This window comes from Chlorocebus sabaeus, chromosome 9 (genome assembly GCF_047675955.1).
Source record: "Chlorocebus sabaeus isolate Y175 chromosome 9, mChlSab1.0.hap1, whole genome shotgun sequence".
NCBI lineage: Eukaryota > Metazoa > Chordata > Mammalia > Primates > Cercopithecidae > Chlorocebus > Chlorocebus sabaeus.
In genome coordinates this window covers 53,378,449-53,450,537 of record NC_132912.1, presented here as the reverse complement: position 1 = coordinate 53,450,537, position 72,089 = coordinate 53,378,449, and the positions used below count along the sequence as shown (strand labels likewise).

At 36.6% G+C, this 72,089-nt stretch overlaps 1 long non-coding RNA gene and 1 pseudogene across 1 annotated transcript; both read right to left on the bottom strand.

Annotated features, from left to right (window-relative positions):
* Window positions 1–32,865: 32,865 nt before the first annotated feature.
* On the bottom strand, window positions 32,866–55,123 carry LOC140712393 (uncharacterized). The gene is made up of 4 exons (XR_012093975.1): window positions 54,597–55,123; window positions 46,959–47,038; window positions 45,591–45,715; window positions 32,866–35,069 (listed from the first exon to the last, which is right to left on the bottom strand). It is a non-coding gene; the product is annotated as an uncharacterized lncRNA (long non-coding RNA).
* Window positions 55,124–68,150: 13,027 nt separating this feature from the next.
* Window positions 68,151–72,089, bottom strand: part of LOC119623256 (probable ATP-dependent RNA helicase DDX46 pseudogene) — a 7,050-nt pseudogene continuing 3,111 nt past the window's right edge.

Here is a 72,089-nt window from a genome sequence, read left to right as displayed (position 1 = left end):
AGGTTCTTGCCTAGCCACGCCAAAGAATTGGTGTGGCAGCTGACCGTGGCCAGTGATAGAGACACGGACCGATAGAGAGAAACAGCTGTAGGTCTCATTGAGCAGAGTGAAAGTACAAAGCTTCCACAGCATGGAAGGGGTCCCGAATGGGTAGCCCCAGAACAAGGTTTTCTAAATTGCAGTAGCCAATCTGAACACTTCTCAGATGAGCCCAGAGGTCAATGTCTTCAAGGAATTAAGTGTCCATGGCCTAGGGCAGTGGGAGGAAGAGGAGAGGAGAGAAAACTCAACCCCAAGGCTGGGAGAAAGGTAAGGGTTTCTGCAAGAAGCTGAGAGCTGTAGCCTACTTGGACTCAGGCCTTGGGTGGTTGGACTTACAGTGCATGAGTTCTGGAATATTTCCACACATGCTTGGCATGGAGGGTGGGGAGGCAGGTCAGATATCTTGGGATGACCAAAAGCAGCAAACACAGAATGCTCAGAAGACCCCAGGACCCTTGCACAACCATGGGGAGGAGGCGCAGCTTCCAGAAAAATGAAAGATACTAGTTTTTGGGGGGTGGTATCCAGGCCAGATTTATTTGAAGAAGATTGAAGGAATATGATAATTCCAGAAAGTGTGCTGAAGGGCATGGCTATAGCATGGGTGAAACATAAAGGGACTAAATAGTTACTACAAAATTGAAGAAAATAGCAGAGGGTTTATGTAGCCTGGAGAATTCAAGTTTACAATTTCTCCTTAGGCCTATGCTATCATTCCTGAGGCCACTTAATTTTCAGCTCTACTCAAACACTAGCAAGGATGAAGTCTGACAAATGTAAAAAAGAAATGCAGAAGTCTCTTCAATGGTTAGGACATTTTCTTCACGTGCCATGTGCACTCAGTCGGGTCTTGCTCTTTGTCTGGTGACCTTCTTTTCCACACTCCATCCTTCTCCCCCTGACTTCTTCACATTGCTGTTACAGAGGGGAACTATTTTTAGCTGATGCCTTACAATTTGCACAGGGAGTTTTTAGTGAACTCAGAGATCTACACAGTCTTGGTACAAATCCCATACAGGCTGTGCCAAATAGTCTTTTTTAGAATGGTCAGGGCTTAGCACCAAGACTCACCTAAACAGAGGGTTGCATGGGGTGGACAGATACAGTCCTGAGGGCCCATGGCTTGATGAGTTGAATGCAGGCTGATATTCAGACCCCACAACATCTCCCTCTAAGCACCTTTGTACTGTCTACAAAATTGGTACCCACAGATAGATAATCTGCAACTCACCCCTGAGCTCACCCCTGCTTACTCGAAGCTCACCTTCCACGATACTTTGGGAAGGCAGAGGGCAATAATGCCTTGTCACGCTCCCACTCTAGAATGAGGTACCTGGATGTGCCCTTGCTATGCTCACTAGTCTTCCAGCCCATCACCACTGCCCCGAGAAAGCTCACACAACCTAGGTGCCCAACTTTTTCTTATACACTTGCCAACAGGTAGAGTGAAACATTTTCTTGCTTATCTGCTCACTGGGAACCAAATTTCACTTTTAACATGGTGAAACAGACATAACATAAACGTGACCATTTTAACCATTTCGTGTGTATGATTTAAGTTCATTCACATCGTTGTTCCGACTTCACCACCATCCATTTCCACAGCTTTCTCATCATCCCAGACTGAAACTCAGAACCCATTAAACACCAACTCCCCATTCTCTTCTCTCCAAGTACCTTAATTTTTAAAAAATAAGTGTAATATTTCTAAAATGATGTATGTTTATTTCTTGTTGACTTGCTCATTGACAACCTTCCCCATGATTCAGCCTGAGGTCACTGGCCCCTGGTTTCTGAGATAGATCCTTCCCAGGCCTCACCCACCTACTCTTTATCTGCTGATGATGCCATCATGGGACCCCAACAAGAAAGCAAGGATAGTTCGTGGGGTGCAAGGGAAAGGTTTTTGTGTCAGAAGAGCATTTCCTGAGAATTCTAGAAGGATGTCTGGAACCAGAGCCTGCTGTGGAAAGCACAGCATTTTCCTATCAGCCAAATAGTTAAATAAAATAAAATTAGATTAAGATACACCCAGAGGCAGCATCAAAGGCGGGAGAGGGAGGAAACTAGCATCAACCTGCATTTATATTGATGCCTGAGCAATAGGAACAGTCTGGAGTGTGAAATGCTATTTTTGTATTAAGATGTTCGTCTTTTTCTTACCAAGTTTGGAGAGCTTTGTGAACATTACTAATAATAACAAATTATCTGAAAAATGAAAATGTTTGCTTTCAGCCTATTTGACCTTTCAATTTGGTTTATTGCATTTATTGCCAGAAAAAAAATTAATTTTTTATGTCATCAAATAGGCATATTTTCTTTGAAAACTTCTGTGGATTTCTATCTTGATTTAAAACATTTTTGTCCCAAGTTATTTTAGATATGCATTCTTCATGGTTTAAATTCAAAAGATACATTGGTTTTTATTTTACATTTAAAATATTTCATCCATTTATTTGGGGGGTTATGAAAGAAGTAGGAGTCCAACACTCTTTACTTCCAGGAAAATAGCAAGGCTGTGACAGACTCATTTACTAAATAAATAATCCCCTTGTTACATTTAAGTAATACATTCATTTTTTTATTAAATTGCTGTATTTTCATTTATTTCTGTATTCTGTAAGGTATTCTTTTGATTTAATTGTATTGACTATACTACCTTCATAATGTTTCATTTATTCTTCCATGAAAATTTTAAGATAATAATTCCTAATCCCAATGATCCTATTCAGTTGCCTACTAGAATTATGCTAAATTTATATAACTTAAAAACATAATACATTCAGTTATATCCTGCCATCCAAGGTTGCAGTCTAATTCCATTTATTCATTTATTATTTGATGTCCTTCAATACGTTTTGTTAAGGACTTTTTCCATTTTTCTGAATTTTCTAAATATTCTACATTGTCACTTTTTAATTTTTGTGATTTATACAATAAAAAAATTTAAGACATGTCATTAAAACAATAAGAAATTTGTGCAATCAAAATGGTTTGTCTTTCCCCTTAACTACACCTCATCATCCACCATCTCTCTGCTGTCTACTCTGCTTTCTTTTTCCCAGAGCAATAGGATAAAATCATGCCCAGAAAGCCACCTCTCACTGTCTCCTACTGTGAAGCATTTCCCTGAAATTAGAATCAAAGCAAGAGGGAATTACAAAAAGGCCCAACTCCTGGGCTCACTTAATGGTGTCACCGTAGTTTGTATTCAGGCCCTCTCAAGGGTATACTTACCAAAACAAACTGACTCCATATTTCTTGCAGTGCAAAGTACCTACCTGTCCTAAGACTAAGATGCGTCAACATCCAGAACAGTTTGAAATGTGAAAACTGTTCTCAGATCTATGAGAAAAGCGGTAGTCTCTTCATATTGAATAAATCTCACCAGGTTTTTCCCTGAAGGGGCCAGGCTGCTACTTGCCCAAAAGGCTGGTAGGAGGCAAGGAAACTTTTGGTGACCTCACAAAGGTTTCATTTCATCACTTCACCTTGCAAAAGGGACATTTCACTGTTTGCACAAATTTCAACACAGGGACACAGGAAACATGATGTCACAGAAGGTGCAGAATAAGGCTCCAGAAGCTGACACCAAATAAATAGAAATTTACGAATTACCTGGAAAAAAACTCAAAGCAATGATCTTAAGGCAACTTAGCAGGATGCAAGAGAATACACAGAGGAAAATCATTGAAGTAAGAAAAACAATCTAAGAACTGATTGAGAAAGTTAAAAAAAAGAGATAGATATCATAAAAAGAACCAAACAGAAATCTTGGAACTGAAGAATTCAATGAGCACAATAAAGAATACAATTGAGATCTTCAACAGCACTCTAGATCAAGCAGAAAAATAAATTTCTAAACTTGAATACAAGTCTTTTGAAAAATGAAGTCTAAGGAAAAAAGAGAAAAAATAATTTTAAAAAACACATAAGAAAGCCTATTGGACCCATACAACACCATTAAGAGGACATGGTTTGGCTTTATAGGAGTTACAGAGTGAGAAGAGATGGGGAAAGTCACAGAAAGCCTATTTAACTAAATAATAGCTGAAAAGTTTCTAAGCCTTGGGAAAGATATGAAGATATAGATCCATGAAGTTTAAAGGTCCCCATACAAATTCAACCCTAAGAGTTTCTTTCTGAGGCATATTAGAATTGATTCATCAAAAGACAAAGAAAGAATTCTAAAAGAAGCAAGAAAAAAGTGTCAAGTCACCTACAAGGGAATCTCCATTATATTATGAACAGATATCTTGGCAGAAACCTTGCAAGTTAGTTGATATTGGGATGATGTATTCAAACTGCTGAAGAAAAAAATTCTGCCAATTGTGGATATTATACACAGCAAAGGTATTCATCAGAAATAAAGAAGAAATAATTATTTCCCAGACAAAGATAGGTTGAGGGAATTCATTGCCCCCATATCAGCCTTCTAAGAAAGGTGTAAAGGAGTTCTTTAATCAGAACCAAAAGGACAATAACTACTAACATGAACACACAAGAAACTGACAGAGGTAAATTCATAATTAAATTGAGAATACTTCATTACTACAATGTAAAAACACTATTAAAGGTAAAAATCAAAACAATCAACACTAACTATATTTAAAATTCATTTTTAGGGAAGGCCCAATATAAAAAGATCCAAATTAAGGCAATAAAACTATAAATTATGTATGTGTATGGGGGGAGACATCTAACATATGTGTATGCAACCAAAGTTAACATTTTATCATTGTAAAATAGCCGATTATGGCTATAAAGTTTGTTATGTAAAACTCAGAGTAATTGTAAAGAAAAAAAATACAGCAGATACACAAATGAAATACAAAAAAAGACTCTACGCATATCATGACACAAAATGACCAAACCAAAAAGGAAAACAATAAGAGAGGAAGAAAGAAGCAAAAAATCTATAAAACAAGCAAAAAACAGTTAATGAAATGGCAAGAGTATGTTCTTACCTTTTAATAAAAACTTTGCATGTAAGTGGTTTAAATTGTCAAATTAATAAATATTAAGTAGTTAAATGGATTAAAAAACACATATACCAAATATATGACTGCATACAAGAAAATCACTTTACCTCTAATGACACAAATAGACTAAAAGTGAAGGAATGAAGAATGAAATTTCATAAAAAGGGAAACTGAAAGAGAGCATGAATAGCTACATTTAGAGAAAATAAACTTCAAGTTAAAAAAAGACAACGTGGAAACAAAGAGGATTATTATGTAACGAAAAATGGATCAATTAAACGAGGGTATAAAAATTGTACATGTATATGCACCTAACACTGGAGCACCCAAATATATATAACAATTACTATTAGACATAAAAGAAAGGATAGATTGCAATACAATACTATTTGGGGACATTCACACCCCACTCTCAGCAATGATCATCCAGACATAAAATAAACAAAGAAACATCAAATGTAAAAGTCTGACCTAACAGACATTTACAGAAAATTCTAACCAACAACTGCAAACGACATCGTACTTAATAGCAAAAGGAACACTTTCCAGAATAGATCATATGTCAGGCAACAAACCAAATTGTAATAAATGTGAGAAAAATCCAAGTCATTTCAAGAATATTTTCTGACTACAAAGGTATAAAACTAGAAATGAACAACAGGAGGGAATTCAGAATTGTTACAAGTACATGGAAATTAAACAACATGCTCCTGAAGAACCAATGAGTCAACTAAAATTTAAAAGCAAATTTTAAAATTTATTGAGGAAAATAAAATTGGGGATACAATTGACCAAAGCCTGTAGGCTATAGCAAAAGCAATTTTAACAGGGAAATGTATAGCAGTAGATGCCTATAAAGAAAAGAAGAAAAGAAAGAAAAGAAAATAAAGGAAAGAACAGAAAAGGGAAGGAAGGAGGGAAGGGAGGGAGGGAGGGAGGAAGGAAGGAAGGAAGGAAGGAAGGAAGGAAGGAAGGAAGGAAGGAAGGAAGGAAAGGAAAGGAAAGGAAAGAAGGGAGGGAAGAAGGGAGGGAGGGAGGAAGGAGGAAGGAAGGAAGGGAAGGAGGGAGGGAGGGAAGGAGGGAGGAAGGAGGAAGGAAGGAAGGAGAGAGAAAGAAAGAGAAAGAAAGAAAAGAAGAAAGAAAAGAAAAAGAAAGAAAAGAAAGAAAAAGAAATTTTAAGCACTAAATCTAAGTGCATTTTGCCACACTAACCATGCTATTTCATGTCTGCTTTATCCAGTCATAAAACCCTCCCTTTATTTCCCAAACTGATTATTCTTCAGCCCAAGCATCACCTCTCTTAGAAGCATCTGAGTAAGCTAAATGCATCATCTTTATGCTCCTGAAGCTCACTATTTCTTCACGACATGCCCTATTGCTTTTTGTTCTGTAATTTTTTTTAAATAGCCCACATGAAATTAACAATTTCTAAGGCCAGGCCGGACGCGGTGGCTCAAGCCTGTAATACCAGCACTTTGGGAGGCCGAGACGGGCAGATGACGGGGTCAGGAGATCGAGACCATCCTGGCTAACACGGTGAAACCCCGTCTCTACTAAAAAATACAAAAAACTAGCCGGGCGAGGTGGCGGGCGCCTGTAGTCCCAGCTACTTGGGAGGCTGAGGCAGGAGAATGGCGTAAACCTGGGAGGCGCAGCTTGCAGTGAGCTGAGATCCAGCCACTGCACCCCAGCCTGGGTGACAGAGCGAGACTCCGTCTCAAAAAAAAAAAAAAGAATTCCTAAGGCCAAGATGGCTTATTTATATCATACAATGCCTGTTTTATTTTTCTTTTTGCATTGACATAGGATAGGTATGCAATAATTTCTGCCAAAATTTTTCCTGAAGCTATTTACATTTTTCAATTACATATCATTCCCACCCCGACTACCCAAACACATAAAGAAATTAAAAATGCCAGTTAGTGGCCGGGCGCGGTGGCTCAAGCCTGTAATCCCAGCACTTTGGGAGGCCGAGACGGGCGGATCACGAAGTCAGGAGATCCAGACCATCCTACTAACACGGTGAAACCCCGTCTCTACTAAAAAATAATACAAAAAACTAGCAGGCCGAGGTGGCGGGCGCCTGTAGTCCCAGCTACTTGGGAGGCTGAGGCAGGAGAATGGCGTAAACCCGGGAGGCGGAGCTTGCAGTGAGCTGAGATCCAGCCACTGCACTGCAGCCTGGGCGACAGAGCGAGACTCCGTCTCAAAAAAAAAAAAAAAAAAAAAAATGCCAATTGGTATTTATAATTTTGTCTTAAAAGGTATGTTTTCTGTTTATTAGATAAAATGTAAGATAAGACAGTTTGTTCTTTAAATAAAAATTAAGTGATCACATAATTACTTAGTAAACTTTGTCCTTTTGTTACATCTTATTGCTTTAATGTTTTTAATTTTGTCACTGTATTAGTCAGTATTCACACTGCTATAAATAACTTCCCAGAGACTAGGGGATTTATAAATGGAAGAGGTTTAATTGATTCACAGTTTCACACGGCTGGGGAGGTCTCAGGAAATTTACAATTATGGTGGATGATGAAGGGGAAGCAAGGACCTTCTGCACATGGTGACAGAAAACAGTGAAGAAGGAACTTCCAAACACTCATAAAACCATCAGATCTAGTAAGAACTCACTCACTGTCATAAGAAAAGCATGGAGGAAGCCTCCCCCACGATCCAGTCACCCCCTCCCTGGACACGTGGGGATTATAGGTCCCTCCCTCAACTCATGGGGATTATAAATCGAGATGAGATTTGGGTGGAGACACACAGCCAAACCATATCAGTCACCTACAGTTCTTTAAGGAAATCTATTTCTAGGTCAGTTTTAAAATAAGTACTCTCTATATATATATCTATTTTTGTATAATTAAATATATTAGTTTAACTTTTAACAGTCTATTCTAGCATTGCTCAACTCCTTTTTTATCATCAACCCCCATCAAAAAAGGATTTTTAGATTTCTTTCTAATAGAACCCTTATAAACTTTTACTTCCACAGATGTATTTATGTATTATATTATCCATGCTTTATACATAAGAAAAGTAAGGTTTTTTTTGTTTTGTTTTGCTTTTTTTTTTTTTGTCTCCCCAAACCTGATTTTATACACTGGGAACGGTATACCACTGTTGAGAATGCGTGCTCTAGCCAAAAGAGAGTCTTCTGTAACTTCCTTACGTACCATAAACATTTTCACATAAGCATTGTTCTTTCAGCACTCATTACAGTGGCATCGCTTTCTAAAATATTTGCCCATATTACTATATGGGGCAACTCAGGGTATCTCTGAGCTTGTACTCAATATTCATTACTTCCTAAGTAATGAAGTAAGGAAAAAATACCGTCTCCATGAATAGCATTTTATGTGACAATCTACTTAGCCCAGGCCTTTCTATTTATTTGATTGTACTTAAATTTTCTGCCAAGTTATAACACAAAGTATTGTGGTTTGTTTTCTTTCTTTCTTTTTTTCTTTGAGACAGAGTCTTGCTCTGTCACCCAGGCTGGAGTGCAGTGGTACAATCTCAGCTCACTGCATGCTCCACTTCCCGGGGTCACGCCATTCTCCTGCTTCAGTCTCCTGAGTAGTTTTCTTAAATAACTATTTTAAATTGTCTTCTCTATGCTTATTGAATATGTGACATTTTGCTTCTCAGATGTTTTTATGATCCTGTGCACTAATTCCAAATTTTAATTTTCTTTTTTCTAGTATTCTATTGGGTTCAATATAAACATGCCCAGGCATTTCTCTGAAGAGTCAAGAGTAATCTATACCTTAAGTATTGTCCTTCTGTCTGTCACAGGGCTTTTTTTTATATTACATTGTCTCACAAATCATTTTCTTGTATCATTTCTAGAAAAAAAAATCATAACTGGAAACTGAAAAGAATGTGACAGCCAGGTTGGACTCTCTGTGAAATTCGATACGATGAAATTTTCTGGGTAACATTCAAGTAAAGGATTAACAGATTTGTAAGTAAAACAAAAGCAATAAAAGTGCCTCTGGCTAATATAGTAACTATTTAATGAGAGAAAAAGATCTCTTAATTTCCCAATACTATCAATCATTTCATTTGCTGAATATAAGCTCACGTTTTTCCAAACAATAACCATAAAATTAAAGGGTTCTTTCTCTATGTTACACACATTGTCACAATTTTACCTATCTTGATAACATCACTGGGATAGAGCCAGATATAGGTTCCAGTTTTATTTTATCATCACTCATTCCTTGAGCTAGCTTAGTAATTTTCAGCTGTTTCATTACTTTAATCTGGGATGTCTTTGAGTAGGTTGATTTGGAAATGTATGTTCTATATTCATTTTGCTGACAATTCACTGAAGTAACTGAGGATCATGTTTTCTACTATCTTGTCCAACATAGTAATTTAGGAAAAGAGAATTAATTGGAAGAAACAACTTATCTTTTTGTATTTACTCCCTGGGACTGCATTCATTGGTAGAGAAAAAGAGCTAAGATGTACACAATGTGAAACTGCCTTTTGAGTTAGAAATTATGACCTCAGATTCTGCTGTGTTCTTCCTTTCCAGCTGCCTTCCTTCAGATATACTTTCCTAGTACCTTCCTGTGTGCTACTGTGTAGATAGTAGGTCACTATTTTAGAATCATTCCTCAGCAGCAGGCTTTATGCAAGGTGCTGTCAGTTTGTTTCTTTTAATTGTGGTGTAAATGGTACTGCTGCTTACCTTAATATTAATTATATACCCACATCTTTAGAAGTTACAGATATATAAAAGGCTCAAATACTTTATTAACATCCTTCCGGTTTTTTTCTGGTAAAGTAAGAGAAAATAAGCCAGATTGGAGATTAAAAGGTGTAGGAAACTTCATTTGGATGCCATTTCTTTGTTAATTGTTAACATGCAGGCAAAAAGAGGAATATATATATATTTATATACAAAATATATAAAACTTTATATATTTGTGTGTATGTGTGTGTGTGTGTGTGTGTATATATATATATATATTTTTTTTTTTTTTTTTTTTTTTGAGACAGAGTCTCCCTGTCTCCCAGGCTGGAGTGCAGTGGCATGATCTCGGCTCACTGCAAGCTCCACCTACTGAGTAGCTGGGACTACAGGCGCTCGCCACCACACCTGGCTAATTTTTTGTATTTTTAGTGGAGACAGGGTTTCACTATGTTAGCCAGGATGGTCTCGATCTCCTGACCTCGTGATCCACCCTCCTAGGCCTCCCAAAGTGCTGGGATTACAGGCGTGAGCCACTGCGCCTGGCCAATAAAAGGAATATTTTAATATTAATTGGTCAAGCAGAAATGTTCCGGAGAAGAATAGAATGTTTTCAATGATATGTTATTTATGGAGTGTAACTGTTCCACAGGAGCAGTCTAGTCAGTAGAATTAAATGATACTGTATCATAGAATTGGAATCTGAAATAAAATAGAAGTGGTAAGTTTACAGGCACACTTTGTTTCATTTCACTTGGCTTTATTGTGCTTCACAGATATTGCATTTTTTACAAATTGAAGGTTTGTGACAAAGGTGCCTTAAGCAATTATATTGGCACCGTTTTTCCAACAGCATGTGCTTATTTCATGTCTCTGAGGCACATTTTGGGAATTCTCAGAATAGTAAAAACTTTTAAATTACTACTGGATCTGTTATGGTGATCTATGATCAGTGATCTTTGAAGTTACTATTGTAATTGTGTTGGGGTGCCACAGAACACACCATAGGAGGGCGAATTTAATTAATAAAGGTTCTATGTATGTATTTTTTTGACACAGGGTCCAAGATGAGATGGTGTACGTCTTCTGATTTCTCCACCCACTGACCATTCCCCCATCTTTCTCACTTTCCTTGAGCCTTCCTATTCTCTGAGACACAGTGAAATTAAAATTAGGCCAATTAATAACCCTACTACGTATGGGCTCTAAGTGTTTAAGTGAAAGGAAGAGTTGTGTGTCTCTCATTTGAAATTAAAAGCTAGAAATGATTAAGCTTAGTAAGGAAGGTAGGTCAAAAGCTGAGAAAGCTTGAAAACTTGGCCTCTTGTGCCAGTTAGCCACATAGTGAATGCAAAGAAAAAGTTATCTCATAAATTAAAAGTGCTACTCCAGTGCACACACAAATGATAGGAAAGTAAAACAACCTGATGTGAAGCTGATGTGAAGAAAGTTTGAGTGGTCTGGATAGAAGATCAAACTAACCACAACATTCCATTAAGCCAAAGCCTAATGTGCAGTAAGGCCCTAACTCTCTTCCATTCTCTGGAGTTTGAGAGAGGGGAGGAAGCTGCAGAAGAAAAGTGTGAAGCAAGTAGAGGTGGATTCATAAAGTTTAAGGGGGGAAAAAGCCATCTCCATAACATAAAAGTACAAGGTGAAGCAGCAAGTGCTGATGCAGAAGGTGCTGCAGCTAGTTATCCAGAAAATCTAGCTAAGATATTTGATGAGGGTGCTACACTGAAAAACAGATTTCCAATGTAGATAACACAGTCTTCTATTAGAAGATGCCATCTAGAACTTCCATGGCTGAAAAGGAGAGGTCAATGCCTAGATTCAACGTTTCAAAGGATGGGCTGAATTTCTTGTTAGGTGCTAAGGTATCTGGTGACTTTAAGTCGAAGCCAATGTTTATTGACCATTCTGATAATCCTAGTGCACTTAAGAATTATGGTAAATTTACTCTGCCCGCGCTCAAGAAATGGAATAACAATGCCTCAATAACAGCATATGTTAATGGAAGTGTAAACTATGTTTACAGCATAGTTTAGTGAGTATTTTAAGCCCATGGTTGAGACCTACTGCTCAGGAGAAAAAAAAAAAAAAAATACTTCTTTCAAAACATTACTGCTCATTGAGAATGCACCTGGTCACTCAGGAGTTCTGACGAAGATGTAAAAGGAGATCAATGTTGTTTTCTTGCCTCTTAACACAACATCCATTCTGCAGCTCATGGATCAAGGAGTAAATTTGAGGTTTTCATCTTATTATATAAGAAATAAATTTCATAAGATTATAGCTGTCATTGATAGTTATGCCTCTGATGGATCTGGGCAAAGTAAACTAAAAATCTTCTGGAAGTGATTCACCATTCTAGTTGCCATTAGCAATATTTTCAATTCATAGAAGGAGGTAAAAATATCAACATTAATAGAAGCTTGGAAGAAGTTGATTTCATCTTTCATAAATAACGCTGAGAGGTTCAAGAGAGGTTCAAGACTTCAGTGGATGAAGGAACTGCGGATGGGGCAGACATGGTGAGAACTAGAATTAGAGGTGGAGCCAGGAGATGTGAGTGAATTGCTATAATCTTATGATAAACTTGAACACATGAAGAGTTGCTTTTTATGGAAGAGCAGAGAAAGTGGTTTCTTGACATGAAACCTACTCCTGATGAAGATGCTGTGAACATTGTTGAAATAGCAACAGATAATTTAGAATATTTTATATACTTTGCAGCGAGGATTGAGAAGATTGACTCCAATTTTGAAAAAAACTTCTGGGGCTACAATGCTATCAAATAGTATCACTAGCCTATAGGAAGAAGCATTCAATGCAGCCCAATTCATTGTTGTCTTATTTTAAGAAATTGACACAGCCATCCCAACTTCAGCAACCACCCTCCTAATCAGTGAGTAGCCACCGACAGTGAGGCAAGACCCTCTATCAGTATGAAGATTAAGACTTGCTGAAGGTTCAGATGACTGACAGTATTTTTTTAGCCATAAAATATTTTAATTAAGGGATGAACATTGTTTTTCAGACATAATGCTATTACAGACTTGATGGAGTATAGTATAGTGTAAAAATAGCATTTATATGCACTGGGAAACCTAAAACCTTATGTGACTCTCTTTGTTGCAACATTTGCTGTATTACTACGGTCTGGAAGAGAACTCTCGACATGTCTGAAATATGCTTGTATTAAAAAAAGTGTATTGCTTTGAGAAACAGAAACTCTATAATCTATCTACCAAGAATCTTTGCAGATAATAAAGGAGGAAGTTATTTGACTTATTTCAAACCTAAAGTCTGAGGAGTGTCTAACATGACAAGTGTGAACCACTTTGATTTGGTTTGTCCAGAGGAAACATTACTCCTGCTACTTTCATAAAGGCTAATTGCTTTTGACAGAAATCTGTCTGTGCAGAGTTGGATGAGTATGATACTGAGAAGTCATAAAACCATTAGAAAAGACTGGGGTCAGAGGAGCTCCTCATAACAATGTTCACATAGAAGGAATAAGACAGTTGAAAAGAGGCTGTATTTGCCATATATCCACGTTTTGAATTATGACACACATAGGGAATATTTCCAGAGCTTGGTTTCAGAAATCCCAATGAACTAATTCTTCTGAGATATCATAAACTAGTGGGAAATCAAGCCAAAGAAATACTGCCTGATTTATTTATTTTGCAGACTGCACTTAGATTTTAAAAAGGAACCTCTCATCTTTGATTCTTGTATGACTTGAAGAAAAAGCTATACTGTATAAAAGTTTTGGCAGTTGGGTTCTCTGGCAAGCAGACAACGAGACAGAGATTAGTTGCAAGAGTTTTATTGGGGTATGTTTTGGGGGTCAACATTTTTGGAGGGCAAAGGACAAGCGCAGAATTGGATTTAGGGAGAAAGTCAAACTACTATGCAGGGTCAACTACAGCCTTGGCCAATCCAAGGAAGGCGCTGCAGAATTGCAATTGCGTGTCACAGTTTTTCTGAGCTGGAGTAAAATGTCCAGGACTTTACACTCAGGCATCAGTCAGGATATGGGCTACACTGAAATGGGCGTGACTATGGGCAAAGGAGCCTTCTGCAGTCAAGGTCATCTCTAAAGTGGCTAGCAGCTGTACATCCCTCTTTACTCCTTCATCCGTATGTCACTCCAAAAAGCCAATAAATTAACCTCTACCTTCAAGGGAGATCTGCGTGGCACATAGTCTTCATAACAAGCCTATATCTTGGATTTTTTTTTTTCTTAGAGTATAAACTCCTTGCCTAACAGAAGATAGCAAATTTTATACACATACACACATACATTAAATTATTACAATATCATTCATTATTTTCAAATGAGACAGCCAGCTACATTATTACCTCAAAGTTGAAAAAATATATGGTGTGATTTTTTTTTTACCCAAATGAATATTTCTCATTTTCCACCCCCGTACCCAGATACATAACTCATATTTTCCTGCTGAATTTGTTTCCCAAGTAGAAACAGAAGTCTTAAGTATTGTGAGCTTTAGATTTTTTCTTTTAGTTCTTATAAACACCCAGTAACACAGTTATTATTGTCCATATTTTACAGCTAAGAATATTTCAGAAAAACAAAAAGTAAGTTCAGTTTCCTTTAGCTAGAAAATAAGAGTACATGGATTTGAATTTAGAGTATGAATGTGTCATCTGTTTGTGATTTTTGTGCAGGTGGGGGACGCTGCTATTACTGGTGTAGCATTATTAATTATTCTAGCTGCATGATAGATTGGAGTCCTGAGATAGAAAGATGAGCTGGACATAATTTAGAATTCACTCTCAATTATTTTCATGATGAGGATTGAGGGCCATATCACACAAATACACACTTGAAGATTATCATTGTATAGCAACTCAGACTTTACATATATTCGATTAGAAAAATAAAAACCTAAGTTACAGAGAATTGTCAGTGGGTTCCCTCAATGTCCCTCTTACTCTGTGGCAGGCTAGTCTGACATTATATTTGTCAGAAGGAAAAATATACTTCAGAGAAGTCATGGAAGTCATACCATGAAGTCATGAGAATTACAGTATATAGTGTGCCCAGAACTGTGAATTCCACTAATTATTTTGAAACATGGAGATGTTCATTTCAAAATAAATCTATAAACCATCCAGCATCTGTACTTATCTTAACCATTCTCTTGCTGCTAAAATTGAGGAAAACGCCATCAAAGGATTCAGTTTCCTCCTAGGTTCTCATGGGAACATATGCCACTTGAGTTTTTGGGATTCTATTGCCTCTCTTTCCGGCATTTCTACATCTCTCTTTACTGCATCTATTCCCATCAGTTTTCAAACCTGCTGAAGAATTTATCATTACAAAATAAAGAGAAATGAGGAAGAAAATATAATTGCTTCCTACTATATTTTCCTACAATCTCTTCACATCCCAATATTCTATGTGAGGGCGGTGGGTGGGGGAAGAAAAGGGCAACATATGTATCCATTGCATTCATATTCATGCAATCCATTGCATTCATCTGATGCATTCATTGATTCACTCAATGAGTTATTTATTTCGTCATTTAGTCATGCAAATCATGCACTATACAGAACATACACTATGTTTTCTAATACTGTTTATTAGAAAACTCTTAAATTACTCTTAATTACTCTTTAAAAGTCGTAATTATTTCTTTAAAATATAAAACTAAAATGTGACAAATGATACCATCTTTGCTATTGAGATGATTTGGCTGTGTTCTCCCCCAGCTCTCATCTTGAATTGTAGCTCCCCTAATTCCCATGTGTTATGGGAGGGACCCAGTGGTAGATAATTGAATCATGGGGGCAGTTTCCCCCATACTGTTCTCTTGGTAGTGAATAAGTCTCATGAGGTCTGATGGTTTTATAAGAGGTTTCCCCTTTGCTTGGCTCTCATTCTCTCTTGCCTGCTGCCATGTAAAACATGCCTTTCACTTTGTGCCATGATTGTGAGGCCTCCCCAGCCGTGTGGAACTGTGAGTCCATTAAACTTCTTTTTCTTTATAAATTACCCTGTCTCAGGTATGTCTTTATCAGCAGCGTGAAAACGGACTAATACAGCTCCAGTGTTCTCTCCCCTGTTTTAGTTGTACTGACTAAAAATCTAGGCAGCTATTTGATTAGAGTATTGAATGGTGATCTTCCCTTTTTTGTGTGAATTTCTCTTGGATTTTCTTCTCTCAGTCTTGGCCAGACTTTTTCTGTAACACTGGACTAGCAAACATTTCAAACTTATCTATTTATAAAATAATGTTATCCAGTATTATTTGAGACCTCTCTTACTTAGATTTTTGTGGAGTACTATACTCAGAATCAGGAACTTCTTGAGATAAAATCTGAGAAATTAATAATTTTTGCTCAACTGTGTTTTATCCAGGTTTGTATCTGTATTCTATTCTATAATGTCTAAGTGAGGAAAACAGTCAATTCATATTTCTTTAGAGTGTTTCTTCATAAGAGCCTTAAAATAAATTTCATATATTTTCAACCTTAGTACATTTACCCCAATACAACATCACAAAATTAATCTTAGGAAAACACAGAACCAATGTAATGCAAAACATTCCCATCCTTCCAAAAACAGGTAAAATAAAATATAATAGTTCTCTACAGCCTAATATAAAATAATGTTATGTAGTGGATAGAGTGCTGATTTATTAATCAAAGGACGAAAAACTACTGTGGCTCATAAATTTTGCTGTTTCTGAGTCTCATTCTTTAGATTTTCCTGGTAATAACGGTAATAACATCCACCTGTTTGTTCGGGTCAGGTTAATGACCAAAGGAAATGATGCATTATACATATGTTAAAGAAATATAACCTCTTAAAAGAAAGTTAACACAGCTGACTTTCAGTAACATATCTTGGTTTGTCAGTAAAAAATTAGAAATAAACTCAAATAAACGATCAATACATATTATGGTAAAAACAAGTAATAATTTGAATCAAGGTAACTTGTTGAACATTCTGATTTATCAAACCCTATTGAACCCATTTTTTAAATTTATACTTTTGTTTGTTTGTTATTAGAACATTTCCCTAGATAGAAGCTGCTCCATTATTCTGAAGGGAAGTACAAATGATGAAAAACAGAGCTGGAGATGATCCATGATGGACATACAGTGTGAGAAAGAAATATATATTATTTGTTTTAAATCACTGAGATTTTAAGTTTGTGTATGTGTCCATAATATGAGCTAGCTATCCTCAATGATACCATAAGTAAAGAATTTAAAGTAAATAAACAGTGCCTGACCTCATATTAAGTGCCACACTAAGTGTTAATTACAGCTCCCTGGTGGTAAACAGGGGACTGGTTCCAGGACTTCTGAGTATATAAAAAATCCACACATATTGAAGTCCCACAGTGGGTCTTATGGAACCCTTTGTATACAAAAGGTGGGCTCTCCAAATAGGCAGGATTTCTGTTATATCACTCAAAAAATCTGCAGATAAGTGGATCTGTGCATTTCAAACTTGGGTTGCTCAAGGTTCAACTGTGTTACCATTTTATGGGATGAAATGGCAGAGATGATACATGGACATTTTATGTCTAAAAAAGGAGGAATATGCAAATGGTGATGGGGTGGGCCAAATGGAATGTGAGCTACATGAAAGGGTAATTTGGAAGGAAATAATGCTTTTGTGAAGAAGAGAAATGCTTGAATATTTGAATATAAAACATAGTTTTGTTTTTTTTTTGTTTTGTTTTTTGTTTTGTTTTTGAGACAGAGTCTTGCTCTGTCGCCCAGGCTGGAGTACAGTGGCGCCATCTCGGCTCACTGCAAGCTCCGCCTCCTGGATTCACGCCATTCTCCTGCCTCAGCCTCCGGAGTAGCTGGGACTACAGGCGCCCGCCGCCACGCCTGGCTAACTTTTTTTTTTTTTTTTTTTTTGTATTTTTAGTAGAGACCGGGTTTCACCGTGTTAGCCAGGATGGTCTCGATCTCCTGACTTCGTGATCCGCCCGCCTCGGCCTCCCAAAGTGCTGGGATTACAGGCGTGAGCCACTGCGCCTGGCCCAAACAGTTTTATTTTGTACCCTTGCCTCATCGTTGGTATGATAAAAAAGATCAAAAATTCAGAGAGACAAAGAGGCAGGAAGCTGCTTGAGTGAACATACTCTATTAATGTAAATCCTTGAGGAAATTAGCTGTATATTGGGTGGTTTGCTGATGAATGCTTAACAAAAAACTTTGAAGTGAAAGGCACTGATTTGTTGTATTTGATGATTTCTGTGACGTAAGTATGCCCACCACAGCAATGTTTAGCTGGCAACATGACATAACTGCACACAGTCAGGAAGAGATGCACACGACTGGCTCTCATGGTTTAGGCATGGTCTAGCTCCAGTATTTGACTGTAACAAGTTTCACTGGCCGGTCAGAACTCCAGAGGAAAAAAATCCACCTATAACTAACCCTGATCAGCATAACAGGTTTGAGAAAGCAGAGCCCTAGTAATATTTTCCTCCAGTAAACGCTGTCAATAAAGCAGTCAGGCAAAACAGCATTCATGCACTGAGGAAAATCAATGCTTCTCAAACCACTTTTAGATACCGTAAAAGGCCCATTCCTTTTTTTTTTTTTTTTTTTTTTTAATTTATTTATTATTATTATACTTTAAGTTGTAGGGTACATGTGCACAACGTGCAGGTTTGTTACATATGTATACTTGTGCCATGTTGGTGTGCTGCACCCATCAACTCGTCATTTACATCAGGTATAACTCCCAATGCAATCCCTCCCCCCTCCCCCCTCCCCATGATAGGCCCCGGTGTGTGATGTTCCCCTTCCCGAGTCCAAGTGATCTCATTGTTCAGTTCACACCTATGAGTGAGAACATGCGGTGTTTGGTTTTCTGTTCTTGTGATGGTTTGCTAAGAATGATGGTTTCCAGCTGCATCCATGTCCCTACAAAGGACACAAACTCATCCTTTTTTATGGCTGCATAGTATTCCATGGTGTATATGTGCCACATTTTCTTAATCCAATCTGTCACTGACAGTGAAAGGCCCATTCTTGAAAGGGGAAGTGGGAGGCGGGGCAAAAAAGAATTGATGTCTGAAAAGAAACCACTTTGACCTCCATCAAAACAGATTAGTTTTAAGCCAATTTGCTGCTATCTTCAAAAATTTATTTCCCCACAAATTCTGTCTTCCAAATTGAGTGGTGAGTCAGCAGTACCTAGTGCTAGAGTGTGGAAAGGATGAGGATGGAGGCACCGAGGGTACCTCTAATGCATCTTCTTATTAGAAGACTTTGGAAGAGTAATTTGATGGAAGCTTTTCAACTTTTAGGTCACTAGTTTAAAGGCAGTCTCAGCTGATCATGTACAAAAGTGGGTTGTTAGTGGCCTATGAAAAGTACCTTCATGGTACCACCCTTGTTCTAATAGAAACTGCCACTACAGTTGGCATCCTTTCTTTTCCTTCTACCAGAAGAACAAAGGGTGAATAGAAATGTCATTTCAAGTATTTTTTCAGCCTTTGTACCGAGAAATTTGAAATACAAAAAAGGCTAACTTCATCTTTAACTCACAGCTAGAATTATTGAACTATAATATGTTTCCTAGATCTTCCTGGATTTTTTTTTAATTTTCTTCAGTTATAAATAACATTCTAATAATTATAATAGTGCAATGTTCAGTGAGTTTAACTAAAATTATGACATAACTGTATTGGAAGGATGGAGATTGCAAAATGTGTGTTTGAGGAGGGTGAGGATTAAAAGGGATAAATTCTTATCCTTCATGTTAGAAAGTCAATAGATAAATCAAAAACTAAAAAAAAATAATAGTATACAACTGTTTTTTTTTAAGGTTATAATAGTTTTTTTTTTATACTTTATGTTTCTAGGGTATATGTGCACAACGTGCAGGTTTGTTACATATGTATACATGTGATATGTTGGTGTGCTGCACCCATTAACTTGTCATTTACATTAGGTATATCTCCTAATGCTATCCCTCCCCCCACCCCCCACCCCACAACAGGCCTGTGTGTGATGTTCCCCTTCCTGTGTCCAAGTGTTCTCATTGTTCAATTCCCACCTATGAGTGAGAACATGCGGTGTTTGGTTTTCTGTTCTTGTGATAGTTTGCTGAGAATGATGGTTTCCAGCTGCATCCATGTCCCTACAAACGACATGAACTCATCCTTTTTTATGACTGCATAGTATTCCCTGGTGTATATGTGCCACATTTTCTTAATCCAGTCTGTCATTGATGGACATGTGGGTTGGTTCCAAGTCTCTGCTATTGTGAATAGTGCTGCAATAAACATACGTGTGCATGAGTCTATATAGTTGCATGATTTATAATCCTTTGGGTATATACCCAGTAATGGGATGGCTGGGTCAAATGGTATTTCTAGTTCTAGATCCTTGAGGAATCACCACACTGTCTTCCACAATGGTTGAACTAGTTTACAGTCGCAACAACAGTGTAAAAGTGTTCCTATTTCTCCACATCCTCTCCAGCACCTGTTGTTTCCTGACTTTTCAATGATTGCCATTCTAACTGGTGTGAGATGGTATCTCACTGTGGTTTTGATTTGCATTTCTCTGATGGCTAGTGATGATGAGCAGTTTTTCATGTGTCTATTGGCTGCATAAATGTCTTCTTTTGAGAAGTGTCTGTTCATATCTTTTGCCCACTCTTTGATGGGGTTGTTTGATTTTTTCTTGTAAATTTGTTTGAGTTCTTTGTAGGTTCTGGATATTAGCCCTTTGTCAAATAAGTAGATTGCAAAAATTTTCTCCCATTCTGTAGGTTGCCTGTTCACTCTGATGGTAGTTTCTTTTGCTGTGCAGAAGCTCTTTAGTTTAATTAGATCCCATGTGTCAATTTTGGCTTTTGTTGCCATTGCTTTTGGTGTTTTAGACATGAAGTTCTTGCCCATGCCTATGTCCTGAATGGTATTGCCTAGGTTTTCTTCTAGGGTTTTTATGGTTGTAGGTCTAACATTTCAGTCTCCAGTTAATTTTCATATGAGGTGTAAGGAAAGGATCCAATTTCAGCTTTCTACTTACGGCTAGCCAGTTTTCCCAGCACCATTTATTAAATAGGGAATCCTTTCCCCATTTCCTGTTTTTGTCAGGTTTGTCAAAGATCAGATGGTTGTAGATGTGTGGTATTATTTCTTAGGGCTCTGTTCTGTTCCATTGGTCTATATCTCTGTTTTGGTACCAGTACCATACTGTTTTGGTTACTGTAGCCTTGTTTGAAGTCAGGCAGCGTGATGCCTCCAGCTTTGTTCTTTTGGCTTAGGATTGTCTTGGCAATTCGAGCTCTTTCTTGGTTCCACATGTACTTTAAAGTAGTTTTTTCCAATTCTGTGAAGAAACTCATTGGTAGCTTAATAGGGATGGCATTGAATCTATAAATTACCTTGGGCAGTATGGCCATTTTCACAATATTGATTCTTCCTATCCATGAGCATGGAATGTTCTACCATTTGTTTGTGTCCTCTTTTATTTCATTGAGCAGTGGTTTATAGTTCTCCTTGAAGAGGTCCTTCACATCCCTTGTAATGTGAATTCCTAGGTATTTTATTTTCTTTGTATTTTATTCTCTTTGAAGCAATTGTGAATGGGAGTTCACTCATGATTTGGCTCTGTTTGTCTGTTATTGGTGTATAAGAATGCTTGCGATTTTTGCACATTGATTTTGTATCCTGAGAATTTGCTGAAGTTGCTTATCAGCTTAAGGAGATTTTGGGCTGAGACGATGGGGTTTTCTAAATACACAATCATGTCGTCTGCAAACAGGGACAATCTGATTTCCTCTTTTCCTAATTGAATACCCTTTATTTCTTTCTCCTGTCTGATTTCCCTGGCCAGAACTTCCAACACTATGTTGAATAGGAGTGGTGAGAGAGGGCATCCCTTTCTTGTGCCAGTTTTCAAGGGGAATGCTTCCAGTTTTTGCCCATTCAGTATGATATTGGCTGTGCATTTGTCATAAATAGCTCTTATTATTCTGAGATATGTTCCATCTATAACAAATTTATTGAGTTTTTAGCATGAAGGGCTGTTGAATTTTGTCAAAGGCTTTTTCTGCATCTATTGATATAATCATGTGGTTTTTGTCTTTGGTTCTGTTTATATGCTGGATTACGTTTATTGATTTGCATATATTGAACCAGCCTTGCATCCCAGGGATGAAGCCCACTTGATCATGGTGGATAAGCTTTTTGATGTGCTGCTGGATTTGGTTTGCCAGCATTTTATTAAGGATTTTTGCATCGACGTTTATCAGGGATATTGGTCTAAAATTCTCTTTTTTTGTTGTGTCTCTGCCAGGCTTTGGTATCAGGATGATGTTGGCCTCATAAAATGAGTTAGGGAGGATTCCTTCTTTTTCTCTTGATTGGAATAGTTTCAGAAGGAAGGGTACCAGCTCCTCCTTGTACCTCTGGTAGAATTTGGCTGCTTTTATTTCTAGCTAAGGGATCATAAATGGACCAATCAGCTCTCTGTAAAATGGACCAATCAGCAGGATGTGGGTGGGGCCAGATAAGAGAATAAAAGCTGCCTGCCTGAAGCAGTCAGGGGCAACTGGCTCAGGTCTCCTTCCACATTGTGGAAGCTTTATTCTTTCCTCCTTTACAACAAATCTTACTGCTGCTCACTCTTTGGTTCCATGTTGCCTTTAAGAGCTGTAACCCTCACCGGGAAGGTCTGCAGCTTCACTCCTGAAGCCAGCAAGACCACAAACCCACCAGGAAGAAGGAACAACTCCAGACGCACTGCCTTTAAGAGCTGTAACACTCACCGCAAGGTCTGCAGCTTCACTCCTGAAGTCAGCAAAACCACGAACCCACCAGAAGGAAGAAACTGCAGACACATCTGGACATCTGAAGGAGCAAACTTCGGACACACCATCTTTAACAACTGTAACACTCACCGTGAGGGTCTGCGGCTTCATTCTTGGAGTCAGTGAGACCAAGAACCCACCAATTCTGGACACAATATTACCACTGCCTAAGATGTATGCTATGAATTTGTTTTAACAAAGTCATGATTTTAGTTCAAAACACATTTGTTATAATTTCTGTTTGGAAATGAGAATATTTATTTATTTATTTATTTATTTATTTATTTATTATTTGAGATGGAGAATCACTCTCCAGTCCAGGCTGGAGTGCAGTGGCCTGATGTCTGCTCATTGCACCCCCACCTCCTGGGTTTAAGTGATTCTCCTGCCTCAGCCTCCCAAATAGCTAGGATTACAGGCCTGTGTCACCACACCCGGCTAATTTTTGTATTTTTAGTAGAGATGGAGTTTTGCCATGTTGCCCAGGCTGGTCTCGAACTCCTGACCTCAGGTGATCCACCCACTTCAGCTTCCCAAAGTGCTGGGATTACAGGCGTGAGCACTGCGCTTGGCCTAGAATCTTCTGAAAGTAGTCCCAAACTCTACATAACATGCTTTAATTAAAAGACATGGTCACCAAAACTATTTGTCTGAGTTTATTAACTAAACTATTCTACTTTTCAAAACATATAAAAGAAATTCAGATCATAGGCACTAAAATTTGGTTTTATGGTTTGTCACTTTATAATATACCTAAATTCACGTTGTTTCTCAGCATATCATCAGTAGATAGATACCTATAGAAAATTGAGCATAAAAGCTACAGTGACTTTAAAAAATTTCATGGTCAGGCTGTGGCTCACGCCTGTAATCTCAGCACTTTGGGAGGTCAAGGCAGGCGGATCACGAGGTCAGGAGTTCAAGACCAGCATGACCAACATGGTGAAACCCCGTCTCTACTGAAAAACACAAAAATTAGCTGGGCATGGTGGTCTGTAATCCCAGCTACTCAGGAGGCTGAGGCAGGAGGGAGAGTTGCTTGAACCCAGGAGGTGGAGGTTGCAGTGAGCTGAGATCATGCCATTGTACTCCAGCATGGGTGACAGGGTGAGACTCTGTCTCAAAAAAAAAAAAAATCATTCTTACATTTATCATGATATTGTTCTAAAGTAATCTCACTTTAAATAAAATATTTTAAACCTTGGGAATTAGTTAAAATATCTATATTCATTTCTGCCTCTGATTTTATCTATTTAGTATCAAAATTTGCCAATAAAATTAATCAGATTATATTTGTTAAATGGGTTCAAACTTATGATGATGAAATGTTGCGTGAACACGAAACAATGGGAAGTTACAAAACTTATTGTATACTGCAAAGACTCCCATTTCCCATGTTGTGAGAACAAAGGAATTGTCATTTTGAGGTAGACCTAACATCCTTCTGGTGGTGATCTGACCCCAGAAGCAGCCCCAAGATGTAAAACATTTTCCCTGATACTACCCTTGAAGATCTTGGCTTATTTTAGTGTCTGTTGTTGATCAAGTTTTTTAAACATTTTATGAATCTCTTTCTTTTGTCTGATAGCACATTCTCTATGCATAACAAGTCCTGCAACATCATTGGTAATAACAGTAGGTGAGTGATGTGAAACACAGAATTTGTAACCAGATATTCCTTAGTTAGAATTTTGATGCTACCCTCGGTGATCTAGAGTAAATTACTTCTTTCCGCTTCATTATTTCCACATAATAAATGGGAATAGCAATAACATCTAAGGTCAGCATAAAGATTTAAAAAGTTTATACATTTGTATGTGTAGGTACATGTATACATATATGTGAAACATTTTTATAATTTATTACTAATTACTCAAGGCTTAAGGTTTCTTATTCTACTTTATGAATAGTGTAAACAATCTTGCATTTTTCCTTAGTTACATCCTTTATAATATTTACAATATTTTAATTGAATCCTTTCACTTGGCTAAATTCCTACAAAGGCACGATACTCCTTCACCCCTCCCCAGCATGGGTACATTGGTGTTAGAATTTGAACATGTTGGATCATAATCTTTAAGGTAGGATACAAGAATCTACAATTTTCACAAATTTCCAAGGTTCTACTTATAGAAACTAGACTTTGAAGACCACTGCTTCAGAATCTCATAAAAAGTACAATATGTAGACTCACCTGTTTTTTTAATTACCTCAGGAGAAACTCTACAAACTCACTTAACGTCTTCAACGACCCTGGATCTAAGAGACTTCCTCACTGTTTAACGTTTTTTGTTGTTGTTGCTGTTGGGTTTTTTGACCTGGAACATATCTGTACTGCAGATTTGAAGCTTTCTTTCAAAAGCTAGGCCCTTTCTGCTTCTGATATTATTTAGATCTTCAGTTTACTGGTCAAGAATACTTTATAAAGGTTTTACAAGAATATCAGTGTCTCAAGGCTTGTGAAAGTATAGTTAAACTACACTTATTATACTTTTCATATTTCTTTATTCCTTTCCCTTTCATTATCTTCCCATTTTAGAGGGTTAAAGTGTAATAATGCTACAATAAGGACCTTAAACTCATATGAGGCACTTGAACATTTGTCACAGAGAAAACTTTAAAATGCTGAAACGAAGAGGACTCTAGACTCAGACAGAACACAGAGACAAATTTTAGCCCAACATGACCGTCTCCTTGATCTGTCCTTACTCCTTTGCTTCCTCTGTTCCTTTCCACAATAATTCAAAAGCTAGAATTGCTAATCATGTTTTTCCCCCCTCTTGGGCTTGAATCTTAGTTATTTGGAGGAGATCATATTTCAAGGTCTTGCATTTTTCATCTTCAACATCCTGGCATGTCCCTACAATGTGTTTAAATAAGCACCAGGCTTCTTGACGGTTATTGCCTTTTAAAATGCTATCTCCTTTTTATCCCTGATGTCATCACAGTGTCAGAGTTAGCTTTCCTAAAATGAAATACCTACAGTATTAACAATAAAATAATAGCATTTATGCTGTAATAAGTAGTAGCAATTCAACAGCATCATTTAAGCACTTAATAAAATAGGGCAGCCACTATATAAATAACAACACTTTATGTGAGCATTTTGTATTCACATGTTATAGCTAGTACTAAATGCATAAAACTGAGCATCTACATAAGACAAATTTTATTTTTCTAATATAACCAGTATGATGTAGATCAATCTCCATTTCTTTTTTTTTTTTTTTTTTTTTTGAGACGGAGTCTCGCTCTGTCGCCCAGGCTGGAGTGCAGTGGCCGGATCTCGGTTCACTACAAGCTCCGCCTCCCGGGTTTACGCCATTCTCCTGCCTCAGCGTCCAGAGTAGCTGGGACTACAGGCGCCCGCCACCTCGCCCGGCTAGTTTTTTGTATTTTTTAGTAGAGACGGGGTTTCACCGGGTTAGCCAGGATGGTCTGGATCTCCTGACCTCGTGATCCGCCCGTCTCGGCCTCCCAAAGTGCTGGGATTACAGGCTTGAGCCACCGCGCCCGGCCTCAGTGATTGGCTTTTTGTATGACCAGCAGCAGAATCTAAACTGAACCCCTGATGTTCCCGTGACAGATTTTGGTTACCTGACCAGGAACACATTGCTTGTGTCTTGGCTGCCTTGAGCCTAGAGTCTCAGAAGGCCTCCTAAGCAGTTGCCCACCCAGTTTTCACTGGAGGTGTTTTGGTTTCTTTCTGGCCCTACAGCAGCTACCCCCAACTACATTCCTGATTGTCTAGTCAGAACAGCATTTGACATTTGACATCTGCATCCGGATAGGTGAGAGTTAGGTCCTTTGTGGGCCTGGACAGCAGAATCCCCTCCTCTCAGTTTGAGAATTTTGACAGTATATTTCTCTGCCTTGAGCCACAGTGCCCAGCCAATGTTCTTAGATTTAAATATCAGAAATCTATCAGATTCCCTTCTCCCTACTACAAACATTGTATGCTTTTTGATAGACACAAGATTTTGTTTTCATTCAGGTGGGACTCAACAAGTATTATTTATCAGTTCACTGCATTTATCCATTTACCCAACAGAGGAAGTATGAAAGATACAAACGAATAAAGTGTAATAATTCTTATACTCACTGTTTGCCCTTATATCATGTATGTGCTCAACTGTATACCATGTTTGTATTCCCAAAACCAAACTGGAAGGGAAAACTGAGAAAAATAAAATAAAAAGTATTATATATCTCCTACATCTTCATTTTAGAATATTCTAGGGGTACAGATCAGTATAAATAAGATACTTTGGTAAGTGCCCATCACGTCATCTGTTTGTCATCCTTAGACCCAGATTATACCACTCTTTTAAGAAAGAAAGCTTGCTACTGTACCTCCTAGCCAGTAACATATATATCACATACATATATATGTATATAAAAAACATATTTGCTATTGGTTAGGAGTGACACTCAGAAAATCATACTTAATAATGTACAATTTAGGTATAAATTCACTTAGTATTTTTAAATTTTATGTATATTCATATTTATATGAATCATCATTTAAAATCACATCTTTTGATCCTGATGGCATTAAAGGCATAAGAGGTACTGAGGATATTAATTTAATTTTGTTTACAGCTATGCACAGATATTTTTAGTTCACTCAGATTTAATCCAATATTCTATTATTTGATTAACCGTACAGGTAACAAATCATTCAGGACTCCCACTGTTTCAACAACGAGAGTGGAAAAATATTTTTTCATTTTTGTTGATATGCAACTATTTGTAGTCTAAATTAATAGCCTAGCAATTGATGGTGAAATTAAATTTATTTCTGTCAGATATGGTAATTTGATGACAGTGGATAAGTATGGGAGTAAGAGAAAGTTTTGAGGAAGAGAGGATAGTTTTTGTTTACTTAATGATTATTCAAAAGATGTTAAGTAAACATTCTATAGAATACTACAGATAGTGGAATACAACATTGAAACAATTTAATAATGCAGTCAATGAATCCAGTTTTTAAAAATGGGATCCGTTTTCTAAACCTGAGCATACTGACACTTCATGAGTGTTTTATCATGCATCCTAAACCAAATCAACTCTTTCCCTTGACTGTCTTACAGTGCATAGGGTATCGCTACATTCTAGGAAAGGAATTATCAATTTTTTATATGCCACTTATAAAATCATACTTAATGTATGATTAGGCATAAATTTACTTGTATTTTTAAATCTTGTGAAATGTTAATGAAAAGTGTTCTTGAAAAATATTTCTGAGAATATTTTCCAAAAAATGAACAAATTGTAATACATAAGGGACAATATCTTTCTAGTGAATTGATTATCAGAGTGTAATGTGGTATGTTCTGATTATGTTACATAATATTCTGATTAGCAGAAAATTTTTAAATGAGTGAATTTAGCAAAATGTTTAGAGGTCAAGAAAACTGTTTTAGACTATGTTTTCCGACCCAAATGTAAGAAAGAACCCAGTAAAGAGGCAGCCAGATAATGTTGTTGCTTGTAAACTTAAACAGAAGCTTGCATGTAATTTATGGTTCAAAGAAAAATAAAAATAGAAGTTATACTTTATTTAGAACTTAATGACAGTGAGAAATTACACATAAAAAGGAAGACTGTTGAACATAGCAAAAGCTGGAATTATATAGGAAATATAAAAACACAAAATAAGTGCAAATTATAATGAAGTAAAAATATATCAAAGAGAAAAATGGTAGTACAGTAAAAAATAAAGGTGATTCTTTAAAAACCATAGTTAAATAGACAAATTTCCAGCCAGATTGTTTACCAGTAAAGAGAAAAAGAAGGAGATAGATCAAAAGACACAAGATGATGATGAAAAGAGGGTCAGCACTTATAAACGTAATAGAAATTTAAGCCATAATGAGCACGAGAAAACATTATCAACTTACTTTTGAATATATAAAATAAAGACACTTTAAAAAACTAAACAGAAACGACTTACTAGTTTTAAAATAAAAAAAAAAAACATCAAACATCTATCCTTACGAAAGTATAGACTTCAAAAGTATAGTCCCAGATGGGTAAACACAAACCACACTTTAAGCAAACGCTCTCAATTATAACTGCTTGCAATTTTAGAGGATACCAGCCACACTCCTGAACCAGAGCTTGGCACTGGTTATTCCTTCTGGAACACCCTTTTATTTCCTTCTCTAAGCAAAGACATGGAATCAACCTAAATGCCCATCAGTGGTCTGCTGGATAAAGAAAATGTGCTATATAAACACCATGGAACACTATGCAGCCGTAAAAAAGAACAAGATCTTGTTCTTTGCAGGGATGTGGATGTAGTCGGAGGCCATTATCCTTAGCAAACTAACACAAGAACAGAAGACCAAACACTGCATGTTCTCACTCATAGGTGGGAGCTAAATGACGAGAACATATGGACACATAGAATGGGGGACAACACACACTGGGGCTTTTTGGAGGGTGGAGAGTTGGAGGAGGGAGAAGATAAAAAATAACTAGTGGTTGCTAGGCTTAATACCAGGGTGATGAAATAATCTGTACAACAAACCACCATGATATAAGTTTACCTATGTAACGAACCTGCATTTGTACCCCTGAACTTAAAAGTTAAAAATGAATGAAGCCTGTCAGAACCACTCATTTAGTAGTCTAACATTTTCCCTAGTATTCCCAAACCCCTTTGCCTAGCCAACATTTTCCACAGCACTTTTTGTCTTCAAACTACTGGCCCGAAGCAATCTGGCTTAGCTTTCTCAGTAGCTAGAATTGCAGGTGTACCACTGTTTTCCAGCCACAATCAGTTTTTTCAAGAACTGTTTAAGATAACAGGTTAGAGGAAATCGAGATAATATTTTGAGGGGGAAGAAGGTAAAATCAGTTAAGACAGGGTGCACAGAGTATTTGAAGGGTACAGATAATGTTTTATCCTTTGTACTGAATGGTGTGTATGTGGGAATTCGTTATATTAGTTTGGCTGTTGGTAGTCATATTATATACATATGTGTATAAATAATTAAAAATAAAAGACAAAAGTAATATGAGCTAAAATTATAGATATTCATATTAGTTTTATTTAAATATAACAAAGATTTACCAGTATTCGAATGTCTGCAATTATTCTTAAAATGCACAGAACCTATGTTTAGGTACAGTATCACTGTTCATCCAGCCTTCATTCACTCGAATCTACTCTTATCTAAAATTTGTGGTGTAAGTAAAATTACATTCTGAATGACAGAAAGCAAATTACAATATTAGAACAACGTTATGGAAAATTGGCATAACATTGTACAATCATCCATTACTTTATTATTTATCATTTTGCAACTTTTTAATTATATTAGTTAAAAAAGTCTATCTGTACTTAATAGCTAATACATATATTTTTTGATATTTGTAAAGGCCGTTATTAAAATAATAATAATTTGGGGATGAGAAGGCCTATTGAAAAATGACCAACATAGAAATCATAAATAAGTTTGATGCAACAAATATTGTAAGTCTTATAGTTAAAAATGTAAAAATTCATTATAAACAAAGCTAAAAGACAATAATATTCATTGGGAAATATTTGCAACATTTATTTCAAGGGTTGATGTCCTTAAAGAATTTTTACAAATTAATAAACATTTAAAAAGGTGAGGAGTGGCAATAGCTATGAGGGACAATTTACAAACACATAAAAACAAATTTTAAAACTGTTTAATCTGTAAGTACATCAATAAAAATTTTATTATAGTAGTTATTTTATCTATTAAATTAGAAAAGGTCAATACAATTGGTAATCTTCCAAGCAAATATATGGGAGAAGAGCTTTCTCATACACTTACAAGAATATTATTTTGTTAGAATGCAATTAAATAAACACTTGGTAAAAATCTATATCCTTTGTCAAAACAATTTAAGTTCTAGACCTCCAGAATCCACATATACATATACATATATACATACATATATACACACACACATTCACACCTATTTATTAACTCAAATCCAACTCCAATTCTTTCGTAAGTAGTATTTTGTCCAACAAATAAATTTATCTCAAATTCTTCTTAACTTTTCCCCATTATAGAGCCAGTAATTGTATGTGTAGCTCTACCTCTAATTCTTTTATTTGCATTTATTTCTGCTTTCAAACCCTTATATGAGGCAAGTGGGATTAATTTATTTCATTATCTTAACTAGATTCATTGCTTTACTTTGTCAAACTCTGATTGATTTGCTCCACTCAATCTTATGTGTCCAAGAACTTAATGTGGATTCCTGTTCCACCTTATGAAAATCTGTTCCAAAAGCTTGCTAAATTCTTGACTCAAGACATTCCAGTTAGTAATGCATTTCTCTCCTCAAATACAATGGAGTTGTGTTCTAATATATACTCTTCAACAATGTGCAGTTATTTCTCCCCAACTATCAATTCCCCTTAAAGCAGAATTTTATTAAAATGGTTTTATCCTTCTGGGGATAATCAGTAAAATGGCAATTGGTGGGTGAATTTAAAATATACTAAAAGCAGACGGCAGAACATGAGTGCAGATTTTTACTGCAAAGCTTAGGAAAAGCAAAAGGAACTTGAATAGAGAAAATACAGAAAAGCCCTCCTTGGGCTATTAGGACAGAGAGAGCAGAAGTATGTTTAGGAGCTTCAAAGAGTCTGACTCTTTGTAACTGTTTATCTTAGGACTTTAAGGAAGTAAAAGGTGCAAGTGAAACACTCCGGATTATAAAATAGAATCTGACGCAGAGAATTCAACCCTGTTAATATGCATGTTGCTTACATGGAAATGTTGAGAAATTTTTAGCAAATAGAGAGAAAACGATAGATGGTAGATAAATAGAAAATAATTGTAGGAAAAAATGTGAAATGAAGATGTACAGTATTCCTTTTATATTTTATTTTGTTAATATGTTGCCCATAATGCTTTATTTCAAAGAATGCAAAACCAAAAAAGTAGTTCCTTCCTAACTTCCCCTGCAGCCTTGTCTTGTGGAGCTTGTATTTTACTTCATGAGAAATGTCAAGGAGATGTCATTTAAGCTGAAACCTCCAGCAGAATTAGCCAGAATATTTAGGAAAAAGATGTCTCCAGAAAAAGAAAGAGCTGGTATAAATGTCCTTAGGCAACAAGGAGCTCACAATGATCGAGGAAAAACAACAAAAAAGATTATTTCACTCAAGAAAAGTGAATTGGGAGTACTATATAAATGATGAGATCTGAATATGATTCATGGGGCAGGTCACACTAGGGTGTTTGGGTATGGTCTGAATGGGTGGCATGAGTGGTTTTAAGGAGAGGAGTCACATGATTTGACAAGTTCTTAAGAGATCCCTTTGATTATTACTCTGGGGAGAATAGAACATAAAGTAGGAGAAATGAAAGCAAAGGGAGATAGTAGGAAATAATTGCACATTTATAAGCAAGAAATGATGTTGGCTTGGACTCTGGTTATAGCAACAAATTAAAAAAAGGAAATACTGAGAAGAGTTGATTGGGTTCGCTGACATTCTTAACATAAATGGAAATCAGTATCTTTTTCTAATAAATATAATATGCATAAATATTTTAAAATATTTAATTATTTTACCATTCTGTGGGGCACAAGTAGATTTCAGGAAACATGCCAGTACAGAACTATATAAATGTGATCACTGGTAGAGATAGGAATTAATAGGCATTTGAATGTCTCCGTCAACCTGGAATACCACAAAAAAAGCTCTTTGTATTGTTATCATACCCTATAGTTTTCTGCCATTTTCAGTTACTTAATATTATGTTTTGCCTCAATAGGTTATAGTGCTTTCTCTTGTTGTGTTATATTTGCAGCAATTGTTAGTGAAGTTTTAAACTTCAATATCACATCTAAAACAAAACAAAATTGTTGCATACTATTTTCCATTAAAACATGAGATCACTATGACAAAAAAAGCTAAATGTGTCATGAAATGACTTAAATTGGATGAAAGTATATGCAATATATTAAGAAATAATCTCTGACTTTGTAGTTTTTTATTTGTAGTTTTTACTAGAACATGAAATCAATATGTGAACCCTGGCTAGAGTTTGCATCTAAACATAATAAAATAAAAGAAAACTTAATATTATCATTGAAGCACTAGTGTACATTAGCAAACTGGACTATATAAAATAAATTTTATAATATTTAGCATTTTATTTTTATTTATGTATATTATAAAGTGAATATAGTTGACATTATAATAAAAATAAAAGAATTAGTATGTTAACTAATTTGGATAAGATGCCTACAAACTACATACCTGCCTAAATTTTTGACCCATGAAACCTCAATGATTTGTGTTAATGTTAAGGCCTACATTTATATATATACACACACATATATATATAATTAGGGGAGGAATTGTTAATCCTTTAATTTTAAAAACTTTAACTTTGCAGACAAAGTTGATTATACCTGTGGCAGAACACTGCAACAGCAATAAACAAATAAATAAATAACTTTTATTTTCTGTGGAGCTCCTAGAATTATGAATTATTCTGTAGAGTGAGATGTGCCAAGGTCCTTTTCTTAGAGTTGCAAGTGCATAGGAGAAGGTCAAGGGAAATAATAAGCAGCACTTGATTTCCTTGACCACAGTGGATGGGCTTCTAAAACCAAATTACCTGACTGTAAATCCAGATCTATCTTTTACAGGCTATGTGATTATGGATGTTACCTCTTCTATGCTTCAATTTCCTCATCTGTAAAATGGAATTATAGCCTACTCTATTTTGTTAGTATAGTGAGGATAAATTGAGTGAATGTATATAGTTCTTAGAATAGAGCATGACACATGGTAAGTGATCAAGAAAATACTGTTTACTACTAGTTATGTGACAGTCACTTCACATATAATAATGATTTAATAAAGGAGTAAGAAGAATGTAGAGCACAGCTTCTCAACATTGGCACTATGACATTTGGGGTCAGAGAATTATTTAATGCAGAGGAGCTATAGGATGTTTAGCAGTGTCACTGGCCAGTAGTGTACCTCCTCCTCTCCAAGTTTTGACAATCACAAAAGCTTCTAGATGTTAACAACTATCCCCTGAAAAGTAAAATTGTCCCTGCTTGCGAACCACAAATATAAAGTAACCACTCAAAGATTACATTACTAATTTTGATTGAATTTGACCAGCATTATGAAATAAGCATAAGCTTAAGTTTCTATACTTGATTTTGTCATTGTCAGTTAGGGCAGCAGAGAACTCCAATTCTGAAAATTCTGAACATGTGCTAATAGCCTATAATATAATCAAAACTTTCATTTTTGAAAAATTAGAAAATGTATTAAGCAGCAGCATAGAATAATTAACCACAAAAATATTGAACATAAATCTCATTTGCCTAATTTCTCTTTTGAAGTCCTGTTTCACTATATAAGTATTATGTGTTTTGTTTCACAGCTAGATTGTAGCAGGACGAGCCGCAGACAGAACCTCTCAGACACCGAGTTGTAGAAGGAAGGGCTTTATTCAGCTGGGAGCATCAGCAAGCTACTGCCTTAAAATCCGAACTCTCCAAGTGCACAAATTCTGTCCCTTTTAAGGGCTCACAACACTAAAGATTTCACATGAAAGCGTCGTGATTGATTTGAGCAAGCAGCGGGTACGTGACAGGGGCTGCATGCACTGGTGGTCAGAGAGAAACAACAGGGCAGGGAGTTTCACAGTGTTCTCTTCTATACAATGTCTGGAATCTATGAATAATATCGGTTTCTAAGTTATGAATTGATTTTTAACTACTGGGTTTAGGCCAGGCAGGCCCAGGCCTGGTTTTGGGCCTGGGGCCGGGCTGCCTGTCTTTGGTTTTACTTCCTTGTTTTTTCCTTAAAACAGGTACTGAGTATAAAACAATATAAAACAGTATGAGAGGGTCTCTCTCTTTCCTCAAGACAATAGCCAGTTTTTTCTCTAAGCCTAAGGTTGGTTCTCAAATTTATAGCGGCTTATAGCTCTTCTAAGTTTCTATAAAACCTCAGCAACCTGCAGCAGATTGAAATTTATTGATATTCACTTATTCAGCAGGTCATATTACAGTCAGGGATTGACTCATCCAAACCAGATGCTCCCCCTGCCACCAGATCACTAGGAGATACTGCAATCATTTCCCCTGGTTACTAAATTAGCAAAAATTCTCAGGGAGAGAGAAGGGCAAGATGGCACATTTTAATGCTTACTATTATTCTTTACCATCTTTCCCTTTGAATGGATTAAGAATCTGACACAGACAGGCGGCCAGGAAGGATGTAACTGCCGCTGAGCTGGCCCTTCTGTGTCCAGAGGCTTCCGCCGGCAGCGGCAGCCCATGAGCTACAGGAGGAGCTTTAGGACTTCCAGGCCGGGTGCAGCAAGGGCCAGACTCCTCGCGAGCAGGCGCTGCACGCCAACCGGCCGGCCTCTGGCGGGCACGATGGCACGATCACGGAGAAGCTCCTCAATGGCCCGCGCCAGCTGCAGCCCCGGCCACGCACTGGCCTCACCTGAGCCTGGGTGGAACAATCCAAAGTTTTAATCAAAGAAGGTGGTGTTCAAGTTGCTGCTCACAATAGTTGATACCCCAGGATTTGGAGACGCAGTGGATAATAGTAATTGCTGGCAGCCTGTTATCGATTACACTGATAGTAAATTTGAGGACTACCTAAATGCAGAATCGCGAGTGAACAGACGTCGGATGCCCGATAACAGGATGCAGTGTTGTTTATGCTTCATTGCTCCTTCGGGACATGGGCCATTACATAACTGAAGACTCCCACCTTCAGGCAGGATTGGGTAGTACATGTTTGTTAACTACTTGGCATTGCCTTTTGTTGAGACCTAAACCATTGGATATTGAGTTTATGAAGCATTTGCATGAAAAAGTGAGTATCATCCCACTTACTGCCAAAGCAGGCAGACTCACACCAGAGGAATGCCAACGAAAACAGATAATGAAAGAAATCCAAGAAAGTAAAATTAAAATATATGAATTTCCAGAAACAGATGATGAAGAAGAAAATAAACTTGTTGAAAAGATAAAGGACTATTTACCTCTTGCTGTGGTAGGTAGTAATATTATCATTGAAGTTAATGGCAAAAGGGTCAGAGGAAGGCAGTATCCTTAGGGTATTTTTGTGCTGTGATTTAGCTCCAGCGGCGCCATGAGCAAATGAAAAATAATTTGGAAGCACAGCACAAAGAATTAGAGGAAAAACGTCGTCAGTTTGAGGATGAGAAAGCAAACTGGGAAGCTCAACAACGTATTTTAGAACAACAGAACTCTTCGAGAACCTTGGAAAAGAACAAGAAGAAAGGGAAGACCTTTTAAACTCTCCATTGACCACCAGTTACATCTTAGTTGCTAATATGCCAGCTTGGACGTCAGTGTTTGTTGGTTCCGTTTGACCAGTTTGCACCAGTTTTATCCATAATGATGGATTTAACAGCATGACAAACATTATTTTTGTTGTTGTTGTTCTTGATGGAGATTAAGATGCCTTGAATTGTCTAGGGTGTTGTGTACTCAGAAACTAACAGCTCTAAGTACCTTTCCTACATTTTCTTTTTCTGTTAAACAGGTATCCTCAGTTTAATGCAAGAGGATATTTTACTGTTGTACAATCATGTTCTGGTGGGTTGATAGCTTACAGGAGATTCCAAAATAAAAGGACTCTGGAAGGTTTTCATTGAGGATAAACTGCCGTAATATGATGCAAACGGTGCTTGTCTATGATGATTATAATACAACAGTTCCATTCAATGCAACATATACAATAATGTAATTTAGTCTAACACAGTTGACTCTATTTTTTGACACTTCCATTGTTTAAAAATACACATGGAAAAAAAACCCCATATGCTTACAGTGCACCTAGAGCTTTTTTATAACAACCTCTTTTTGTTTGTTTGTTTGTTTGTTTTGGATTCTTTAAATATATATTATTCTCATTTAGTGCCCTCTTTGACCGGAATCTCATTACTGCTTCACTTTTGTAATAACATTTAATTTAGATATTTTCCATATATTGACCCTGCTAAAATAGAATATAGCATCTTTCATATGGTAGGAACCAACAAGGAAACTTTGCTTTAACTCCCTTTTTACACTTTATGGTAAGTAGCAGGGGGAAAATGCATTTATAGATCATTTCCAGGCAAAATTGTGATGCTAATAACCAACCTGTTTCTACCTGTATGCAGTCTCTTTATTTTACTAGAAATGGGAATCATGGCCTCTTGAAGAGAAAAAAAGCCACCATTCTGCATTTAGCTGTATTCATATATTTCCTTTCTGTATTTTTTGTTTGTATTGTAAAAACTTCACATAATAAACCATGTTGTGATGTAAAAAAAAAAAAGAATCTGACATAAATATAATTTGCTAAAGTAAGGGTGTTAGGTGAGAGGGAAGTCATATTGGTCTAAGAAAAGTCTTAGAGGAATATTGTGAAAAGAGATAGAAGGGTTGGATTGGAGTGGGTGGGTAGGGAATCACACTAAGGAGATGGATCATTCACAATTTCTTTAGACATGGTGAGGCAGCCACAGGAGTCTGAACTTGTCGAAATCCTAGTCTGAAGCCAGTGAAAGTGCTCAGTAAGGTCATACGTTGATCTTCTCTGCCTAAAGCAGTTATTCACACCCCGCCTTTGGGAGAGGAAACATCTACAAACCTTTGTTCTCTTTGTTAGCAGACAGATGACATGAATTTTGGAAAACGTTTGAGAGACAGAATGAGATTTAGCTCAAGCAAGTGATTGATTTGTGCTGGGTTGAAAATGTACCTTTTCAACAGGCAGGTTGAAAATGTGCTTCAGCATTTCGGATACCAGATGTAAACATCCATGCACAGAATTAGAAAGGTTCAACTTTCATGGTTGCTATGGTTTGAATGTTCCCTCCAAAACTCATGTTGAAACTTAATCCAAAATATAACAATATTGAGAACAAGCTTTTTAAGGAGGGGATTGGATCATGAAAGTTCTTCCCTCATGAGTGGATTAATCCATTTGTAAGTGAGTGTATTAATGGGTTATCTTGGGAGGGGAACTGTTGGATTTATAAGAAGGGGAAGATAGACCTGAGCTAGCACGTTAGCATACTCAGCCCTCTTGCCATATGATACCCTGTGCTACCTTGGGACTCTTCTGAGAATCCCCACAAGCAAGAAGGCTCTCAAAAGATATGCCCCGTCGACCTTGAATTTCCAAGCCTCCTTAGCCATAGAAAATAAATTCAGTTCTTTGTAAATTACTCAGTTTTAGGTATATTGCTATAAGCAACAGAAAATGGACTAAGATGATGGTCTTATCCAGAATTTTGTAAATTAGAATTGGCTGTTTAGCTTCAGTATGTATTTTTCATAGATTCAAAACAATTTTGTTTTGAATTGCACAATGAAGGAGTGTCATAAGCTTTTCAGCATGTAGAAGCTCTAAATATCAGTCTGGCATTGTGATAAAGCAGAGAATTTAAATCAAGTCCAATTTGTGCCCCATGACTATTCTTTCTGGTTACATTTCAGAAAAATAGGAATGGATGCGTAACTCAAGGAGAAGCATGAGGCTTTTCCTCAAAATTTTGGTTTAGAAAATGAAGTATTCTAGTATGTTAATTATAGGCATTTCAACTGAGAAGTCTAATAGCATTGGACCAGAATAGTCACAGCAGTCCAAAGTCATGGATAAACTTAAGTTAAAGGGAACAAACAGTAAGAGCCTTCCAAATTAATCTGTATCAGAGAAGATGATAAACAGATGAATGGGAACTAGAAACCATGCAGACTTGGAACTAGATGTAAAACAAACAGCTATCGAATGATTTCCTGTTTACTCTGAGCCCAAGATATTCTTGTATCCTTTCAGTTAAAGCTCTGTTTTACTAAGGAAATTTAAATAAAATTCTGTCTCTTGCAAGAAAATAACATCTAAGACATCTTCATATTTAATACTGCTTTAATTTTGTTTACAACAGTGGTCCCCAACCTCTTTGGAACCAGGGATTCATTTTATGGAAGACAATATTTCCATGGACAGGGTCGTGGGGAAGGTTTCGGGATGAAACTGTTCCACTACTCAGATCATCAAGCATTAGATTCTCATAAGGAGCATGCAACCTAGATCACTTGCATGTGCAGTTCACAGTACAGCTGGTGCTTCTAAGAGAATCAAATGCTGCCAATGATCTGACAGGAGGCAGAGCTCAGGATTAATGCGCACTCATCCACCTCTGCTATTCTGCTGTGTGGCCCAGTGCCTAACAGGCCCGGTACCAGTTTGTGGCCGGGGGGTTGTGACCCCTGTTTTACACTATAACATTTCCACACGTGGCCGGGTGCGGTGGCTCAAGCCTGTAATCCCAGCACTTTGGGAGGCTGAGACGGGTGGATCACGAAGTCAGGAGATCGAGACCATCCTGGCTAACCCGGTGAAACCCCGTCTCTACTAAAAAAATACAAAAAACTAGCCGGGCGAGGTGGCAGGCGCCTGTAGTTCCAGCTACTCAGGAGGCTGAGGCAGGAGAATGGCATGAACCCGGGAGGTGGAGCTTGCAGTTAGCTGAGATCCGGCCATTGCACTGCAGCCTGGGCGACAGAGCTAGACTCCGTCTCAAACAAACAAACAAACAAACAAACAACAAAAAAAACCATTTCCACACATCTCTCATGGTCTGTCTTTCAGATCCACTACTTGTCTCAACTCAAGTCTGGCTACCTGAAAATTAGATTTTTTTTTTAAATTGAAATTTGAGTATCTTTTCGTTGAATACACAGTCTCCACTTTTACACAGTCCCTACTGTCTTATATCATACCTCTCTAGCTGGAAAGATGTCAACTTTACATTAACTTTTCCTGTTTCAGGGCTATTATTTTATCTTCAATTATCAAAATCTATCTACTTTTTTTTAAACTTAGACACATAAACTAAAATTTTATTAATGTGAGGTGCATACTAAGTATCTTTTTTTAACTTTCTTTTTTTTCCACATAATTTTTTTCTTATACTTTACATTCTAGGGTACATGTGCACAACGTGCAGGTTTGTTTCATATGTATACATGTGCCATGTTGGTGTGCTGCACCCATTAACTCGTCATTTACATTAGGTGTATCTTCTAATGCTATCCCTCCCCCCACCCCTCACCCTACAACTGGCCCCGGTGTGTGATGTTCCCCTTCCTGTGTCCAAGTGTTCTCATTGTTCAGTTCCCACCTATGAGTGAGAACATGCAATGTTTGGTTTTCTGTTCTTGCGATACTTTGCTGAGAACGATGGTTTCCAGCTGCATTCATGTTCCTACAAAGCACAGGAACTCATCCTTTTTTATGGCTGCATAGTATTCCATGGTGTATATGTGCCACATTTTCTTAATCCAGTTTGTCACTGATGGACATTTGGGTTGATTTCAAGCCTTTGCTATTGTGAATAGTGCCGCAATAAACATATGTGTGCATGTGTCTTTATAGCAGCATGATTTGTAATTCTTTGGGTATATACCCAGTAATGGGATGGCTGGGTCAAATGGTATTTCTAGTTCTAGATCCTTGAGGAATCGCCACACTGTCTTCCACAATGGTTGAACTAGTTTACAGTCCCACCAGCAGTGTAAAAGTGTTCCTATTTCTCCACATCCTCTCCAGCACCTGTTGTTTCCTGACTTTTTAATGATCCCCATTCTAACTGGTATGAGATGGTATCTCATTGTGGTTTGATTTGCATTTCTCTGATGGCTAATGATGATGAGCATTTTTTCATGTGTCTGTTGCCTGCATAAACGTCTTCTTTTGAGAAGTGTATTGTTCATATTCTTTGCCCACTTTTTGATAGGGTTGTTTGTTTTTTTCTTGTAAATTTGTTTGAGTTCTTTGTAGGTTCTGGATATTAGCCCTTCATCAGATGAGTAGATTGCAAAAATTTTCTCCCATTCTGTAGGTTGCCTGTTCACTCTGATGGTTGCAGATGTTCTTTAGTTTAATCAGATCCCATGTGTCAATTTTGGCTTTTGTTGACATTGCTTTTGGTGTTTTAGACATGAAGTCCTTGCCCATGCCTATGTCCTGAATGGTATTGTCTAGGTTTTCTTCTAGGGTTTTTATGGTTTTAGGTCTAACATTTAAGTCTCTAATCCATCTTGAATTAATTTTTGTATAAGGTGTAAGGAAAGGATTCAGTTTCAGCTTTCTACTTATGGCTAGCCAGTTTTCCCAGCACCATTTATTAAATAGGGAATCCTTTCCCCATTTCCTGTTTTTGTCAGCTTTGTCAAAGATCAGATGGTTGTAGATGCGTGGTATTATTTCTGAGGGCTCTGTTCTGTTCCATTGGTCTATATCTCTGTTTCAGTACCAGTACCATACTGTTTTGGTTACTGTAGCCTTGTAGTATAGTTTGAAGTCAGGTAGCATGATACCTCCAGCTTTGTTCTTTTGGCTTAGGATTGTGTTGGCAATGTGGGGTCTTCTTTGGTTCCATATGAACTTTAAAGTAGTTTTTTCCAATTCTGTGAAGAAAGTCATTGTTAGCTTAATGGGGATGACATTGAATCTATAAATTACCTTGGGCAGTATGGCCATTTTCACGATATTGATGCTTCCTATCCATGAGCTTGGAATTTGTTTGTGTCCTCTTTTATTGTTTGTATCCATTTGTTTGTGTCCTCTTTTATTTCATTGAGCAGTGGTTTATAGTTCTCCTTGAAGAGGTCCTTCGAATTCCTTGTAAGTTGGGTTCCTAGGTATTTTATTCTCTTTGAAGCAATTGTGAATGGGAGTTCACTCGTGATTTGGCTCTCTGTCTGTTGTTGGTATATAAGAATGCTTGTGATTTTTGCACATTTATTTTGTATCCTGAGACTTTGCTGAAGTTGGTTATCAGCTTAAGGAGATTTGGGGCTGAGACGATGGGGTTTTCTAAATATACAATCATGTCATCTGCAAACAGGGACAATTTGACTTCCTCTTGTCCTAATTGGACATCCTTTATTTCTTTCTCCTGCCTGATTGCCCTGGCCAGAACTTCCAGCACTATATTGAATAAGAGTGGTGAGAGAGGGCATCTCTGTCTTGTGCCAGTTTTCAAAGTGAATGCCTCCAGTTTGTGCCCCTTTGGTATTATATTGGTTGTGTGTTTGTCATAAACAGCACTTATTCTTTTGTGATACATTCTATCAATACTGAATTTATTGAGAGTTTTTAGCATGAAGGGCTGTTGAATTTTGTCAAAGGCCTTTTCTGCATCTATTGAAATAATCATGTGTTTTTTGTCTTTGGTTCTATTTATATGTTGGATTATGTTTATTGATTTGCATATATTGAACCAGCCTTGCATCTCCGGAATGAAGCCCACTTGATCATGGTGGATAAGCTTTTTGATGTGCTGCTGGATTTGATTTGCCAGTATTTTATTGAGGATTTTTACATTGATGTTCATCAGGGATATTGGTCTAAAATTCTCTTTTTTTGTTGTGTCTCTGCCAGGCTTTGATATCAGGATGATGTTGGCCTCATAAAATGAGTTATGGAGGATTCTCTCTTTTTCTATTGATTGGAATAGTTTCAGAAGGAATGGTACCATCTTCTCCTTGTACTTCTGGTAGAATTCAGCTGTGAATCCGTCTGGTCCTGGACTTTTTTTGGTTGGTAGGCTATTAATTATTGCCTCAATTTCAGAGCCTATATTAGTCTATTCAGGGATTCAACTTCTTCCTGGTTTAGTCTTGGGAGAGCATATGTGTCCAGGAATTTATCCATTTCTTCCAGGTTTTCGAGTTTATTTGCATAGAGGTGTTTATAGTATTCTCTAATGGTAGTTTGTGTTTCTGTGGGGTCGGTGGTGATATCCCCTTTATCATTTTTTATTGTGTCTATTTGATTCTTCTCTCTTTTCTTCTTTATTAGTCTTGCTAGCAATCTATCAATTTTGTCGATCTTTTCAAAAATCCAGCTCCTGGATTCATTGATTTTTTGAAGAGCTTTTGTGTCTCAATCTCCTCCAGTTCTGCTCTGATCTTAGTTATTTCTTGCCTTCTGCTAGCTTTTGAATGTGTTTGCTCTTGCTTCTCTAGTTCTTTTAATTGTAATGTTAGGGTGTCAATTTTAGATCTTTCATGATTTCTCTTGTGGGCATTTAGTGCTATAAATTTCCCTCTACACACTGCTTTAAATGTGTCCCAGAGATTCTGGTAGGTTGTATCTTTGTTCTCACTGGTTTCAACAAACATCTTTATTTCTGCCTTCATTTCGTTGTGTACCCAGTAGTCATTTAGGAGCAGGTTGTTCAGTTTCCATGTAGTTGAGCAGTTTTGATTGAGTTCCTTAATCCTGAATTCTAGTTTGATTGCACTGTGGTCTGAGAGACAGTTTGTTATAATTGCTATTCTTCTACATGTGCTGAGGAGTGCTTTACTTCCAACTATGTGGTCAGTTTTGGAATAAGTGTGATGTGGTGCTGAGAAGCATATATATTCTGTGGATGGGGTGGAGAGTTCTGTAGACATCTATTAGGTCTGCTTTGTGCAGAGGTGAGTTCAATTCCTAGATACCGTTGTTAACTTTCTGTCTCGTTCATCTGTCTAATGTTGACAGTGGATTGTTAAAGTCTCCCATTATTATTGTGTGGGAGTCTAAATCTCTTTGTAAGTCTCTAAGGACTTGCTTTATGAATCTGGGTGCTCCTGTGTTGGGTGCATATATATTTAAGATAGTTAGTTCTTCTTGTTAAATTGATCGCTTTACCATTATGTAATGGCCTTCTTTGTCTCTTTTGATCTTTGTTGGTTTAAAGTCTGTTTTATCAGAGACTAGGATTGCAATCCTTGCCTTTTATTGTTTTCCAATTGCTTGGTAGATCTTCCTCCAGCCCTTTATTTTGAGCCTATATGTGTCTCTGTACATGAGATGGGTCTCCTGAATACAGCAAACTGATGGATCTTGACTCTTTATCCAATTTGCCAGTCTGTGTTTTTTAATTGGAGCATTTAGCCCCTTTACATTTAAGGTTAATATTGTTATGTGTGAACTTGATCCTGTCATTATGATGTTAGCTGGTTATTTTGCTCATTAGTTGATGCAATTTCTTCCTAGCATTGATGGTCTTTACATTTTGGCATGTTTTTGCAGTGGCTGGTATCAGTTGTTCCTTTCCATGTTTAGTGCTTCCTTCAGGATCTCTTGTAGGGCAGGCCTGGTGGTGACAAAATCTCTCAGAATTTGTTTGTCTGTAAAGAATTTTATTTCTCCTTCACTTATGAAACTTAGTTTGGTTGGATATGAAAATCTGGGTTGAAAATTCTTTTCGTTAAGAATGTTGAATATTGGCCCCCACTCTCTTCTGGCTTGCAGAGTTTCTGCCGAGGGATCCGCTGTTAGTCTGATGGGTTTCCCCTTGTGGGTAACCCGACCTTTCTCTCTGGCTGCCCTTAACATTTTTTCCTTCATTTCAACGTTGGTGAATCTGACAATTATGTGTCTTGGAGTTGCTCTTCTCGAGGACTATCTTTGTGGCATTCTCTGTATTTCCTGAATTTGAATGTTGGCCTGCCTTGCTAGATTGGGGAAGTTCTCCTGCATAATATCCTGCAGAGTGTTTTCCAACATGGTTCCATTCTCCCTGTCACTTTCAGGTACACCAATCAAATGTAGATTTGGTCTTTTCACATAGTCCCATATTTCTTGGAGGCTTTGTTCATTTCTTTTTACTCTTTTTTCTCTAAACTTCTCTTCTCACTTCATTTCATTCATTTGATCTTCAATCAATGACACCCTTTCTTCCAGTTGATTGAGTCGGTTACTGAAGCTTGTGCATTTATTACGTAGTTCTCGTGCCATGGTTTTCAACTCTATTAGGTCATTTAAGGACTACTCTACATTGGCTATTGTAGTTAGCCATTCATCAAATCTTTTTTTAAGGTTTTTCGCTTCTTTGAGCTGGGTTCGAACTTCCTCCTTTAGCTCGGTGAAGTTTGATCATCTGAAGACTTCTTCTCTCAACTTGTCAAAGTCATTCTCCATCCAGCTTTGTTCCGTTGCTGGTGAGGAGCTGCGTTCCTTTGGAGGGGGAGATGTGCTCTGATTTTTAAAATTTTCAGCTTTTCTGCTCTGTTTTTTCCCCATCTTTGTGGTTTGATCTACCTTCAGTCTTTGATGACGGTAATGTACAGATGGGATTTTGGTGTGGATGTCCTTTCTGTTTGTTAGTTTTCCTTCTAACAGTCTCAGCCGCAGGTCTGTTGGAGTTTGCCACTCCAGAACCTGTTTGCTTGGGCATCAGCAGCGGAGGCTGCAGAAGAGTGAATATTGCTGAACAGCAAATGTTGCTGCCTGATTGATCCTCTGGAAGCTTTGTTTCAGAGGAGTATCCGGCCGTGTGAGGTGTAAGGTGTTAGTCTGCCCCTAGTTGGGGGTGTCTCCCAGTTAGGCTACTCGGGTTCAGGGACCCACTTGAACAGGCAGTCTGTCCATTCTCAGATCTCAAACTCCATGCTGGGAGAACCACTACTCTCTTCAAAGCTATCGGACAAGGACATTTAAATCTGCAGAGGTTTCTGCTGCCTTTTGTTTGGCTATGCCCTGCCCCCTGAGGTGGAGTTTACAGTGGCAGGCAAGCCTCCTTGAGCTGCAGTGGGCTCCACCCAGTTTGAGCTTCCCAGCTGCTTTGTTTACCTACTCAAGCCTCAGCAATGGTGGGTGTCCCTCCCCCAGCCTCACTGCCACCTTGCAGTTAGATCTCAGACTGCTGTGCTAGCAATGAGGGAGGCTCCGTGGGCATGGGACCCTCCAAGCCAGGCACAGGATGTAATCTCCTGGTGTGCCATTTGCTAAGACCCTTGGTAAAGTGCAGTATTAGGGTGGGAGTGACCTGATTTTCCAGGTGTTGTGTGTTACAGTTTCCCTTGGCTAGGAAAGGGAATTCCCTTTCCCCTTGTGCTTCCTGGGTGAGGCGATGCCTCTGCCTGCTTCGGCTCTCGCTCAGTGGGCTGCACCCACTGTCCTGCACCCACTGTCCAACATGCCCCAGTGAGATGAACCCAGTACCTCAGTTCGAAATGTAGAAATCACCCATCTTCTGTGTCGCTCATGCTGGGAGCTGGAGGCTGGAGCTGTTCCTAGTCGGGCATCTTGGAACTGTGCCAAAATCTGTCTACTTTTAGATGCTTTACCTTAAAAATACATAGCAAACAATTAAAGATTATTTAAAATAGCAGTTTTACCATGAGTATAAAAAATAAACAATAAAAGCAATATTTGTTGAGTATTTAAAAGTGCCAGGCACTGTGCAATGTGCTTTGCTTAAGTAAATGTTTGACAAAATAAAAGGTCTTTTAAAAGTTCCATGCTTTAACATTAATAACCATATACAGATAAGGTTAGATTTTCTATCAAATTAGCATATAGAAGCTTCACCACATGACCCAGATTACACCGGGTCTCATAACATGCCTGGGCCTTCTCATCATTGTGATTAACCATGAGCATGATGTATTTTGCCTGGACTATATTGCAAACAAAGGGCAGGTTCCAAATGCAGCTGCCCAACAAATATCTGTGGAAAGAAAAATGATTCCTTATTTTAGACCTCTACTCTGTCTCATTAACATTAAATGTCACACAAGTCTTCCAAGCTTATTTATCTGATTGTCCAACCTGAGGTAAAATAGAAGCAGCTAATAGAGACACAGCAGAAAGGCAATATTAGAAACAGGTTCAGCAACAGAAAAGAAAGTAAGTCATAAAAGTGAATTAGAATACAAAGTCAAAGAACACATCGGCATTTAATGGGATTTTCTGTTTGTGTTTTTGAAAATTTAATTGAAGAAAGTAAAGTTACCTTGGCTTATAATAAAGTTAGATACTATAACAAAAGACAAGTCAGTGGCCTTCATATGCAATGTGTTTTGGTTTACTAGTCAGATTAAATATTTTATTAATGAACAAAATTTAAAAATCTAAAAAAGGAACATACAGAGAAACCTAGAGCTTACCAGCATAGTTCTCTGAAATATTAATAAGTTAAGACATATATACCAAAGAGAAACATTTCAGAAGTTTCACTCCAAGGGCCATTATAGCTCTGGAAATTCTTAAAGGAATCATTAAATTTTCAGCACAGAAATTAGTTAATTTAATTGATTTTTATATATGCTTTTTATCCGTTGTGTGAGTTCTGATTGTCTTTAACCTACACACCACATATGCTATAATTAAAAAAAGAAAGCTCATAATATTTTAATTGCCAAACATAAAAACTGTACTTATTAAGTACCTATGAAAGTCTACTTTGTTACACTTACCACATAATTTTAAAACTAAATAGGTAACTTATCACAAAATCAAGATTCAAAATCGAACATTGGTGGAAAATGCAAAGTGTGAGTTTAATAAGATATTAACCAGAATGCACACCTTTGTCTCTTCCATAGCTACCTCATCTCTGGTTTGCACTGGACTTGGGTTGCCACTTGATCCACTTGATCCATAGAGAACTGTTATTAAAAACAGACCGGAGAGTAATTATGTCAAAACTCACAAAGCCCTGATTTAAATCATGAGAAATCTGAATAAAGCCTCCCTTGTCACTCCTGAGGAGGGAAGCCCTAAAAAGGAATTTTGTTGTAACTGTAAAAATGTATACTCTTTACCAGCAGTTACAAAAACTAATAATCTTCATTCGGAGCAAGGTCTCCAGTTTTTCTCCAGGATAGTGAATGAATAAGGCTACATATATCCTGCAGAGCTGCTAGACACACAAAGCAAAGGATATAGGAATTGCACTAATAAACAACAATGGGACAAATCATTAAACATCAAGTAGAACATTCAGCCAAGATGATGAACAAATTATCTGCAAGCTAAGATTAATTTATTACTGAAGACAAAATTAATAAATGTAGTGTGATGAAGTGTACAGTGTTTATAAAGTCTATAGTAATGTATAGCAATATCCTAGGCTATTAAATGTTATAAGTATTAGTAGTTGCAGTATTGGTAGTATTATCCTCTTTTCAAATTTTAATCATAGGGCCTACATATATATAATGATAACATGATAAACAGGAATCAGTTTTTCCATTGGTTTTGATGGTTCACACTGTCTCAACTCATGCTATCTTGTTAGCAAAATTGCCTCTATTGTCCAGTGAGGCCTGATTTTAGTCTGGCATACAATTAAATCTAATATATGGGGCACATTAACTGTTTGATTAGATTTTTGGGGGAATGGGTTTCTGTAGACATGAGCCACTGTTTGAATATGCAATATACTAATCCAATCAATCACCTTGATACATTTAATTGTTTTATTATTATAATTCTCTGTAACAGGTTTATCAGTCAAATCTATTGGTTATACTTATTGGTGTAAATGAAGAAATACTTTTTTTTGTTCCCTCCCATCACTACCTTGAAACATGCTCATTGGAATCTCTTTTTCCCATCACTTGACAATAACTCCAGCCAATCTCCTGCTATCTAGTAATTTCCAAACAAAGTTACAACAAAATTGAAATTCAATAAATCTATTTTTGGTAAATTTGACTTACTTTCAGGTTTTAAAAAGGTCTAGTTGTATGTAAATTAAAACTACAATTTTGCAATCAAATTAAAACATTTTGTCTATCTGTTCCTCACCCCCAGTTCAGAACTGATACGTAACAGGAAGACCAGTGGTTGTTTATCCAGATTTCCCTCTTTTGTTTATAGACCCCTTAGGATTGTCATGGGGAAAACAAGAATTGTAGCAGGAAGAATTAAAAGAAAAAAGAAAAGCTTTTTTTTTTTTTTTTTTTAAATAATCTGGTCTTTATTTTTACTAAGAGGCAGGCACCCAAATGCTTCTTCTGTCAGGGAGTGAATCTTTAAGTTCTTTGTAACTATGTGCTACCTATTTGTTAACCTGAGTAATTTGTTCTCCTGCTGACTTCTTGCAAACACTTGCCAGTGGGTACCTGAAGCCTCTTACATATTTTGTGGCATGCACTTTGCCTATATTTAGCATATATTCACTCATCTAAGGTGGGAAGAAGAATCTAGCATCTTTTCTCTTTGCCCATCTTGCCATTAAAAACTGCCTCAACAAGCATGTAGCCTTCAGAATTTTGAAAGCAAGAAGCAGGTAACAACTGGCCATGTTTAGCTTCATCTTGAAACTCTTGAGGATACCTATCAAACTTTCCCAAAACTGTCTCATGTATGGTTCCATTGCAGGACGGGTGCAATGCTGAGTGCCAGCAGGAGAGGGATATCCCATTCTTTCCTTCTTGAAATTGCCCCCAGTCTTTTTGAGCTCTCTTCCTATTTGGAATTCCTATTTCTCAAAAGAGAAAATAATTAAAAGCACTCTCACTTAGGCAACTAGTTCACTTTCTATATGATAATTCTTGGAATGTCTAGTCCTCTCTTTGTATAAGAGCACAGGTAATTGAGGTCATTGAAGGTTTTGGAGTCACAGAACTGGTCTGGCTACTTTTTATTAAAACCTGCAAAGACATAACTGTTCTATAATTTAGGATACTCATCATTTAATAGGGAATAAACAAAAATTTGAGACATAAGGAAATTCTGTATCCATTACATATATATATATATATATATGGTTTAGGGCCGGGCGCGGTGGCTCACGCCTGTAATCCCAGCACTTTGGGAGGCCCAAGGGGGGCAGAGCACGAGGTCAGGAGATCGAGACCATCCTGGCTAACACGGTCAAACCCCATCTCTACTGAAAATACAAAAAATTAGCCGGGTGTGGTGGCGGTTGCCTGTAATCCCAGCTACGCAGAAGGCTGGGACAGGAGAATGGCATGAACCCGGTTGACAGAGCTGTCTCTCGTTGGTAAACCGAGAGATTGTCACTACACTCCAGCCTGGGCGACAGAGCAAGACTCCGTCTCCGAAAAAAAAAAGAAAAGAAAAAAGAAAAAATGATTTAGAAGAGCAGTTAATATCAATTTAAAAATGGGAATTTTAAAGCTGGGAATAATACATAACATAAATATGTATAAGGATTCAGCAGGGGGCTAAATAAACTTGAAGTTTAAGAAAGATAAGAAAAGAACTCAAATATGCATAAATCTGGGGGCAAAATTTAATATTGCTGCTAATAAAAAAGGGAGGGGCACCATATTGGGAGGCTTCATTAATAAAAGTAACAAATTATGAGAACAAATGGTCTTCTTATAGTTTATCTGGTGAAACATTTTAATGAGCCATAGCTGTCTGTTCCATTACTGAAAGAGTTTTCTTATGTGTGCTCTGGTAGATTTTCATATGGCTACACTGAAAGATATTCCCAAATGTCTGACTAATAATTCTATTTATAGGCAACTGTTCTGAAGGTTTAAAGTAAGGAGGATGAGGTTCATTTGGAAGCAGTGGGGAAAAAATGCTAATGTTGGGCTTTGAATTTTATGGATGCTGTGGCTGTTCTTTATTTTTCAATTAAATAAATGTTTTAAATGCCATGTTTTGTAGCTATTGCAGCTATTGCTAGAGTTAAACTGCCCTCATCTTTTTGCTTAGCAAAAAACCCATTAGGATCTTCACTGAGATTGATTCTAGGTTTTTAGTAAAATTAATAACTTTGCTACCATTTTCTCAAAAATGAGTAGAAATGACTTTTCAATGCAAATGCCAGTTTTTGATAGTGAGATTATTCTGTCTGTAGTGACTATTTGAATCTTTATGGGCAATTGGACATGGAGAGAGTTAGTATATGAACCACGAACAGATTTATCCTTAGATTATCTAATACATGTTTTCCACCCTGCACCATAAAACCTGATCTATTTTTAAAGTCTTGGTTGTTCTAAAAAATGAAATGAAATTATATTAAATGGCATTTTGACTGGGGAGAAAAAAAAAACTTCATGTAGTTTAAGAGAATGGATGCTGGCAAAAATTTACTGTCTACTGTTTATTCAAAGCTTATAGATTAGCAGCCAGATGTGGCAGAAAGTTGGCTGATTTTTCATTCACAACAAAAACAATGCTGCGCTTAATGAACGGAGGCTTGTTATCCCGTAAAAGGAACTTGGAAGCCCTTATGTTTAATGCTCATGCAAACAAGCTATTTGCAGGTGACTTTTGGGCAGGAGGTAAAATATTTTCAAAACTGGGTCAAGTTTTTTAACCCTCAAAAATTACCAGCTAGAGGAAAACCTCCTAAAGTCTTTATTATGCTATTTCCCAAGTAAATGAAATGACAAGTCACTTATCATTTAATAAATTACATATGAAAATTCTTTTCTTTATGATTTCATCAATAAATAAATTCTAGAGGATTCTAGATATATTTATTTGGCATCTATTTTTTAATGTGTTATCAAATTTTGTGGATATTCTTTAATGTAGAGATTCAAATTCTTAAAATGGCATTGAACATTTAATTTAAAATGCCCTCTTGAACCATACATGTTTATCAAAGAATTATTTTATATAGGTTATCCATTAAAAAACAATTTTCAATATATGTAAACATTTACGATAACTGCTCATTTTGGTCCATATTTATTTATCTACCTATTTATTAAATAATATGAATATTACACTTTGTAAAAATAAAGGTCTAGTCTAATATTACTCTATGTCAGAAATAAAACAATTCAGAGAAGTCTATATTAAAAGACAAAATAAAGCACAAAATGATGAGACTCACAAAACCATTGCCAAATTTCCAGCTATGACATTTACTCTCCATGTGGCCTTAGGTATCTTACTCTCTTATTTTAACCTTTCTTTGATTACTGTAAAAATAATTTGTTACTAAGAAGCCCTCTCGCTTTAGTAGCTATGAGTATAAAATTAAGAACATAATTCACAAAAAGTGTTCTAGTCTTCCTGGAAACATTTTAAAATATCAGTTAACCATTGAACAATACACAATCACCTGAGCATTTGCTTAGAGAGGGTTGCGTTCTTATCTCTGTTCACTTCTGTCCTTTCTGAGACTCATATAGGTATGAGAGCTAGAAAAAATATTAATGTGTAGTAATTCAAATTTTATCACTCATGAATCACGGCAGCAGTGCAAAGAATATTTTGTAATTTTAAAAACGTGTTTTTATTAATATGCTTCTACTATTCTACCCCAATCAACAGCAAATTTGCCTATATCATGAGACTAATGGAACTGCTAATTTTTAGAAATGAAAGACATAAGAACTACTATTAAACCCGACAAATCCTTTATCTACAATGAGAATGTCCATGAGTCAGCTCTTCTGAACCTCTGGCCAGTGTTCTGGAGTTACTGATCGGCAACTTTCTAATTGAATTCTAGCTTGGTATGTGAGAGCAGCCATGGGTGAACCAGTGGAGCAAGATTTAAGCCTTGACATTGCCATTAACGATTCACCACCTGTTGCGAGTTCAATAAGTTCTTCACACAACAAATTGTGGCCACAGAATTCAGTGAGATAAACTAAGTTAGAAAGACTGGGGGACAATAAATGTTTGCTAAATCAGAATTGTTAATGATAGAAATCTGTATCTTAACGAAGTTGAGAAATCTCGTCTTCTTAACAGTATTTATTGACTTCCCAGGATATGTCTTAGTGAGGAAACATAGCTTCTGGCATTTATTATTAGAGTGATAAGGAATAATAAACCACAGTGACTGAGAGGGAAAGGCAGGGGGACCTAGAGATACAATAACAGAAGCAGATTAATTGACTAATAAACTTGAGATAAGAGAGCACAGAGGAGGTTCAAGAGATGGAACCGTATATTCCTCTCTATCTGCTTCTACCACCAAGGGAATCAATAGCATATTTTATAATGAATCCCTGATAAATATTAGTCTATAATTGAGAATCTATTAAAATGACTATTTCTTAGGGTACAGAAAAATATTAAAACAAAACAAGTAAAGAAAAGTTGCCACAGGATGGAATATTATATTTCCCCACATGTCTGCTTCAAGGTTGAATCCTAATGGTCATGTATGTAGGTAAATTATTCTTTTCACAGCAACGTCTGGGAGGTGGTACGTGGTGGAGTATAAAAGACAAGGGGTGTAGTGAGGGTAAAGTGTAAGTACGTTTCTCTTGAGCCTTGACTATATTGGACTTGGGATCTTGGAAATCTTGGGGATAAACAGTGGATTAAATCCATAAATTAATAAAGTGTTGATTATACAACAGGTAGAACTACGAGCCACTGTTGGAGGGATAGTCTCCTTTAAAAAAAAAAAAAAGGCCTTAAAGGCTTTATATAAAGCCTTTTTATTATAATAAATAAATACATATTTTGTTTTTTTTAATGAAACAATCTGCACACATACAACTCCACTCTGAAGAAAGGCAATTATTTACATAATGATAGGAATTTCTGCATAATTATGTAAATAATTGCCTTTCTTCAGAGTGGAGTTGTATGTATGCAGATTGTTTCATTTTAAGAAAAGAAATATTTATTTATTTGATTAACTGAAGTTCTGGGCGCTTAAAAATGATTAAAATACACAGATCTACTATCTGTCTTCATGAAGTTTAAACGTCTTATAAGAAATTCAAGTAATAAAGACTACACCATTTATTATTTAACTGTAACTGTAGTGGGTGGTAAGAAGAGAAAGCCCAGTGCGTTGGTGTTCTGTAGTAAAAAACCCAACTTGTGGTTAGGAAACACCATTATTTATTACATTTAAATTAATCAAGTTGTATCCTGTAACAGGTTTCCTGTTATCCACTCATGTCTTCCAACTTCTGAAGTATTGTTTAAATTACAAGGGAGAAACCTAGACATCACATTTTCTAGGCTCTCAAGACACTACAGCTCCAGGTGAAATTATGCTAAATGAAGGCATGAGTGTAAGATGTGGATGGCATAGTGAAGAGGTTTGGAGCGTTTTTCTGGTGACCTCCTGTTTAGGTTTGACAAGCATCTAAAATCATTGTTAGCAACTTTCCCATTATTATTGCATTTTCAGCCTTTATGAAAATAGCAGCAGTCTTTTCCTTTCTTTGCCCATGCACACCATCTAATCATGAGATAAGTCTCCTTCTTAGTCCCTATATTAAACACGTGACACATATAGATTGGGATTTTTTCTGACCTCTTCCTGTCTGATACATTCTTCAACTCTAAGATGAGTTCATATTCATCTTCTGAAGCTCTTGGGAAATGGGAATTTTTTTTTCATGTTAGATATTGGTAGAGACCCATCATTTAATGAACATCTACCTGCCAGGAAATGTACAAGGCACTTAGATACATTATTCATGTAACTCATGCAAATGTATCAACAACACAACAAAATGTCTGTATGAAATAATAATTATGATATTCCTTATATGGGAACAGATCTAGAGAGGAAGATACACTAGCATGTGTAAATAGAGGATCCAAGAATTAAACATTCTTCTGTCGGACTGACTACAAGCTCTTTCTTTTTCATAAAATGCTATCTTCTCTCCTGCTTCTAATTTTCTTATCAAAAATTGTCGTCTATTGTTATTGGGTCTACGGATGGGTAGTGACTCCTTGGTTTCTATTTTGTTCTAGTGGATTACTGTCTTCTTCATTTTTGTTCTAGTGTATAGTGAGAGTCCTAATTAATTAACCTGGTTGCTCTGACTTCCATCAGCTCACCATTGTCTCTTCTCCCAGCTCATAATTTCTGTAACAGAGCTCTAGGCTATGCTAAAGTGCTGCTATATGCTGCCAGCCTCTCTAGATCCAAGTGCCTCTTGTCGGCCACGTTTACATGCACGTGTTTAAAATCTTCTTACTGAATCTATATACAAAGTCTTCACGTCTTCCTCCTTAAATAGTATTGTGAGAAGAAAGAAAATCATCTTTTTTTAAAACTAATTCAGGATGTCTAGGTAATACAACAACAAGAAGTGGGTGGATATCTACCTGTATTTCTGTCCCTCTATCATTCTCATTCATTATAAAATTGGTATCTGAAAAAAATCTTGCTGTAAAAAACAAAAAAAAAATGTATAGAGTATAAAGAAAAAGTTTGCTTCACATCATAACCATTACCCATCCATTGCTGAAGGGAAGATTGTACACTACATGGTTCCAGGGAACAGCACTCACATAGACTATAGTGCGCATGGCACATGCAGGAGACCCCATAGTCCTTCCCACTTTGTCCTCTTTGTAGACATGCTCACGGATGATCCATGCTCCCTGACCTGGAGTAGCCAAATAAAGAGTAGCATCAATTTATTATCATTCTTTCCAGACCATTTTCTAGGTATTCCCATTACACATTCCTTCAGATAGAAGGATTTTATTCTGTACATCGCATCTCACTTACACATTTTTTTCTGAAATCTGAAATCTGAGTATTTTAATTTTATATGGTTTCAACTGTGAGAAGTACCTGACAGACCGATCTAATTGACCTAACTCTCTCTAAGCTAAAACACTCATAAACTAGCACAGAAGCTTGTCATATCATTACACGTTTATCCATTTCTCTAAATTACTTATCTATTGTTTCCTGAAACATCTATTAATCTTGCAGTTATTTGAGATGACTGTGAGCTTACTATTTGCCAGTGATGGCATGAGCACCTTGGTTTAGTCTAGTGCCTGGCATTTATTTTCCTAAACTCTGGTTAGGCCGGGCACGGTGGCTCAAGCCTGTAATCCCAGCACTTTGGGAGGCCGAGACGGGCTGATCACGAGCTCAGGAGATCGAGAGGTGGCGGGCGCCTGTAGTCCCAGCTACTCGGGAGGCTGAGGCAGGAGAATGGCGTAAACCTGGGAGGCGGAGCTTGCAGTGAGCTGAGATCCGGCCACTGCACTCCAGCCTGGGCGACAGAGCAAGACTCCGTCTCAAAAAAAAAAAAAAAAAAAAAAGAAAGAAAGAGAGAAAGAAAGTGTATGTAAAAATTTACCCATCTTTTATTTTATATTTATCACACTTTATTCATATCAAACCATACAGGAAATGAATATAAGCAGATCTTTCTTAGTAGGAGGTGGAAGTAAAATTTTGTTTAGAATAGAAACAGAAAAAAAAGAGAATCCAATTTCATATCGCCAGTTTGCTCCTGAATGCCCAATAAGTTTCCACTTATGAGCTTGCTACTGTACACAACACAAGGGCTTTTAAAAATTGTCTAAATGATAGTGGTTAAGGACGTACTTTAGGCTAGGTTACTTTAAAAAATTATATCATAATTTCTGCCCTCAAAAGTGAATTTGATGTATCATAATGGTTAAAGTTGAGTAGGGTTAAGGATTCTTCTCATTCTATGGTTTCCTTATAAACACACTTTCTAATAAATGCCTAATTTTGTTCCGTGAAATTAAACCATTAGATATTGCTGAATGTCTGTATGTTTCTTACTTTTCTAGAATCTCATTCTTAATTATATTCTTATATTTTTCCTTCACCAGTCTTAAAACCCATGCAGCTGGTGTCTATTATTTACATTCTGTGATATACTTTATTTGACTTTGTGTTTTTAGTCTTTTCACAGAAATCCTTTTATTGTGATCTTTTTTCCAAAAGCACTCATTTCATATCTCTTTTCCATACCTATCTTCATTAGCAGGTTGCATTTCAGTTTCTTCAGTGCTTTTTAGGTAATATATTTTACTACATCTGCCTTCACAACACTATATATGCTCTGATGGTCAGGTCTCCCTCTTTTTTTTTTTTTTTTTTTTTTTTTTTTTTTTTTTTAATTCTTATCCCCTTTGGGAGCCACGACAAAGTAGAAGGCAGATTTTTTCTCACCTGGCTTAAAAGTGAAAAGGCTTCATACATTTCTCCTCTGATTCTTCTTAGGCCCAGCACTTCCCAAAACAAACCAACACACAAAACATTGGTTGTAATGATACTTCAAAAGGTTCAAATACTAGTTTTTGGCTGCTTTCTGTCTATATTTTTCTTCTAGATAAATTTTCTGTTATGAAGTGTTGAACTATTCACTATATGTTAATATTTTCCAAATAAAGTTTCCAAACTGATATTTAACTACATTCTTTTATATTCAAACATATTCTGAACTATTTTCTGTTGTGTCTCTAGATCAATATTTATAAAACTAGATTGTTCATATTTTTTTTCCTTTGCTAACTTTCAAGATCATATCGAAAAGTATCACTGTTGATTCCGTTTTTTATGTTTCATTATTTGAAACGATACTGACATTTTTCCTCTTCTTTATCATTTCCTGTTATCTCATCTTTGTGTCTTCCCATTAATGGCCTTTCTTTTGAATTATTTATTTTTTAATTGACAAATAAATTGTATATATTTAAGGTGTACCACATGATGTCTTAAAGTATACATACGCTGTGGAATGGCTAAGTCAAGTTAAATATACGCATTATACGCATTACCTTGTCATCAGACTCCTTGAGATTTCAATACCTCAGCATTTTTAGTGATTGAGATAACGAAAATTCAAATTAGGTCCTTGCTTGTTTGCACAAAAGCCAACATCCCTTGTTCTCACAATACAATTGCAAACCGTTGATTTACTATTTTTTTTTTTTTTTTTTTTTTTTGAGACGGAGTCTTGCTCTGTTGCCCAGGCTGGAGTGCAGTGGCCAGATCTCCGCTCACTGCAAGCTCCGCCTCCCGGGTTCACGCCATTCTCCTGCCTCAGCCTCCCGAGTAGCTGGGACTACAGGCGCCCGCCACCTCGCCCGGCTAGTTTTTTTTTTTGTAATATTTAGTAGAGACGGGGTTTCACCGTGTTAGCCAGGATGGTCTCGATCTCCTGACCTCGTGATCCACCCGTCTCCGCCTCCCAAAGTGCTGGGATTTCAGGCTTGAGCCACCGCGCCCGGCCTGATTTACTATTTCTTTGTGGACCAGGAGAAGATAACTTCCAGGTAACAAAAAACATTTGCAGAAGGAACGAATGCCTATAAGGATGTGGCAACTAACTGCTGAGGCCCGGAAGTCTGGTTGCTCAGGATGTTATCAGAGATTAAAGAAACACAGACTTTCCCCTTGGTTCCCTAAAACTCCCCCTCTCTTACTCTAGCTGCAAAAACCCCTCTCCGCTTTGTCTTTTTTTTGTTTTGTTTTGTTTTGTTTTGTTTTTTGAGACGGAGTCTCGCTCTGTCGCCCAGGCTGGAGTGCAGTGGCGCAATCTCGGCTCACTGCAAGCTCCGCCTCCCGGGTTCACGCCATTCTCCTGCCTCAGCCTCCTGAGTAGCTGGGACTACAGGCGCCCACTACCACACCCGGCTAATTTTTTGTATTTTTAGTAGAGATGGGGTTCCCCGTGTTAGCCAGGATGGTCTGGATCTCCTGACCTCATGATCCGACTGCCTTGGCCTCCCAAAGTGCTGGGATTACAGGCGTGAGCCACCACGCCCGGCCCCCTCTGCTTTGTCTTATTGTTGAGACATATCTGAGAGATCTTGCCGCGTTCTCACCTTGGCAAAATGGAATAAACTTTTATCCATCCCCAAGCATTGGTGTGTCAGTGTTTGGTTTCAAGTGAGCATCCGGTACATGAGCCCGAATTTGGGCCTCTACAACATCTTCACCTACTTACTATTTGTGTGTGTGTGGTGAGAATACTTAAAATCTACTCTATTGCCAATGTTCAAATATACATGTATTGTTATTCACTGTAGTCACCACGATGTACAATCAATTTTTCGAATTTACTCCTCCTGGCTAACTGGAATTTTGTGTCTTTTGACCAACATTTCTGCAATTTCCCCATGCCCTAGCTTCTGATGACTACTAATTAACTCTCTGTTGCTATGAGTTTTACTTATCTAAACTCTACGTATAAGTGAGATTATGTCATACTTGTTTTTAAGTGCCTGGCTTAGTTCACCTCCCAGGTTCATTCGTGTTTTTGCACATGACAGGATTTCTTCCCTTTTTAAGGCCCATTAACCTTTTATAGATCTGTTACTGAGACAATCCAAACTTATTGGACAATTATATGTTATTTGAATAAATTGAAACATAACAGCTTATACAGGGTCAAATGGCAGTAATAGCCTAAGAAATAGGTTTAGAATATTATTTCTTAGCATAAGGGATAATATTGGTCAGAGTCTTCTAGGCTTGAATTCTTGGCTACTTAGATTTTATCAAGTAAATTGTAAAAGGATAGTCAATCACTTTTTCACATGAATTTCTGTATGAATTTCAATTTGACAAGAAAGATTGTGAAAACAAAACCACTATTATCTGTGAACTACCTAATGTGGAAAGAAATGTCCTTAAATAAAACCTTGAGAAAGCAGATTATTCAATTTTTTTCCTACAGATATCCCATATATTGTAACTAATTATAATATTTAATTGAATACAAAATCTTTCTTCTTAAGGAAAGATTTTATTCAGTTTTAGAACGTTAAAGTTTCTCCACTCTAATATATACAGAACTTCTCTAACCTTTAAAAGTACTGCTTCAGTTATTACTCATGGTAATTGGGCAACATACATAATTAAAACAAACCATTTATTATTTCCCCTTGTAAAAGTGGCATCTGGTTCTCCAACTTAACTTCAAACTGTAATTTTAAACAAATAATAAAGTGTTTTGAAACATTAATGTGGTTAATTGTCTTATCTACTGTCTATGTTCATCAGGAGCTGTGACATGCCCAAAGGAAGGTAATCAGACGAAGGAAGATAAGCTAAATTCTAGAGAATCCATTAGTCATGCCTTAGATGACTGACCATTTTATTATTTTCCTAAGTAAGCTGAGGTTGACAATATCATGAATCATTTATATGTCAGTATTCAAACATTCCATTTTTAGATTGGGAGGGGGTATGTTTTCGAATAGAATAATGAAATTCCCTTCATCTCCTCCTAGTGTATATCATTAAGAAGAACCTAATGGAAACGTAAGGTTCTAAGGTTCTTGCTAGAAACAATAAGCAGAACTGTAGGAATTTTCTTATGGAAAACATTAAAAAAAGGAAATTCTAGCAATAGAATTCATTGTTAAAACTGTAATTTACAACAATATTTTCTCTGCATGCTGACTGTAATCCTCTGTAATCTTCAAAGGCAAACAGGAACAGTAATAATCTTTTCACGTACTCTTAACTTCCTTCTCTGAAAGGCTAGAAAATGTCTTATATGTAGCACTCATACTGTCATTCAGTCAAACCCAGTTTCTATTTTTCTTCAACTTCTAGATGAATGGATGCTTAGCCTTCCTGGCACAATGTGAATTTCTTAAGTGTCTGTAGACTACATCTCCTATTTTTACTTCTCGAAGTTTCTCTCAAGCTGTGATAAAGAGTTTCACTCTATTGGTACTGTTAACTGCCAATCACTTTGAAGGTCTCCTCCTCCCTTTTTTTCTTTTTCCCCACATTTAGGCAAGCAATAAGAAAACTCAGAGTCTCTCCCTTGGCTATGGCAGGAAAGTTCAAACCACTGAAATCCTGACCTACTGGGGCCAATGGTAAGGGACTCAGTTGGGCCCAACCCTTTACCCCATTAAATACTGGAACTCCACTTCTTCCTTAGGTTTCACTTCTCACTGAACCTGAGCCTCTTTTGTTGTGGATTATCTTGCCCTTTAGTAGGTAATAATACCATGTAAGTAATAAATTCATTTCATGTCCATTGTTTCCTTTCAGTCTTGATATCCATAAATTACTAGGGTCTGGGGTGGTGTAGAGTTGCTTAGTATTCACCAAATAAAGTAAAAACAACACACACACACTGAGTGAAAAATCTAGAGAAACATTCCCATATTGCCACACACAGTTTTCTTGCTTCCTCCTGGTAAATATACCCTTCTCTATCCACGAGTTCAATTGACAACTTTGGATAGACAATATTCATAAGGAAAAATGGATGGCTGCATGAAAGGAGAGTGCTCTACCTGACTTTATTCACTAATCAGAATATGCCTCAAAACTGGGTGGCAAAAACTGAGCTGTGGGTTTTGAGGAAGATTCCAATAACAAGAAAAATGTACAAACATTTTTATAGTTGTTTATCCCTAAGCAATACAGCATAACAACTATTTATACAGCATTTACATTGTATTAAGTGTTATGAGTAATCTAAAAAGGATTTAAAATATGTGAGAGAATATAAGTAGGTTATATGCAAATACTAGGCCATTTTATTAATGGACTTAAGATTCTGCATTTTGGTATCTGTTGTAGGATGGGAGGTGGGGCGGCAGGTCCTGGAATCCATCCCTTATGGATACGGAGAGACAAACGTACATAGAAGCTACAAAAGTGAATTATTTATTTCGCCTCTTGCTGTTGACTTCAGGAAAACTATGCACTGTATCATCAGTACAGAGAGTTCTTGAAAAGCCTAGATCCTCCCAAGGTTTGAATAGGTGTTGAAAAAAGGGAGATGCGGTGATAGCTCAAATAGAGAAAAGAGAAGAAAACCCCTAGGGAAAATCATTTCCACTTTTAGAAGCAAGTTTGAAGTGGCAGATGACTATTCCTTTTTCTACTGAAAATGTTTTCTTGGCTTCCTGTCAAGTAATGGGACTTGCAAAAGGCATTGAAGATTGGACCAACTAATGAAATGGAATCAGGACATGGTATCATAAAATAAGTGTTTTTTGTAAATTATGGTTTCTTGCTTTTTTTATTTTTTTAACTTATTTATATTTCAAATAAGGTTTGTCGTTTAGATAAACTTTTTATTTTGTCCCATATATCATTCCTACAGCTTCTTGGATTTAATAGGATAATAAAATTTCTAAAGCAGATTGGTCTATGGCTTCCTTAAATTAACCCTGCCTCTTCTCTTACCAAAGTTACTAAAGACAAATATAAATAATCATGACTAACATATAAAGACATAAATGAGATTTACAGAAAAAAACTTGGCTCAGTTATATAGGATTACCCATAAACAAAGGGAATTTACTAGCTTCAGTTGAAAAAATAAAATCCCATGGCATCTATGATATTTACTTCTGTCATCTCCACATTCAAAGGAAAACAAACACAGATTATCCGTATATTTAATCGCTTTTTATTTTACAAATGCTCTGTAAACAAAATGCTTCTCAGACCTATTCAATACAATTAAAGCATAATAACATAGCTTTACCAAAAGGTGTATTCCAAAGTTATCAGTTAGATTCATTGACTGATAAAGAAAGATGAGCAATTTAATGTGAATGTTTCCTTTAGTGAATATACAGAATTCTCTCAAAGTTAAATTATTCAAAACATACCTAAATTCACCTAACTCAAAAATGTAGAATTCTTATACTCAATATCTGCACATTCTCACATACAAAAATATAATCTAAATGTTATTTTTAACAATGTAAAATTTGTTTCTCTCTGTTACTGCCGAGATTCCACTGACTGTTGAAATATAAAAGAAAAATAGCACTAAATCAGGTGTGATTAAATCACCTTTTTCTGTTTGTCTCCAACACTGGCATTTATTGACACTTGGAAACTATTTATAAACTCATACTCTTATTGCTAACATCAATTATTATGCAAATACTTGAAATTTTTACTGACTTCATAAATAATGCATAAAAGCTTACAGACTTCAACTAGTGAGCAGTATCTTTTGTGGTTTATAAATACAGAAAAAAGAATAAGGTATAGTTTGGATGAGTCTGAACAACAGATGTTTCCACTTTATGAATTCTGGTCAAATCATTGGGAAAGAGTTTTATTTATACAATAAGCATCTGCATTTTGGAAAATTAAACTAAAAATTATTTTGTCATTTTCTCTAATAGCTTGGGACCTACGTAAATCTATTAAGTTGACCTTAAATAGAACTGAAGGTGATAGTAGAGGTGTTTAAAATAAGTTTGGATAGTTTTTACACATGTAAATCTATAACATACCTCTATCAAAATCTAATATTTAAGAAGAATTAATGGAAATTAACTACGAAAAATTTGCATAATCAGTTTCAGCTTGATAAAATGTGATGGGGTATACATATTCATATTGAAATCCCCTCTAAAGCATAATGGAGATTTTAAACAAAATTAATGTGAATATACAATCTAAATAATATATTTGTGTCATAGAATTTTAGAGTTGGAATCTAGACATATATATAGATAGATATCTAAAGAGAGAGAGACTGTTCTGTGTAGATATATATACACACACCCTATACATATATATACACACTATATATGTGTGTGTGTGTGTGTGTGTGTGTGTGTAGTGAGAGAGAGAGACTGTTCTGTTGATTTTAAATAGAATGGAAACATCACAACTCAGGATAATTTGCTTGTCAAATCATATACAGAACTACTGTTCTGCGAGGCAATTGTTGATCTTAATCCGTTGTTTTCACCATGTGGGGTCTCTATATAGATAAATCTCCACATTTCTGGTCTAAATGTAGAAGACTCTATCCAGCTGTCACTTATGTGTATGAATTCAGCCTAATGTGTCTGGAAATCATCATCATCATCTTCATTATCAATAGCAGTATTCAAATTTGACAAATGCTCTCTATTTTCTAAGTCTTGGGCAAAAAGGGTCATTTCTTAAATCTGAACAGAAATCTCATGACATAGGAACGATGATTCTTCTTGCCTAATAGATATAGAAACAGATACCAAAGAAGCTCACTCAAGATTATATGACTCATAAGTGGCAAAGCTGGTTTTTGAACTCTCATCTGACTTAATACAAACCCCAGGATACAAATGTGATTTCAAATAATAATATTATTTTAAATATTTTAAATAATTTGTATTTTGAATAATTTGATTAAAGACCAAACACCTTGCCTTGTTTTCCAGAATAAATGCAAGCTACCAGCTCCTTGCACTAGCCTAGGCCAGTCTTGTAACGGAAATCCACTGGATTCAAAATCTATTCCTAGTACTTAACCTTCTTCTGAAAATTCCCTCATCTATAAATCTGAGGATGCTGATAGTTGCAAAGATGCCAGGGAAGTTTATAATCATTACTGAACTAATCCTTTTGAAAATATAAAGCGGAATTAAATGTTAATATTACTACTATTTTTAATTAAAGTGGGAAACACGTCCAAAAAGTCTGTAACTAAGTTCATTACTCCCATTTATGCAGCTAAACTTAAGTCCTACCAAATGTATGTTTAAAGTTGATTAAAAATATGGTTGGCTGCATTTATAAATACCCATTATTAACATGCTATACTGGTAGATATATTTTTGCTCTTATGACTAGAGAGTGTTGTACTTTAGTCAAAAAAAAAAAACTCAGTAATTATATGCTCTCCTCCTATTTTTATTTGCAATAGATAAGTATTTATTCATGCATTTGGATTCTTATTGAATGAAGGATGTTATGTCACTTGCATTGAGTATATAGGCATCCCTTTGACAAATAAAATCAGAATCTAAACTACAGAACCAGGTTAAAGTGGGTACAGAAGTACAATTTTAGTAAAGGCCGAAGTTTTGCTAGTGTTTCACTTAAAATTTATTTTTAAGCTTTCTGAATGTTCTCTTAAAGAAAAAGACTTAATTATGTACATACCTTTTTTGTATTGTTAACAGGGAAGAAACATACTAATATGAATGGCATTACCTACATTATATATGTTATACAAGAAAATTACATTTTTATAATCACAATACTTCAATATAAATATGTTCAATATAGTAAAGATGCAGGTTGTATAATTATTTGTCAAGCAAATTCTCAGTTATGTTTGAATTCTATTTAAAATCAATATTAATGTTGACATATTCATATTTAAGGCTTTTTAATTATTTAAATTGGTTCAAATTTGCTGTGTTCAGTATTACTAGTAGTAAAAGTAGGCTCTGGTAGTGAAAATATATTTTTTTAGCTCCCTTCTGTAAGTCTTTCCATTAAATGCTATAGTCTCACATTTTTACATGCCTCACAGCACCTCACTGCTCTCGTTGCCTATAATATTTTATTAGTTTAATCCTTCTGAAATAATCCTGGTCATTCAAAACCAATTCATCAAAATCTTCTAGAGTGAACAAAAGAAAAAACATTTGTGAAGATTAAAAGAAAAGGAGACTTCTCAGATATAATAACTTTAAAGAATACATCTCAAAATGGTGGTTTGATACAAAGATAATATAGATTCATCTACTTTGAAAAGATGCTTTCTTGACAGTTGAAATTTTTTACACTCTTTTAAGTGTTTTCATCAAGAATTTCTTGTTAAGAGATCATTTGTTAGCTTTCAACTTCCTTGAGGCCTGGGTCTGAGAGAGTATCTGAACAGTGGGTGCTCAGTACAGGTTTATTGAATTGAACCAGAATAACGTCAGTCATATCAGAAAAAGAATAAGAGGGAAAAAGAAAGAAAGCAGAGCAAATGAACAGCTTTGGTTCTGACACTTGTACAAGTGCTGACTCGACAGCATATAGCCAGGTGTAAGCTAGTGTGTGAGTGAGAAGGTAGATTAATCTGGGCTGACCTTTTCTAATGGACAGAGCAACTTTGATCCTCTATTTTAAAGCACTTAAAGCTTTGATGTAGGAAGGTGTTGTTGTATTTATTGGTCTTGACTTGTCATAGGCTTCTGGCACCTTATTAGCAAATGCAAACCTGCATTTTTTGACTATCTGGTAGATATTTACAGCAAAGACAGCAATAAAGAATTCCAGAGAAGATGTTACTGGCAACTAAGACTCTTTTACTTATCCGAATGGTACCTGAATATTGTTACTGTTCGAAGCTGACATTAATTCAAGGCTACCGAGTATTATAGATGGCTTGCCAAAATACAAAAGGGATAGTGGTTTGTAGAAAAACAAAAATGAAACAAGTAAAAATACACACACACATAAAGAAAGCCTGCACAAATGCAAGAAGACCGTGAGATGGTGTGTCTTAGTTCTGGTATGACTATAAGTTTAATGTCAGTTTATAATTTTCTTAAGATGGGAGTCATAATGATCACGTGCCATGTGAGAACATTTGAGGCAGATCAAAGAAGAGAAAAAGGATAGAAACTCTAGTATTACCAAACCTTTGCTCTGCTATCATTTCTGGAAAAAAAAAAAATTGTAAAGCTAAGAAAAACTGGGGCATTTTGAAGAAAATGAAGTCAAAAAGGTGAATATAAAACTTTGCTCTAGCAACATCCTGAAAAACTGTTAGAAATAAAGGAATAGGCAGGGTGCGGCGCCTCACACCTGTAATCCCAGCAATTTGGGAGGCCTAGGGGGGCGGATCACCTGACGTTGGGTGTTTGAGACCAGCTTGACCAACATGGAGAAACCCCGTCTCTACTAAAAATACAAAATTAGCGGGGCATGGTGCCGCATGCCTGTAATCCCAGCTACTTGGGAGACTGAGGCAGGAGAATCACTTGAACCTGGGAGGTAGAGGTTGCGGTGAGCCGTGATCACGCCATCGCACTCCAGCCTGGGTGAAAAAAGCAAAACTCCACTTCAAAAATAAAAAAGTAAAGGATTAAAGTTACAAAATCTCACAAACAGGTTCCATTGCCTTAACTTATCTAGCAACTATATAAAAACATTTACTTTTCCATTAAAAACACAAGAGATAGTTTTCTTTTTAGCAATTTACTTGTTTGGCACTCTACATACATTGCTTCATAAAATATTTAAGGTTATGATAGGCAGTCCTGGTGTGGTGGCTCACACCTGTCATCCCAGCTCCTGAGTCCAGAAGTTTGACAACATCCTGCACAACATGGTAATACCCCATCTCTACCAAAACTACAAAAAAAATTAGCCAAGCATAATGGTGTGCACCGATAATCCAAGTTACTGAGGTAGGAGGTTTGCTTGAGCCCAGGAGACGGAGGCTGCAGTGAGTTGAAATCATGCCACCGCACTCCAGCCTCGGTAACAGAGTGAGAGACTCTCTCATAAATAAATAAACAAACAAAGTTATGATAGGCAGAACTTTTTCAGTAGAAAAAAATGGCAAGTGGTCATCATCCACATTTTTCAGCAAAGAAAAAAGCAAGGGTTCAATAATTAAACATAAGTAATTAAAATCCAAGATTTAAAGGAATATCCTATTTGACCAACTTTTCCTCTCTTTTTCTGTGAAAATTTCACCTGAGGATGTCTGAGTATCAGGGGCGGAGTAAGGAGGAATAGGTAGGAAAAGCTGGATAGGAGTAGGATATTTAGCTTTCATTTGACACACAGCCATCAAACTGAACTGTGTGACCTTTTCCATTGTAAACGGTCACATAATACATAACCAAAAACTTTTGAAAAAGCAATGCATGTGTATTTTGAGTTTACATATTGAGTTGTTTGAATAATCATAGATTATTAAATACTAAGATGATATACTCTATTAGATGTGTAATACACATGTCGTATATTTACGACATACATGTATAGTGCTACATTTGTTTTCATAGACATTGAGTTCTATACATGTAAATTAAAGTGATTCGGATTTTCAAGATCTCACTGAAAGAATACCTCTTAGAGCGAAAATCATAAATGAATATACATAAAGTATTTCTAGTAGAAAAATAATTCCCCTGTCTAGACACAGTCATAAGAAAAAATAAAAGCAGGAAGATACCTGTAGAGATTTCTTACTGCACTGGATATCTTTCATTTGCCCCTGCAAGTCCAATCCCTATTCTCAAACTGGCTCTGTGCACCTAGGAGGCTGAAATACACAATGTACTACTTCCAGGGCTCCCTTACTGCCTGATGTCAGTTGAGTTCAGCCAATAAAAAGCAGGAGCAAGTGACTGGAGGAAGAGAGAAGAGTAAGGACTGGAAGAAGAGAGAAGGGTGCGGCAAGTAGTTACATTCCTGGCTCCCTCCCCCTTCTAGGAGTGCTGGCATTAACTATTTCTTTGACCAAAAGTCACAGATCCAGCCAGGCAGCCCTGTCCTCACAAGCCTCTCTGTCTATGGATTTTAGTAAATTATTTACTTCTCCCCTACAGAACTAGGAATGCTACCAGGGCCCCTTTATTACTAACTGAGAGGTTCTAGACTATCCTTGTGTGGCTTCCCTGTGGGGTGCCCAAATCTTTATTCCATGTTTCTCAAGTTACCACATCAGTTATCTTTTGGAAACCTGAATGTACACCTAAAATATCTAGAAATTTGAGACCTTTGTTTTCTTTTTTTTTTTTTTACTATTAAATCTTTTTGTATAAAAACCGAAATTAGTCCAACTACTTTTTGCCAATTTATGATGATAAAAATTGAAACAAAAACTCTCAACCTATTTTGTAAGACATCTATTATAACATTCTTAAATTCAGTTCATATTGTTCCACAGAGTCATGTAACATTTAAGCTCAAGGTGGGGATACAAAATACGATAGTGAATTTTACCTTTTCTTAGGAAATGATCACAATTTCATTGAAAGTACAGGATAAAGTGAATAGCCCCTTAACGACTTGTGTACTTTATTGTCTTAAATAGAAAGTTCAAATATTTCCATTTTTTAAACCTCTAGAATATTATCCAGACATTTAAAATATTGATATTTAAGTTTACATTAAAGGACATCATACTCTGAAAACAGGCCAGCTTTAAATATAGTTTGATTGATTGTGGGGGTACTTACGGACAGATTTATTTACCAAATACTAGTTTCTTGTATTTAAAAAAAAATCAGCAAGACAGAATTTTAAAAATTTTAATTTACAATACATTGTAAACTGCAGACTGCAACTGCCACATCTATCATAGACCAGCACAGGTAAAAATCTCTTTTCCGATGTCTATAAGACTTTGTATCTTCCTTTATTTGTTGGTTGGTATGAATTTTGCAGCCGGATCAGCTCTTCTTTTATGAGCCTGGTGATTTCTGCCTTTGCTTTCTGCACAGCCAGTTCATTGGCACTTTCAATTGCCAAGTAAATCCTCCACTCGCCTTCCTTGGGTTCTTTACCAGGAGGGAATTATGTTCCTCTGATTGTAAATGCGGCTTCAGAGTATTCACTGATCCTCTGAAGAGCTTCCTTAGAGGTAACTTTCCACCTAGCAGTCTGTGGGAAGTCATTGATCTCTAATTCTTCTTCGTATCTCTTAAAAGATTCATTCTGTCCACCATCCTGTCTCTCTTCTTCTTGTTTCTCTAAAGGCACATAATTGAGCTTGGCATTGATCTTTTCGGCAAGTTGTTCTGCAATGGTGTTTGCAGAAACAGTGGGAGCCAGAATGTGCCACCTCTAAGAATTGCATTGGTGGCCTCTTGCATCACATCTACCTGAGACTCGATGCCCAAATTCTTCTGGGCGTTGATTCTGAGAGCCAATCTCTTAGCAATTTCTAATTTCTCAGCATTTCCTGCAGTTGGAGCAGGAACACTTGATGTTCCAGGAGCAGCCATATCCTTTACTCTCTTCTTTGAATTAAACATGCTTCAATTTGCTCATCAATGTCAACTGCAGCATCCTCATCATCTGAATCTTGCAGACCAAGAGCTGCTTTTTGTAACTTCTTCCTCTCATTAGCCAAAGCTTGTTCTGTTTCATCAAACTTGAATCCCTTACCAGAGAACCCACTACTCTTTTTAATTATTTTCCCCTCAGCTTTCTGTTGATCTTTGAAATCACTCCACAGTTTCTCTAAATCAGGAGGTACTGTGGTCCCTGACAATTCAAGAGCTTTAATTATGTCACCAGCATAGCGAGCTTGATCTTCTGTGATAAAAGTATAAGCATAACCCTTGTTGCCTGCTCTTCCAGTCCACCCTGCTCTGTGTACATAATCCTCATAATGGTTGGGGCAGCTATAATTTACTACAAGAATCAGATGTTTCACATCTAGACCTCTGGCAACAACAGAGGTAGCCACAAGTTTGCAGGTCCCATTCTTAAAGTCATTTATGATGCTATCTCTGTCATATTGATCAATGCCTCCATGAAGAGACATGCAAGGATAAGATGCTCTCATTAAATCCTTAAGAAGACCATCAGCATGTTCCTGCTTATCCACAAATATAATGACAGATCCTGACTCTTGATAATGGCCTAGAAGCTCAAGTAACTTCAAGAATTTCTTTTCTTCTTCAATCACAACAATCACTTGTTGCCCCACATCTGAGCAAACCACACTCCTGCCTCCAACTTGTACTTCAATAGGTTTACTCAGGATCCTGCTAGCCAAAGCCTCCATAGCTCTGAGGAAAGTAGCTGAAAACATAACCGTCTGTCGATCAGGACGAACATTATCCACGATGCGCATGACCTAGGGTTCAAAACCCAGGTCAAACATTCTGTCTGCTTCATCTAAAACAACATATGTCACTCTTCGAAGATTTGTGACCCGACCACTGTTAGCTGCTAACATGTCAATCATTCGACCAGGTGTGCAAACAATAATTTCAGCACCTCTTTTCAGCTCAGCAATCTGCTCACTGATTCCTGTTCCTCCATAAACACAGACCACTCTAAGTCCCAAAGTCCTGGAAAACTTCTTACACTCTTTAGTAATCTGTAAAGCCAGTTCTCGAGTTGGAGTCATGATGACAGCTACTGGCCCCTCTCCTTCTTCTAATGACCTCCGATCCATGATGTGTCTAAACATGGGCAACAGAAAAGCAATGGTCTTTCCACTTCCTGTTTTGGCAATGCCAATCAAATGTCGTCCAAACATTATAGCAGGAATAGCTTGGGTTTGGATGGGCGTGGGCTTTTCATAGCCATGCTTTTGGAGGGAATTTAAGATCTTCATGGAAATTCCACACTGGACCCAGGATTTAATTGGTTTGGGACAACCTTTTCCTTTAACTGTAATGCTCTCCATTTCCAATCGAAACACATTTACCTCTTCTTGAGACATTTTTGCTAGTTCTGGAACTTCGACATAGAAGTTTTTCCTAAATGGCTCATATTCAATTTTTCCATGATCAACTGGTTCTAGAAGCTTTCGCTGTTTTCTTTGATACCCTGTAAGGGCTGTCTGAAGATCAACTTCTTCCTCCTCTGAAGAATACTCCATGGCATCCTGGTCATTCTCCATCAGCTCACCTTTCTTCTTATCAGAATCCACAACTGCTTTTTTGGTTGTTTGGCCGCGCTGGGATGGCCGCCGCCGGTGTAGCTGTCGCTAGGGCTTAGCGCGGATCTTTGCCGGGCGCTGAGGACAGCGCAGTCTCCTTGTTTGTCCCGTTCGCCTGCGCCTGGTACTCAAGGGCACCAGCATTCCCGGGGTCGGCAGCATGGGTCGGGAGAAACCTTTGTTTTCTGGATCTTTTTCAAGAATTAGTTTAGATGCTGACTTGAGAGGAATTTAGCACAGTATTTTTTTAAAAATACACTTAAAATAATGTCAATGTGTTATTTAATTATGTGATACATTTGTTGCTTTATCTAACTACGTTTGCATCTCTTATCTATACCATGCATATAAAAATATATTTGATACAAATTATAATACAAGGCATACAAAAATAGATCATTATAATAACAGAACGTTTTCTAAAGAGATTTTAAAAGTGTAAGTCAAATGCCTTAATGTAACACTACTTCTAAAATGTATTCTAAAGAAATAATCTTGCATGTGTGGTTAGATTTAACTACAGAAATATTCATTGTAACCTTTCTTTAGAAGTGAATATTGAAAACTGAAATAAATCTAAATGTCCAACTTTATAATTGCTAGTTATGGAATACTAACAAATGAAATCCATACTTTTAAGATAGCATTTAGTGACCCAAATATATGTTCAAAATACATATAAAGGAAAAACTGATATGTTATTAAAGAAGATAGAATAAAATTTATTTTGAAAATGTATGTTAATAAGACAGTTTTGATATTTAGGAAAACTAAAATGTTAGGTAACATTTTCAACAAAATAAAATAAATTTTCTGTTTGCTGAGATTATAGGTGTTTTTAAACAACTTTTAATGTATGCTATACACACTGAACATGTATAATTTATATATCAAGAAAAAAATCAATAAGTTCAATTTTTAAAATCAAAAATAAAATCAACATAATAGATCAGAAAAGATAAAGATGAATTACACTTTTTTCTTTATCTGACAAAAGAGAGTGCATGGTTTATGGAGATAATTTTTTCTCTGGTTTTAGCTCTAAGATATAAAACGAATTTATTGTATACATCTGGAAATAAGAGGTACTGAATACCTAACATATATTAAGATTAATTACTGTTTTAGCTTTTTTTCTTACAGTATAGAAGTACTGTGTGATGACTTACCTTATCAACCATTGAGCGAGCCATTTTCAAAGGCTGATTAAAATCGAAGCATTACATAAGCAATTTTCACCAAAGCATTGAAAACTATTATCTAAGATTAAGAAAACACTTTTCTAGGGATCCCTGATATCTAGGGATCTAATGACCATTAGATCTACCTCGTATAATGGAATTAGGACAAGCCAAAGATCTGGATGATTGAATGGTCATTTGGGGATTATTACCATCATACAGCTCAGTTTATGGCAATTTATATATATGTGTTTAGTATTAACTGAAGGAAACTCATAGGAATTAGATGCCAGATATGAGGACCACACACGTATCTTTTGAGTGCTTGTGACCTAAATTGAAAAGTGTGTTTTAAGAGTCTAGGATATGAAACCACCTTTTCTCTATTGTCAAATCCAACTCATTCTAGCTACTGACATAATTTGCACAATATAAATACAAATAATAATGAGCAAATTTATGTGAAAATATGT